We start from the raw sequence: 72,089 nt of genomic DNA on the forward strand, positions 1-72,089 counted from the left end.
GACGCCCCCCTTTTAAGTGACATGTCACTTTTGGCATGTGGTCTTATGATTCCAGTTTTTTAGTGATAATGCAACTTTTGGTAGTTTCTGTTAGAATAGGATGGAAAGTCTGGATAGTTGCAGGCTGTTTATGATATATATACGTGGACGCAAAGTGAACGAGGCGCAAAGGAAAATCGCGTGTTTTGTGTCATCTCTTTCTTTGTGCCTCGTCAGTTTGCACTTGCGTATTTACATCATGAGTTTCTGCTACATCTGTTGTTGAAGGATAACATGGCTTTTTATGGCGCTCCTATTAAAATCCCATCACATTTGACGAGTTGTTTTTGAAGCCACTTTTTTAATGACAACGCCTCTTATTGTTGGTGGTTTTAAGACGCCACATTTTCCTCCCTCCCAGTAAGGCTGCTAATGCTCTCGCTTTGATTTGGTTGATTGTGGTAGATAGCCGTCGACAGGTCGCTTCATTACTATTTACTCGAATTTAAGCCGACACCCGAAAGTTGAAAGCTCCCTGCCCTCCCCCTATCCACCCTTAAAAAAAAAAAAGTTTCTTTGGAAGATTCGGCCAAAATAAAAATTTGAGAACAAAAGCAAGGATAGAACTCAAGCGACATTTCTATTCGCGAATTTGCTCTCACTCACTCGTCGTCTTGATCGCTGGTCTTCATCTCACTGTCCTCATCGCTCACTGCGCAATCTTATGTGTCATCAAATACATTGTAGAGGCTACAGTTTCGGAAAGAGCGCAAAACCAAGCCTTTTGGGATGTCCTCACAGGTTGCAGCGATCCAGTTAGCTACATCTCCTAACGACGCTCGCTTGATGCGGTCTATTGATGTTATTTCGCGCGTTTCACTCAACCAGTCAACGTAGAACTTGTGCAGCTGCTGATCCTTAGAAGCCTTCTTTGGGCAAATGTCTAGTTATTTAGCTTGTGTTCATGCCACTGGGTATTACCGCGGTGTCGGTACCTGCTCTGGCGGGCGCAGCTTTTACTGCGTCGGCCAGGTGCCCACGGTTAGAACCCAGAAAGGCATGACAGAGGCCTTGCAAGCAGCTCAGTTGCCCTGTTTTATGATTCCACGAAATCCTAGAATATAAGCCGACCTAAGATTTGCTTGTAAAGTGTTCAAAAAAAATTAACTATCGGCCTAAAATCAGTATTTTTCCAGGATTCTAGTTCTGGAACAAGACCATTATTCCCTCCCTTTTAATCCTTTCGCATTGGTTCAGGTGATTGCGGTAGGAAGTTGTCAGCAGAGGACTTTCAGAATGTGCTGTTGTTGGTTGACATTACTCTTTATAATGATGCCACTTTTCGAGAGACGGTGCATTTTCCTGCTAAATATTCCTGCTGATGCTTTCGCACATGAAAAGATCGCTTATAAATAGTGCGCAATAAGATTGTTGTTCTTCAACTTTCTTTCATACTTACCTTCTAACGGATCCAAGCCTAACATGCCAATTTTCATCTCGTCACATTTTTTTTTTTGTGGTTGTTGTGGTTGTTGTTGTCTCTGGATGTACATTACCGCTTATATAGTTGCGCAGAGGTCATATTGGAACGCTGTTTTTGCAGATGATCAAAGCAAAGTGAAGTACAAAACAATTTTAGTAACTTAAAATTTCAGTTCTGCAGGTACCCCCGAAGTGGACTGGTTGTTTGAGCGTACTAGCTGCTTGCTTCTGCATTCGCGCGCGTTATATGCCTATAGATGTCGGTTCCAGAATACTCGAACTGAATTTTGATCAAAGGACGAGGAAGCTAACAGTCCTCGCGCCTGTCCGCTCCGCCGTAACCCCAGGGAAATAGCAGCGCAGTATTATGTCTGTTTATCAATTATCATTGTAAGTGTCTGACATGCATGCTCAGCTGCAGACGTGTTTATAAGATGGCAGCATCTCGTATCGGCACGAGCGACAAGGCAGTAAGAAGTATTGTCTGAACTGCTATCTACTGTGTTACTGAACTGAAAGGACAAAGGAAATAAATTTTACATACATCCTCCTTTTAAGTGCATTTATACTGCAAGTAAGCACCCCAGAAGAGCCGAGCATCAGGCCGGGGGTAAGCTTGTACCCATTGATAACCGGTGGGTACCCGGCGGTACCAGGGATCGAACCCAGTACCTCCCGAATGCGAGGAGGATGCTCTACCACAAGGCCACCGCATCGGTAAGTGAGGTAAGGAGGCCGAATGAGGCATATACTGTGTTGAAGGATGGGCATGTACTATGTTATAGAGGTTTACCAGAGAGGCGACAACTAGGAGTAGGTTGTATATAGCGGGTAATATAGATGAATTCTATAGTATTAATCAGAGGATGGCAGGCATCTTAATTAGGCTTAATAAGCGGTATAAACTGAAGGTTGTACAGGCCTATGCACCTACATGTAGTTATGATGACCAGGCAGCTGAAAGCGTCTACGAAGATGTAGAATCGGCAATGCGAAAAGTAAAGATGCAGTATATATACTGTACTAATGGACGACTTCAATGCCAATGTAGGCAAAAAGCAGGCAGGAGACCAGGCAGTAGGTGACTATGGCATTGGTTCTAGGAATAGCAGGGGGGAGTTACTAGCTGAGTTTGCAGAGCGCAATAACTTAAGAATCATGAATCATGAACGGAAGAACCGGAAATGGACATGGAAAAGTCCTAACGGCCAGACTAAAAATGAAATTGACTTCACAATGTGTTCAACCCCCGTCATTATGCAAGAGGTAGTAATCGGGAAAGTGCGATGCAGTGACCACAGGATGGTGAGGTCCCGAATTAGCCTGAATCTGAAGAAGGAACGCAACAGATTAGTAAGAAAGAAACCCATCAACGAATTAGCGGTGAGGGGGAGGGCAGAAGAGTCCAGTATCTCGCTACAGAACAGATATTCAGCTCTAACCGAGGATGGCGACATTCCTAGAAGAAATGAACAATAATTTCAGATATATCATTACTGAGTGCACGGTAGAAGTATACGCGGTAGGATAGTTAGAGAGGATAACTCTAAGCTGTCTAAGGAGACGAAAGATTTGGTTAAGAAACGCCAGAGTATGAAAGCTTCCAATCCAACAGACCAGATCAAATTGGCTGAGATATCAAAGCTAATAAATAAGCGCAAGGTGGCCGATATAAGGAAGTATAACATGGAGAGAATTGAGGATGCTGTGAAGAACGAGTTGGTGACGATGCCGAAACCAGCAAACGAAGAAACTGGCGTTGGACTGAATGAGCTGTTTATTTGCGCTGAGTTCTGTCCTGCGCGTCCGCAAAAAAAAAAACTAAGCGAATCGGCGGCGGCGATAGCAGTGAGCATGCTCGTCGGTCATCGATTTACGAATGCCTGTAGCTTGCGTCAACGCTCAATTTAAAGGCGGCGAGGAAACATCTAGATAAAGCTGCAAACGATGACTAGCGTAACACGGAACATTCTAGAAACAGACGCCAGTGGCTGGAGTCTTCGAGATACATCTGGACGCATCTTGCGCGACAAAGAAAATGATAAAGCGTCGTCTCGTGACAAAGAGCAAGAACAAACAAATACTGCAGAATTAATCCGCGCGCTAAACTCACAGTGATAAGGCAACATGCCTGCGGCTGCTGAATATACAAGTAGAGCTTTGAACGGCTCGCGACAGTATGCTTAACTGGATGCTTGTTTGTAATCTACTGTGCCTTTGAGAATTTTTCTAACTTCATTACAAATACAAAAACTGCATGAGTTCCGGATTATGTGAAGAACCGACCGCAGCGCTTTTTGCGCCGAATTCTTCCTGCGGTAATAGAGGCTAGAGGGATTGATTGTTCATTTTGCGTTAACTATAGGTGCCCCACGGGCTGCGTGTACCGCCTTGACTTGCGAGAATCCGAATTCTGAGGTTATCCGCTTGTCAATTAGCTGTTCATCACTCGTACCCACTTCATTTAGAACGAGTAATAAAGATGAGTGTGTTCACAACGAAGCTTATAATGGAGCACATGTGCATTTCATTAAACTCAATCGTTTAACTACATTGGCCGTCACCGATACACCTGTCTGTAAAGAGATCGAGCAAACAGAAACAGACCAAGAAAAGTATGTTGTTTCTTATTCGTGCTGTTTATTAGTGTATAATAATCATGCGATCATGTGGATAGTTAATTACCAACTCAGAGAAAAAAACACAGGCCACCGGTGGTAACGACCCCCAATTTCGCCTCCGGTGGTCTTACCGACAGAATTATGGCAAAAGCTTCTCAGCTGTCTACTTTCGCAGGTATTAATACACGTCGCGAGTAACTTATCCTTGACAGTCCTCAGTAATGCCACTCCCGTGCATGGCGGCGGACGTAGATCAATCGGTATTACCACGAGTGGCAGGAGGAACATTATCTCTAACGGGTACGGTGTGAGCTGTGCGATAAAACCTTTTAAGCTGCCTATTACATCAAAACTGCCATACCTGCAGCTAGCTTATTAGGTATGCCTTATTTAAACTTCCTGGCTTGATGGCCGGCTCTACCAGACACAGGACAAATAATTTTACAAAGCCTTTATTTGACTCGATTTAACCAATGCATCTCACATTCACAAGAACAATAAGAAGAAACGCTATATAAGTTCTGTTTCATACATGAAGGCGTTTTTGAAGAGAAAGCCATGTGATGTAGTGAACGGCAGTTGAATTTTTTTTTTACCTGTTGTTTATTTCATAAGTACTTTGATTTAAAATGGCTGATGATTTTGGCATTTCATATACTTCACTTCCATATGAATTAAAAGTTTAAAAGTGAAAAACCTCACAATTTTTCCTGCCTGCGATTAACCCAACTTCTAACATACGGCTATAGTATTTCATTTGCTTTTAGTATCCAGCTGATTCCTGAGAAAATATCCCAGCAGCGCAGGCGTCGTACTGCCAAGCGCGCGGAGTTATCTGCACTACGAAGATCCTCAAAACAAATGTTTTCAGAGGATAATCTGCCTAGTTTACGTATAAAGTACGCTTTAATTCCGGTACCAGCATCTATGAGAAGTCACACAGGTGCATCAGATAGGAGCTTGCAGAAAGACGTACTCGCTGTAAGTGAGATATCAGTAAAAATATCAAACTGGTAGCGGGCCTATGTCGATGATATAAAAAAAAAAAAAGCTCGAGATTGCGGACACATTGGTATATCATATCGAATCGGTAAATTTGGAATGCGAACAGAGTTGAGAGTCGATGCATTGCCACACTAGGTGTAAATACAAATATATTTTTTTGGAATGCAAATCTGGATAAAGCATTAATGCCATTCTTTACGCTGTATACAATATGTGGCGTTAGCATTTTGTTTTGTACAATAGCGAATGACCTGAAAACTATTTATGAACGCATTTCTGTATTAGAGCGCATGGCATCTGCATGTTTTCTCAAACATCTTCAGCATGATGTACTATGATATGCCATACTATTTTAACTGCGATGAAAGCGTAGTGAATATCTCAATGAAAAAAAAAAAGAAACAACACACATATAAAACGAACACATGATAAGGAAAACTCAACCATCAGAATAAAGAAAATAAATTTCAGGTGAGCCCATGCAGCATAAGTTTGAAATAAGAGCTCGCAATGATTGCAGGTAAGTGTAGAACACCCAACCTAGCTACAACAACAAACTTATACATGAACCGTTCCTGGAATGTACAGAAGTCAATGACCTATTTTTACTACATGTTTTGAACATTCATTTGATTTAACCTCCATGTTCACAAACTTTTGATGGAGAATTACTCGAACCATCTGCAGTAATGTCTACTCGATATATTTTGCAAAACCAACTCAACGGATCAAAAATGTGATGCGGAGCATCTTTTGTTGCTCTGCGAGAGCGACGGTGTAGTGTTCCAATGGGCGACTTTGGACTCAGATTAAGCGTTCTCAGTGAACCGCGACGGATATCTTGCTTCCCTGTGAATTCGACAGCTGCGCTGGATCGCCAATTAAAACACGCCGTAAGTATTCTTTCTTCGAAGGTTCACAGCATTCATGCGCCCCAATAAACATGTCCTTGTAATGGTCACCAGATGTTACAATATTACATACATTTACGTTGGCACGGGTGAAATGACTAGTACTATTGCATCAGTGTCTCACAATTACATAGAATAAGCGTTAGATTATGTTTAAAGTAGAAACAACCTAGTTGCATAGATCGCTTAATTAAGGAGCTCAGGCTCTCAAACACAAAGTTTAAGTTTTGAATAGATAGAGTGCTACAGTCCAAGTCGATCATCCGATACCTTCCGCTAATTTCACAATTAAGTAGGGCATAGAATTGGCACGATAACACTTCCTCGAAAACTGAAACATAAGGTCGTAAAATATACTATCTCACTCAGTGTAATATCTACTCTATGAACTAATTTAACGCTATCTTAAACAAACCATACTTTGGATATGGTTTATGAATGATATAGGGCTCGAATTCATGGGTCGAGCGGAAGGTCTAGAGGACGCGGCATGTTTGCCGTTGCTATCATCGCATCTTTGTCATGGTTAAGCGGTTACTAATGTAACAGGCCGCGTTTCGATATAAAGGTTGAACTATTAACAGTTTGCTCTTTCTATACAAAACTTCAACTTGGGTGCGAAAATGAGCATAATAAGTAAAACTGTACTCGGTGGAAAACACCTCAGTGCCACCAATCTTGCGGATTGCAGCAACACCAGTTTCCGTGGGTACTGCCGCAGCCGCAGGTCCGGACATGCACTTTCCAGTGCATCATAATGACCCGTACAACCGGCAGAGCAAGACGACGATAACTGAAGCCAGGACTGTGCTTGCTGAGAGATCAACCTTGTTGGCGAATGAAGGCGAGCCCAAATAGTCTTGAACTGCGGTGCAGGAGAAAAAAAGCAATAAATTTTAGATTTATTTCTACGAATACTTAAAAACAAATAATGCAACACTTCCTCTAATGACCTCCTGTGTTTCAGAACATCTCAAGTGAACGAAAGGTACGTGTAGCGACTATACATTTTGGATGCGGTAATCCATGACATAGAAACAGATGAAAGCATCGCACGTGTGTATAGTCAACCTCTTTGATAAGTTATGGGAGTTAGATATTTTTAACGAACGCATTTTCCTTTTCACATATTGCAATATTGCACCACCACAATCAGCATCCTTCTCAGATCCTCCTTCGGCAGGTTTGCAGTTCTCTGTTATCTTTATTTTTTCTCTAAAATGCACCCCTTTGGCTTTCTATTGCGGTTTTAACTACCCTATGCGAGCGCAGGAAAAAAAATAAAAGCAACAGTTCTTTATACATTCAAAGATGAAGTTTTTGCCTCAATGAGTTCACAACAGTATTTTGCGTTATTCTATCGTTACCACACAATTATTGTTAAAAACGAACCTCATTAGTTTCTTATGTCCGCCCGTGGATATTTTCCCACGTAGCCAAACTTCAACGGACACTCTCTTCCCAGCCTTGGTCACTATATTGGAAGTATCACCATGACGCCTGCCAGCGTCGCCACTCTGTCTCGTTGACCTCACCTCGAGTGGTACAAGGTCGGCGAGGACGCGTTCCTCCTCTTCGCAAACTTATTTCACGGAGATAAAGTACACGTAAAATTTTAACTCCGCTTTGAATGGTATGGTGCGATCATGTTACAGGCTGCCTGTAGCAAATTTCCTTCATAATTTGCATTCATGTACATGCATTTGCTGTTCTCATAAACATTACTCCCTTAATATGTGTCTATTATCCCACACACACTAATCTCACACATCCCCTGAAACGTACACGTCATACAGTCATAAGCTACCACATTATGCCAGAGATCATCTGACATAGATGTAAGAAGACCCCGCTTCAACAAAACCGCTGCAACGTACCCGCGTTATCTATGCGCTGAATGCATCACTATGGATTCAACGGTGCCGAGTTCGATTCTCATCTCCACTCCTCTATTGTCAGCTGCCAACTTGGGTAGCAAATATAATTCCTCCTTACCTGTAATCGATGTGACCTACCAACTTGTATACATGTCAGAAGAATTGAGCTTATCTTTTTTTTTTTTTTTTTTGCTCTCAACGCCCCCCGTCACCACTATAACCCGCCCCATTGTATTTTACCCTTACACCCTTACGCTTCCACCTTCCGTCTTCCGCCGATGGCCTCCTCGCTCTCCAGCCGCATCCCTCCTCCGCCTTTCATTCTCACCCTTCTGTGGGGTGCATTCCTGAGCTCTCGCCACAACCTTCTGCTTTCACGGTAGTCGCCATTTGGGCTTCTCGTAAATTCACCCTCAGGATCCGCGTTATTCGGCGCACGTCATAGCCTTCTCTTTTTATGGTAGCTACCCCCGCGTTCTTCACGAGTGGCGGCCACCTTACGGGTTGCAAATATCTTCGCCCTCGTCACACACCTCAAGCTACTAAGCTACCCGTTGTCTCTCTCTCTCTCTCTCTCTCTCTCTCTCTCTCTCTCTCTCTCTCTCTCTCTCTCTCTCTCTCTCTCTCTCTCTCTCTCTCTCTCTCTCTTTCTCTCTCCCCTCTGCTACTACTAGTTGCCATGATTGGCAGATGGCGTGTTACACCGAAGAAAACGTCGACTACGTCAACGACTACCCTAACTACTGCGGCGCGCAATGCAGGAATGGGCGGCTGAGAGCTGCAAAAATAGCGCCGTGCTGTTTCTCACCCTTGGCATTGTCCCACCCAATCTTCTCTTCCTTGATCTGCTCGTCCAGCCACTTCTCGAGCGGCTCGAAGTACTTCTTCAGGGACGACGCCGACATGTGTCTCGTACCGGCCATGATCTCCAGGACGTCGGGCCATGGCTTGGAGCGACCCAACGACAACCCATTTCTGAAAACAGCCATCATTATCAAACATTCAGAGTAGTGAATAAGCGTTGTACACTTATCGAACCTCCTCCTTATAGACTTTACTGAATCTTTGTTTTCCACCGCTCTGAAAGGCATGTTCTTTCCGACAAGAAACGCATTGAGCAATAGTTGAAGCAAATAATGATACCGAAAGGGAACTAGAATAAAGTTACTGCATTAACTTTGTCCAGATATACAATATTACTTGTAAGGTTGAAAGTCGGGCGAGTTGAATCTGGTTCATTTTGAAGCTAGCGCGAAAAACGAGGACCAAGAGTAGAAGGACACGACACGAGAGCTTTGGGCACGCCGTCTTATCTTAATTAGTAAGCACCCCCACCAGCTGTATCATGCCCTACACTTTTCCTGTACTTGATGCTATCACGTTTGTTTTCTTGTGTTTTAGTTTCGTGAGTTGGTACTTATTCCGTGTTATTCCGTGTTTTTCAATAAAAAGTTTAGTTGTGAAAAAGCGCTCGTGTTGTGTCCTTCTACTCTTGGTCCTCGTTTTTCGCGCTACCTTCAAACTGATGCAATATTACGCCGGCATCTTTTAGAGTGATTGAAGGAATATGTAGCAAAGGTGCTCTCATTTACTGCCTCTCGCACATATCTATAGTATTGCTGCAGTTGAAAAATCTGAGCACTGAGCGCGCATTAACAACTCAAGTAAAGCTATAAGGTTAAGAATTTGAGTGCTTTTCGGCAGCACCAGAGCCGTCCCTTCAGGCATTCTTTGTGGCTGGCACGCCGTCCAGTCCTCCCTACACCGTGGTTTCAGGCACATCCTGCGTTTTGTAACCGGTCTTGGCCCTCCCTATGCAATTATAGCAGCGGTTACACTTCGGCGCGCTAGTCAGTCGTTTTGAACCGTTTTTATTTGAAGCGATGCGCACGCAAGTAGTAACGCAGATGTAGAAATGTTTCGTACCTAAGAATGTCACCAGCGGGCTTCTCTCCGTAAATGTCGCATTCATGGAAGGGACGGGTGTCCAGTTTTTTTGTGGCTGTGCAGAGGTGCTCATGAAACTGGAACTGCAGAATGTAGGACACGAAGTACCTGTTGGAAGAACAAGGAGAATTACACAGGGATATATTATATACACACGTGTCTCACATGACTTGCACAAGACAGTCTTCAGCTCAACACTAAACAGTGCCACTTTGCAAGCTAAACCATCAAAGTCCTTGGCCATGTTAGCTAGGCGAGCATCCAACCCTATCCCGACAAAATTGCAGCTGTAAATAAATCTCCTCTGCCCGAACACCAGAAAGAACTCTGCAGCTTTCTTGGGTTGGCGTTGTGCTTTCGTCGTTTTATTCGAAACTTTGCTTCTATTGTGGCCCCTTTGCACGCCCTCCTGAAGTCTGAAGCGCTCTTCTTTATGGTCCATCAAATGTGAACATGCCTTCCAATTACTCAAGAAAGCTCTCACTTCAAATCCCGGGATTCGATATTTTGGCGAGACAGCGCCCACCATTCTTCACACTAACGCCGATGGGCAAGGTATCGATGCGGTTCTTTTACAATGCAACCCTTCGTCTGAAGAGCAGGTTCATGCTAGCCTTTCTCTCATAGCTGCTGAGCGCAACTACATTACGGAGCAAGAATGTCTTGCCATTGTTCTGCCTGTCCAAACATTCCCAGGTGATTTGTATGGCCGCCACTTCACCATCGTCCACGACCATCATGCGCTCCGCTGGCTTTCGTAATTAAAAAGCTTATCAGTTAGACTCTGCTGCTGAGTCGCGGTCAATCATCGTAGCCGCGGTCAATCATCGGCCCCCAACAGTCACTTTCGTCGTCAGTGCAGCCTTTTCTGGTTTCAACTCCGTACGCTCTATCGCTCTGTTTACCACCCGACCGACTTATTCGGCCACCTACCTCTCACGCCCGCTGGTCACCGTTGGGCTGTAATCGCCGTTGCCCTTCTCAAGCGGTACGCCGAAACAGCCACTTTTCGCTCCGATGCCGCTTTTGAAGATGCCGAGTTTTTCCTGCGGGCTGTCATCTTATGCCTGGTGCTACCCGTATCCTGATTAGCGACTATAAAAGACATTTCTTTTCCAAGTCCTTGCGGAAATACTCCGCGCCGCTAACACCGTTCACAAGACATCCTTCAGCTTTCATCCTCAGACCAATGGTCTCAACGAGCGCTTTCGCCGCACCTTGTCCGACATGATTTAAATGTACGTCACTCCTGACCATAAGAATTGGGACACCATTTTGCCTTTCGCTATATATGCCTATAGCGGTGGCCTTGTGGTAGAGCATCCGCCTCGCATTCGGGAGGCACCGGGTTCGATCCCTGGTGCCGCCGGTTACCCACCGGTTTTTGAATGGCTACAAGCTTTCCCCCGGCCTGGTGCTCGGCTCTTCTGGGGTGAAATGCCTGGGAAAAGGGGTCACGGCCCAAATAGTTGCGCCGATGTGGCAGTGATTCGTTCCGCCATCGGACAACAATAAGTCCGCCTTGCGCGGCAACAGCCCATTATGTGGCCCTTTTTTTTTTTTCGTTTTGTTTTTTTAGGACTGCTGCAGCTGAGGCTCTAAGGGAGCACTTCAGGTGAGGGTCAAAGGAAGTACCTTTGCAAGACAAACAGAACCACCTTTGCAGGCTGCGAGGTTCGAAACTGGGTTTGGGCCCACTGCGGAGGAGGGGCGCGCAGCGGGGTTTACGGAGCTTCTCCCAAACGCACACCCCTGTAAAAGCAGAGCACCAGGCCGGGGGACGCTTGTACCCATTTTTACCGGTGGGTGTCCGGCGGTGGGTTTCGAACTGACCACCTCCCGCAGCCGAGACGGGCGCTCTAACCACTGATTGGTTTCCGATTGAGAAAGGGGTGAGGCAAGGCTGCATACTGTCGCCCTGCCTATTTAACCTATATGCAGAGTGCATCATGAGGAAGGCCGGTCTGGACGAGTCTTCAGCTGGAGTGAAGATTGCTGGAAAACGTATCAACAACCTTAGATATGCGGATGATACCACTTTAATGGCAGAAAGTGAAGTGGAACTCAAGAGACTTCTGATGCGCGTACAAGAAGAGAGTGAGAAGTTTGGGCTTAAACTGAACATTAAAAAGACGAAGATCATGGCGTCTTGCCCTATCAAGTCCTGGAGCATCAATGGACAAGAAGTGGAAGCTGTGACAGATTTTCTGTTCTTGGGCGCCAAGATTACCTCGGAAGGAGACTGCAGCCATGAAATTAGGAGACGCCTGCTTCTGGGAAAGAGAGCAATGGTTAGCCTTGACCGCCTAGTAAAGAGCAGAGACATTAGTCTGCCAACCAAGATCCGTATAACCCGTGCTATAGTCTTTCCAGTTGTGATGTATGGATGCGAGAGTTGGACTGTGAAAAAGGCTGACCGCCGAAGAATTGACGCGTTTGAATTGTGGTGCTGGCGAAGACTCTTGAGAGTTCCTTGGACTGCCAGAAGATCAAATCAGTCGATATTGTCGACCATAAACCCTGACTGCTCATTGGAGGGTCAAATTCTAAAGTTAAAGCTCAGCTACTTTGGTCATCTGATGAGAAGAGAGGAGTCGCTGGAGAAAGATTTGATGTTGGGAAAGGTTGAGGGTCGCCGGAGAAGGGGTAGGCAGCGAACGCGATGGTTAGATGGCATTCTCGAGGCATTGCAGATGAAGCTATGTGATGTTAAGAAGATAGTGAGAGACCGGAAAGCGTGGCGTGACATGGTCCATAGGGTCACGAAGAGTCGGACACGACTGAACGCCTGAACTGAACTGATATATGCCTATAATTCCGCAGTTCAATGCACCACTGGCTACATAATTTTCTTCGCAGTTTATGGCCGTCCACCCACAATACTATCCTACACCACCTTCTTCTCTGCTCCTTCCTCTCCATCTGCATTGTTGGTAAAGCGGATAATTGGGCTAGTTGGTATGCCATTGATTATGAGGCAGCGAAGTCCCCGCATTAGCAATAGCTAATGCGGGGATTTCATGCGTCAGCACACCATCTATTCTGCTATCTAAAAAAGAGTTGCATTTCCTTGATGCGTGAAGGTAAAGCTTGGTTAAGGATGCCGGGGGGTCCGCATCTTATCCGACCCTGTTGTGTTTTTTTTGTTGGAGTTTAGTATTTATTGTGACGCGCTCCTGAACAAAATTTAGCCCTAAGTTCAGCGCTTGTCCCCCTTCCTGTCTATTGTTTCCTGGTGCGCTGCCTCATAATCAACTGCATCGTTGGGTGATCCATTAATGTGCTACACGTATGGCCAATTGTTGACAAATTTCTCGCTGCAACGCGGAAGTCGCCCTGCAAAAACGGAACCATCGCCATGACCAGCACTACCACACTGTCTCCTTTTCATTCGGTCAAGTTTTCCTCTGGACGCCTGTCCACACTCTTGGGTTGTGAGAAAAGTTTCTCCACCGCTACATCGGTCCTTACACCGAGCTCAACCAAACATCGCCCATGAAGCACCGCGTTGTCCCCTCGCATACCGTCGCCAATCGGCGTCGTCATTCAAAAGAGGTTCACGTTTCGCGCATAAAGCCGTTCGCTAGCCGACCCGCTTCCATCTAAACGGAGACCAGGGTGGCCGCTTCCTTGCCGCGGGGATTTGTGTGAGCGCTGTACACGAACTATCACCTCTTCCACCATACCTATCATCATCATTCACCGGTGTTCCGAAGATCGGCATAAAGATGTTTGTTCGAACGGTGGCTCCCGATATATATGTATACGAGTATGTACTTGACAAACGATGAGCTTTAACGCAAAACCTAATCATGAACATATTGTTATTTTCTTTTAATTCCTTAACTTCTTATTTGTTACAATGTACAGAAGGTAGTGTCCATATTTACACTATACACCAAGCATATAGAGCCTCCTTGGATAAATTGATCCGTTGACGACTCCAAAGCAGCTCGGGTAGTCGAACACAGCTTAAGAGAAAATTCATTATGAGCCTGGGAGGAGCTTTTTGGCCGCTCAAGTATTGTGTGTTTGGCCTGATGCACCAAGCTTTTTTAAACATTTATTCGCAGAAAGATAATCTACAAAGGAGGAAGGGAAAGTATTTATTAGCTGACTTGCCTTTAAAAGGTCTGAAAAATGCTTTCGATGCGTGCTGCTTCGTACTAAACATTTAAAATGACCTCAGGAATTTTGAATGTTGGTACAGTGTGCTGACTTTCTGCTACTATCATTACTGAAAAAGCTGAGCGCAGGGACTATTTTAGAAGTTACACATTGCAGCGGCGAGGGCCAGTGGGGATTTCCAGAAGAACTGAGCTTGAGGGCGGAGGCGGTGCGATTCCCTTGGATGCGTACAATATGATCATTTCGAGCCCACAAAAATTCAAGATTACTGGTTTTAGACCTATCTCCTATGGCTGGTTATAGTATCCAGAACTTCGCAGTACTTACCTGAGGTAGGGAACGTGAAGGGCTACGTGGTACTTGGCCCCGCCGTCGAAGAAGGACTCGTTTCGTTTAACAGGAGGGGAAACGCCTTGGTATTTTATCCTGCAAGAAAAGCGCCCAGGTAGCAAGTATATGGCTGTTGCCATGTCGAGCACTGTGTATCACATGCAAAATTTTTCTAAATAGTGGGGGATAAACTTGAACATTCATCACGTGTAAATTCATTGATTTTATGTGACTGCGAATCTTCGGTGCAAATTTTCTGCTTTGTCATTTAAACCTTGCGATGGAATAAATTCCTTCGAGTTATTCCTTATAAACGTCGACAGAAAAGGTTCGAAATACTTCGCTGCATACCTACTCGAAGAAAGGAATTTGATAAAAAAAAGAGGAAGAGGAACAAGTAGACAAATAACTAAAATGCTTCAATGTGCGGCTGCCTGCCACCCAGCGTTGCCATAAATCTTAGTCGAAATTTTACAAACAAAAGCAAACACATCTCACATTTCTCCTGCTATGTTTATGTGATGAATCTTATAGGTACAACTCTTAAGTGTGTTAAGGATGTTGCCTTAGATGACTTCGCTGCTTTAGAAGCCATACAATCTACTAACGCTTAACAGTACACAGCTGCGGACGCCACAGTGGACCTAAATTCGGCATGCAATTTCCAGCCTGTCAAACAAATGCGACAGCTGGTCCGCGGATACGCGAGTATTTTACGAGACGGCTCTGCTCGGAACTGGAGCGGTAGTATAGTGGCAGGTGTTCCCACTCGTAGTACCTGTTTGGAGAGTACGCGCCGATTTGCAAAAGATACACCACTACAGTGTAAAGATACAGTGCATCACTTGCCTGTACTCCCAAAATTTCTCATTCATTTTATCAAAAGGCGTCTCCCCGGTGAATATGGTCCACCTCCACTTGTCCAGAATGTACCCGAAAGGCAAGAAGGCAATCTTGGTGAGCGCCGACATCAGCAGGATGTCAGTGGGATCTGCAGTAAAGGAAACGAAAAAGAAAGAGAGATTCGAACGATATTTCACGCTGAGCGGGCAATTTATCCGTGGCTGCAAGATTATCCAAGCAGCGGAAGCTACGCAGGCAAGAAAGGAATAGACTCTATGAAGCTTTCTCCCCCCCCCCCCCCCCCCTTTTTTTTTTTTTTTGGAAAAAGACCGCTTTTACGATGCATGCAGATCCAAAGATGTCTAGTGGGTTAACGTAGTGATTTAACAGAAATCAGCAATTTTAAGGAGAAAGGTGCTGCTGATGGTAAGTACTCACTGTAGTGGTCCGTAGGCTTCATCAATCCAAGCTTTTCATAATGGGTTTTAGTTGCAACTGAGAGCCCTATGAGGTCTCCAACAGCTTCGTGAAACCCTGTGTGGTGGTAAGGCAATGTTAAATGCATAAACGATGCACTGAGAAATACTTTTATAAAACTTTTAACACATTTATCTTCAAGAACATGCCTGCAATGCGGATTCTATTCCTTACATGACAATATTAATTGGAGACATCTTTTGACGGGACACAGGTTTCTTTACTCTATTCTTCTCCATAATAAAACTATGGCCTTTCGAGTGATCACCCTGATGATAATGCCGACTGATAGTTTGAAACATTTATTAGTTTTAAAACTGCAATATTTTAACTTTGTTTTTTATCTCGCTGGCATGCCTACTTTTGCATGGAGTACGCGAAGTCCTAACGCGTGCTTTTCGTTCCCTAAGGTTCACTCAATGTAGATTGCTTCCGATTGCTTTTATGTTATTGCTTTCTCATCGTCTTGTTCGTTTATGGATGCTCGTTATTTTTAAAATTTTGTTTATTCCGGATTGCGCAGAATATCCAATGAAGGCACCGAGCAATATAGGAGGATTCCGAGGGATCCTTCTATTTAGAGCATGTAAATACCGTGAATGCATTGAGCACGATAGACTATTTCAGCCAAGCACAGCATGTGCATTAAATGTGTTTTTGACTGAGAAGAAAATAACAGAAAAAAAAAATGACACGAAACACGGCTCTGGTCCAATGCGTAGTCCCGTTTAAGCTCTGGTCAAGGCTGCCTTTATTGTGGTCTATAGCGAGTAAGCATAAGCCCTTTCCGGGTAAAAAGCAAACGTTTCGGTAGTAGTAGCGTAACAGTGATGCGCCGAGGCGCAGAAAGTGGCAGATTGCAACAGAGCGAGTAATACAACCTTCATTGGCCCCTTCGCGGTTGAGGACGTGTTGGTTTTTGTACATCATGTAGTACTCCACGTGTCCCATCTCATGATGCACCGTGCGCAAATCTTCCATACTGGGGTCGGTGCACATCTTAATCCTGGAATCATAAAATTAAGGAGGGCATTAAGGGCATCATAAAAGCTTCACTGCAGACCGTCTCGCTTCGTTGGCTGTACCGCATAACGCATGTGCACTCGCAACTGCTTCCATCTGGTTTGCATGACGCGGAAAGGCGTTTATTTTAGCTCAGAACTCGCAGAGAAATACCATGTCATACTTGGACCGGCCAGATGTCAAGACCCGGTTGCAAATGTTATTCATTTCCCATTTATTGCCGCATTAATAAAAAACGAGCACAGTGAAACTTAGTGGGAATATATATCTCGTTTTACCGCACTACTCGTTTTACCCATCAAGAGTTTATTCCGGAGCCTTTTACAGAGACGACCTGCCTTCCACTTTTTTAACTGGACCTCTTTAAACTGTAGTCAGAATGAACTTCTGGCCCGTTACCCGGGAAATTCTAACTGTCATTCAACACCACCGACAGGTGACAGCACATTTACTTCCTGTCTTCGTTTATTCCCGAACCTCAAGTAGGAGCGCACAGATCGTTCATCGCGCTTACCTGAAGTCGTTGCCATCTTGCATGTCCCAAGCAGATGCATGACATTGCATATCTCTGTCATCGGGTTTTGTTATGATAGACCGTTCCCAGAACTCTGGCGTCATTTTATCTAGTCCTATACTTGCAAAGAAGTCCTCGGCGGCGTGGAACATCTTTGAGGCATTCCATTTCTGCAGCGGAGGTGAAGCAAGCCGAGTGAATCACGCTGAATCAATTTTTGTGTTCACGCGAAAGGAATCAATTGCTCCTAGAGAACGCACCTGCTCTTGGATAGTCTTTGTGATGTCAAGGGGTTGTTTCTCCTCTGAGAGCCTAGTGTAAAGAGCGCTCCAGTCTTGCGCCCACATGTTTCCTGCGGTGAAAGTGGTAGACCACGATAAATAACGGCGGCAACAAATATTTAGCATTGTGCATTGACAAAACTTGCATCACTCTGTGATTCCTCGAGAAAGCCCCATCATGCTAAATTATATACTTCATGCTGATGGAAGAGATATATGCCGGCTCATTTCCAGTGTACATTTTGGAAAAAGGCAGCGATATGAAATGAATGCAACACTGTAGGCTTTTCCCACTAGCAGTGTGCGTTGAAGGTAATGCATTAGTCGTACGATCGTCATGGGGCGCTGTTCTTGTGGTCTGAGGTGTCTCACACTAAAACCACTTAACGTAGACTTTTTCTTTTCTACTCACTCTTTCCATTTCTTTTTTTGTCACTTCTTCCTTTCCCCGCGATTGCTGTATATATAAGAACACATAATTCTGCATGTATAGCGGAGCGACAGCGGAGGGCGTCAGTGAAACGAAAAAAAGACATACAAAATAAAGGTGAAATGAAATTATAAATAAAGATACGATATGAAAAAGTAAACATAAAATCAAATGGCGACGCGTCTAGTGTGGCATAACAAAATTAAAGCGACGCTTAAGCATACCGTCTCGTGGCGGCCTCGATTCGGCGTCGCGAGCCGCTTTCGCAGTTTTAAGGCAATAGCCTTCTTGGCTCATGAGTGCCGTGTGCAGTACCTGTCACTAATAGCTGTGTACAGAACGTGTCACCACAGCGTGTTCTCATAGTCATAGACTCATTAAAAAGAAAAAATTATGTCCATGCCGGGACTCCAACCCCCATCCTGTAATGTCCCCAGCAAGCCAACTACTACTCATGTCGACCTCCGGCGAACTTACCTTAATTCTGCTTTTATGGCGTAACGACACAGGAGGGCGCTCAGAGAAATGAAAGAGAAACGTATAAAAACTAAAGCGAAATGAAATTAATATATAAAAGTATGATATGCAAGAATGAACATAAAACCAAAATGGCGACCCTTCAGGCTTTCGTATTACTCCATTCCAGTTTCTGCTGTAGACTTTTTTTTTTTTTTTTACGTAGACGATAATATATACTCTCGTAGCGTTCACCACAAAACAAACGCTAACGCCCATATGCCATATTAATCTCGTTGTTTTTCTGTGAATTTTTTTTTTTTAGAAAAAAGTATTTTACCTAATGAACTTCATCCCTCGCTCACTCCTTTTATGTGCCTTTCTGAGCTAATCTCAGCCCTATGAAGCAGACATGATTGTGAAACATTTCCAAGTACACTTGTAGCACGCATGCGCTGTATGAGAGGTAAAAACGGTAATGACATGACCGCACGCACCTAAGATATGGGCTGGTATGGTGCCATCTTCGGGCAGGCGTCCTGGATATATCTCTTTCAGCTTCTTCCGGACGAAAGCGTGCAGTTTCTTGTACAGAGGGGACAGCTCCTCCCACAGCTTATCCACGATTTCTGTCATGTTGTCAGTTTCGTAGTCACTGAGCCAGGCATCCTTGAGGTTGTCGTAACCTGCAGTTCAAGTGCAGAGAAAAAAGAAATGAATGAACACAGAGCAGCCAATGCCAGTTTGTGTGCAGTAAGTTGAAAAAAAGAAATTGTCCTCGCCTATCGCATATACGAATGCATGACTCACATAATCGCGTTTAAGAACTTTTCTTGCACCACATTGATAAACCTACAGTTCCTATCGCCTCAAAATTTCTTAAAATTGGTATCATATAGCTTAATAGGTCAATTACTTAGGGATTATTCCGCAGCTTTCTGGAATTAAACCTTAATACCCCTTGTGTCCATGTATCATGGGGGAGTCAAAGGGATGTGACAAAACTAGTCCGTATTTGGATCTGGCCTATACCCTTTGTTTCCGGGAACTAAGTGTTAGAGCAGTGGGCAGTCACAATCTAACAAGGAAAACCGTTCATGAGCGTGATCTCGAGACGAAGCTGGAGATGACTTGCGAGGCAAACGTTTGGAAGTGATAGTTAAAGCCAGAATTGAGTAGCATAGAAAAACCGCCAGTAAATAACGCAGGCGGATCGAAGTGTGCTTCATTTTTGGTAATGAAGCAATTCTACTCTTCCAACGTATAATTAATTTTATGTGAAGTGTCTGCCTTAGAATGTGGACAAGTGACAGTTCGTATTTTAACTTACAGTTACAGTTACACTGCTAGAAAATTTCGCTGGGTATGAATTCAGTGGCTGTTCTTTCCGATAAACAGTTATTAATTCTTGTAATTGCGCTGATAATACTATCTAAAATGGCAATCCCCTTATAAGTATCTGTAAACGCTATCTAGAAGCGCCGGAAAATACTTTTATACAAACCATCAAGTGAGGCTGCTTCATTGGATAGCGTCACGTAGGGGATGAAGTACTCCTTGACAGCAGGACCGACGGCATTGTGCCACGCCAGCCAAACTTCCCGCAGTTTGTCGTAGTCGCCAACTTCTTTCATCATGCGAACGAGGTCTATGCGAAAAGAATGGTGCGAACATCAGGTAAAGGTTTTAATGTCTTATCTATAAGTATCGCACAATGAAGCTTTATTCTTACACTTGGGAGATACGTGGAAGATTTTAAGGCGAATATTTAGTTCAGCACTGGTAGCAGTGCCAAATACAGAAGAAATACACCGTGATAGAAGCGCACTGAAAAGATAAAACGTCAGCATTTCTAAAAGAAGACGTGCCACTATATTTAAACGCAAAATGCACGCGCGCGCGCGCGCGCGCACACACACACACACACACACACACACACACACACACACACACACACACACACACACACACACACACACACACACACACACACACACACACACACACACACACACACACACACACACACACACACACACACACACACACACACACACACACACACACACACACACACACACACACACACACACACACACACACACACACACACACACACACACACACACACACACACACACACACACACACACACACACACACACACACACACACACACACACACACACACACACACACACACACACACACACACACACACACACACACACACACACACACACACACACACACACACACACACACACACACACACACACACACACACACACACACACACACACACACACACACACACACACACACACACACACACACACACACACACACACACACACACACACACACACACACACACACACACACACACACACACACACACACACACACACACACACACACACACACACACACACACACACACACACACACACACACACACACACACACACACACACACACACACACACACACACACACACACACACACACACACACACACACACACACACGCATGCACGCATGCACGCACGCACGCACGCACACACACACACACACACACCAAAAGAACGTGAAAATGTTTCTTAATAACAAAAGTTCATTGCTTCATTGCTGGAACAGCTGTCGTTCCCACCGAAAGGTGACGGTTTACCCTTGCAGTACACAATACCAAATTTCAAATTGCGATTGCGCCAAGGTGAAGAGAATTTACTTTCCTTCTGGAATATATATTTTCTAGTTATTGCTCTTGTGTTGGTCGATTTGGTTAGAATAACATGAAGTATGAAACGGGCATGGGGGCACTTGCCCCTACCCTTCGTTTCATAGGTTACGTTTCTACAATCACATTGTTTCGTTCAAGTGCCAGCAGTTTACATAGCGATGCTAAAGCTCCACCTTTATTTACAAACTTGGCAATAATTTTTAATAAGCAGAACCTCATGTCTTCCTGTGCCTTTTAGCGAAAACTGCATCGTGCTACGCTCTCCGCTGCTCCTATTAAACAATTTTCAGTTTTCTGTGACCTTTGGATCAGCCTGTATTTAGTGCAACGCTACAGGGAGCTGATATCGCTTGGGAGGTAAACAGTCCAAACGGCTTCCTATTTTGCTTTTCTCTGGTACGCTCAACTGCGAGGCCGGTATCTCCTCTAGAAGGGAAACAGCAGCTTACTGTCACTTTCAATAGATATATTATCGTACACAAGCTATTTCCCGAGACACTTATCAGCTGGAATCCTGGGCAGACAATCAGTTTTTTTCGAAAGCCACCTGGAGCACCTCTAGAGGCTCAGTTTGAGGGAAGACGCACAACATACAATGAATTTCTTTGTCAAATTATACGCTGCAAATTCTTCCGTACACGCTGGAGAGCGTACGTTAACGTAATTACAAAAAGCCGCACATGTATTGCACAAAACATGCAGTATTTGTTGATTTTTTAGTTTATTGCACATCGAAGTAAACACTGTGCAATGGCGAATTCCAAAACGGTCGATTCGGAGCCCTCTTATTACTCAGGACGGGGCAAGATATCTCGAAAATCTGGGCAGTGTGCCGTCTCGATCTAATCACTATTCAATATTTTACAGTACACTATATATTGAGCAAGTTGCAAGCAGCTCATATTGTGGACTAGCGCAAAAAAGACAAAGGATCACGTCATCTCTTTCATCTATCCTTTGTCTCTTTTGCGCTAGTCCACAATATTTCAAAATCTTAATTCAAATCGCCCATTGAAATAGCTATCTAGTTACGTGGATCAATGAAACTTGCTCTAGATCGCCGGCTGCGATTCACCGTAAGTATTTCGACGATTTCCTTACCGGGCTCCAGGCTAAGATCCTTTTCTTTTCCGACAGTCACTTTCGTCGACCCGTATATAGCAGCCATCTTGGAGCTTAGACTGGTCGCCTGGATACAGCCGATGGATAAAAGGAGTTAACGCACAGCTAAAATTCATAGATTTCACTTCCACTGCAATTAAGCCACGCGCAATCAACGAAGAGTGCCGAAGGTAGAAAGAGATACTAACGTTCTCCAATTTGTCGTCTGGAAGCGCAGCCAGGCCGATTGTAGCGACGTGCCTGAACAATCGAGTCAGAGATGCGTTCTTGAAATTCTTCCAGTCGAAGCGTTTTGCTGTCAAACCGAACTCGCGCTCAAGCTTGGCTTTCTCGTTGGTTACTTTATTCTGAAAAAAAAAAAAAAAAAGTACAAGATAGCAAAGAAAGAGGTGCATTGAGTACGCTTGATAGACAGCATCATGTGAATGGCAGTGATGCTTTGTTGTCTCGCACTGCATAAGTGACAGTGATTGGACAATAGAAAAAGAGCGCACTCAGAAGATGATGGATTAAAAAAAATAGGAGCATTACAGGCAAACTGGTTCTTCAGAATTTAACAAAGAAGTAGCTTTAGTGGGGCAACAATGCCTTTATGTACTTCACTGGGCAAAATATGAACGGTAAAAAATAGGCCGAACCTGATTTTTTTTTTTCTCAAATGTTAGGAAATCATTTCCTCTGCTCTTTAGCCGCCCTACATCAGTGACGCAAGACAACGGCTTACGTTTTGAGAAAAGGGCGCATTGCTCCTTGAAACACGCCTCCTTCTCAAGCATCCCACTCTCCCTGATTCAACATAGTTCGGGCCCCAACACGACGTGCCTAAAGTGTTAGTGAAGTGAACTGAATTTTTTAAGTGTGTTATGCCTCTCCGTTGCTCGGTGATTGTTATCGTCGTAGGCTCCCACTGCGCAGGTTCTCAGATTGCTTTTGCACAAAAATGCCAGCTTCAAACTTTGGGGCGCGACGCGCAGAAAAAAAAAAAAAAATCATATTTGGTCAAAGCTTACCGTGTTGTTTTCGTTGTACTCTGTGATGTTAGTGGCGTAGTCCCATTGCGCTGAGGACGATATGTGCTCCATCGTAGTGTACGGCACGTTCAGGTCTTCGATGAAGGAAACACCCAAGGCTTCGTTCGTGATCAAAGCTGACACATTCTTTAGCGTGGCCAGGTAGGTGTCCTTTTGAAGTAATACAAAACAAACAAGAGAAAACATTCACTGTAGCCGCTGCTTAATCAGGTCAGACTGCCCGATCTTCACAACTGCCGCAAAGAAACTAAATGATAATGTTGCAGCGATTCTCCTGAAAGACATTCTCGAGAGACGATAAATATGGATGATACCTTTCGCGAGTGCTTGGGGACCGAGATCCACTGACACTGGCAACCAGTGACTATATAGCGTACAGAGTAGCGGCGTAAACAAAAGCAAATTTTGCGGATTTGCACGTATACCTCGTTTGTGGCATCCATATTGAATATTTGCTCTATATTAGTTTTTTTTTTTTTCAATAAATAATGCGCGATAAAAATAGAGTTAACGGTGTTGACCGAATTCAATGCTTTTAATACGCTTCCTTTCATATGTGATGATGCAACAGTTTTCCTTTATGCGGGACACTTTAAAAAGAGTAGAATATTGGACTCACAGAGTTGTCATCGTCAACTTTATTACAGCCTAAAATGTAGGTTGCGAACATGCCAGTCATTCGAAGAAGTAAAAAAAATATATATATCAATAATGTATCAAACAAAAACTGCTTTGTTAGCTTAATATCTCGTTTAAATAAGAAGCGCTGGGAATAACAGCAAACCAATAGGAATTCACGATGTCAAGCAGACGATGCATAAGGCCTTGCATTACTTCTGCATAATTTATAACTTCTCACGCGGGTCCCGAAAACCAAATATGGCTGTGGCCACTGAAAACTTTTTTCATCAGTTCATTCAAGTTGACATCTATAACACCTTGATGGACATGTGCTATAGTCCTACTGCTCAAGAGTTACTCTGTCATCCTACTCCGAGTCTCTTCAGCATTCTCAGTTCACTGAAGCGAGGAAATCAGCATCACCAGTATAATCATAGCGATGGCCTCTACTTCCTTTAAATGCTGACGGGTTGATTAGTATATATTTAAGAGTATTTCCGCTGCGTCCTCCACATACTGCAGACCGAGTTCGTTGCGTAGATAAGCGTGCCCGAGACTTTAATTCCCTTCAGATGCGGATCACATCTATATATGTCAGCTTCCGATGGCTCCATCATCAAAGCATGTTTTTCAGTGTTTGGTATGTCACAAAGTCCTTCTAGGCGGAGTCAAATCATATCTTGATGCCCGGAAAGGCTGATATAACAATAATAATAAAAAAAAAAAAAACAGGCAAGATTGTTCTTTAGTTTGAGTGCCCCTATTTGGCTCTGAATAGAGTTTGGACTTTATAAAGCTACCAGCCGTACTCAAAGGCGAGCTCTATCCTTATTTAAAAATATGTGATTTGACATTTCTCACCGCTGTTCCAACTCTCATCGCCAAATAAGTAAATACTCGAAACACCTATGCGTCTTTTCCGGCTGCTCCTCTTACCGGCTAGTTGAATCAAACTCTTAATCCGCAATAATGCGTTCATAGCGTGCTTAAGGCGACTACGTTACGCTTGAAATAAATCCGCTGTATTTTTTAGAAATTTCTCTCCCATGGCGTTGCCTCACGAGCCATTGGAAACGATTGAATGTAGTGCTGCTTTTAAATCCCGGTGTTTTTCGGTCGTGCTTAGCTGGAGTGGACATTCGTCGGTGGTACAAACCCACGGTTGCACATTTTGCTTCGTGCATATTCTTCAGCTGCTCTGCAAGCGTTGGGTTTCTGCTCGTTGTTTTCCTCTTTTGTTTTTCTAGAGCGAAATTTTGTGTGAAAGTTATCATGCCTGCACGGGGCAGGCGGAATGAGCACCGAGTATGACCGGTCATTCGAAATTGATAATGGGCCGCGGTCGGATCCGGACAAAAATGGTGACAAGTAGGACCGGGTCCAGCTTATTGATACCGGGCCGTGCGTATACCTTTAGCACCAAGTACAAATTTATGTTTCTTAGCTTTCCTCGAACCTGAAGCCTGCGTTCAGCGGTTGTGCTATCACTGCTGTTTTTACCCAGCATCCCGTTCTCACTTTACATTGAGAGTTTGGGCTCATAGGAAGAGTGAGGCCGAGATGGTTGAAGGGTCGCTCAGAATTTTTCTATTGGAACGGCAGTTTTAAGAACCTGAACCTGAAGGCTACGAACATTATTCGATGCCGATCAGTCCGAAAGCGGTAAGCATGCGAGCGAAACGGTGTCCGCCAGCTTCGTGAGAACATCGTGCCTGAATGTTATTATGGGCGCAAACTTAATTCATATCCTCGAAGAAAAAAATATTTGTGTTAAGCGAAACTGTTACGTTGGCATTAGGTCCCGCGGATTCAAGCGCTTCCTTAGCGTCGTCTTTTTTTTTTTTTTTGTATTATTCTGAGATGCTGCTGCTGTCATTTTTCAGGTTTACCTGAAATCTCCTACCGAATGTGGTCTAGTAACGGAGTTGCGCATTAAAGGAATATTTCCGGTTTATTTTTCCTCTGCAGCGCAGCCGTCATAGCACTGCTCTCCTGTTTCAGACAGCGAGAAATCGCGTATTATTCTTCGCTGGTACAAAACCTTCTGAGAGAAGGTTACCTATCGCATGTGAAGATGTCCAACGCCTACTTATACTTTACATACAGTATACAATTCCACCTAAAATTGTGTAACACATTCATAGAAAGTGTTATACAATTTCACGGTTTTTAGTCAAAACTCTTTTCCACTTCGCAGTGAAGCTTGGCAGATGGTCTTGATTACGGCAGTTATTTCCGCATCATTTAGTGCGATGTCACTCATTTTTCTTAAATTACTTTATGGGCAGTGAATTAAGCATGTCACACATCAGATATTCCCTTACAAAAATGCATGTAGGGTTTCTATAGAAATTCGAAAGCGTTGTGTCAATACACGCTGTTGAAAGTCTGTCGATAATCGGCAACATCTTGGATGATGCAGTGTTGACCTCTTGTTGAGCGCTTATGAAATAGTGGCCCATGTGTTTCTTAAGAGCGCTTTTGGAATTCGCGCAACTGAAATTCTGTTGATTTCAGGCTCAAATGATTCAGAAACTCTGCAAGTGACGCTTTTTGATTTTCTGCTACCTTTCCACTCCTGAACAACAGAAAATAGTACACGACCATCGGTTTGCCAGGAGCAGACACGAGGTGATTTTCATTAATGCAAAAGTAGTACAGTACATCTCCTAGCTGCGATAAGTCACCACATTCTATGTTCTGCCCGACCAATCAACAATCCTGTCTGATCAGTGCTGGTTAATGATAAGCATAGTGAGGCATAAAAGAACAAAACAGATCTTGATCTTTTAAGCCCATTATACTTACTCACTCATTAACCTACACTAAACTGACTAAATTGTTGATTGGTCGAGCAGAACATAGAATGTGTTGACTGACCGCAGCAAGGATATGTGCTGTGCTACTTTTGCATTAATGTAAACCACCTCGTGCCTGCTCCTGGCTAACCGTTGATCACGCAGCATTTTCTGTTAATCCGCAGCGGAAAGGGAACACAAAATAAAAAATGCGCGTTAATGAGAAAGAAAAAATATGCATCTTTGGTGAACCCATAACATGAGCTGGGTTGTTTATTTGCTTTATTTCAATTCATGTGCAAGGTATGACGCCAGGCTGTTCTTTGCGTAAAACGCTGATACGTCCGGGAACTCCTCGCATGTGATGCTGAAATAAACAATATAAATCATAATTAAGGTGCGGTATATACTAACCTAAAAATAGAGCAAAGGCATTTGTGCGCTGCTCCACGTCATAGCTCAAGAAATTTCTTGTCTAAAATGAGTTGTCACTGTCTTTCACTGCTTAGACGGCATCGACCGCCGCCTCCACAGCTCGGCAGCACTACCACATCGTTCATTTCTCCCTGATAAACAATATATGCTGCCGTCAAAGATCCCATTGTGAATATAAATAGCAAAGCGCGGGTCACAAGCATTACTACCCAGAAAACTTGAAGCAAAATTACCAACTATAGGCACTAAAATGAGTGGAAACAAAAACAAACACTGCAAAAATGGCGGAGCTGCACAGATTCAATAATCCACAATGTGTGACAGAGGCATATTATGATCTCGATAATGTGTCCGTCTCAGCGCGAGTAGCGTATCGAAAGAGTACAGCACTGTGCCGAACAATCCGTCAAAAACGGTCACCGGTTAAAAAAAAGAAAGAAAATGTCGCCATTCCAGCTGGCGTTCCATCGGCCCCAGCGTCCGCGTAGAGACAAGCCTCGTTCTCTCTCTTTCCACCTCCTTTTTTTTCCGACGAGGCTGGTTTGTCTGCTAGAAATATTTACATGCGGGCTTCACCTTGTAACACACACTGTACAAGACTGGCACAAACACGAACAGGAAAAAGTAAAACACTCACCAAAGTGCAGACGCTCCCTCCGCCCGCGCCGGCTTTTCGCTTAGAATCCGAAATGGCTGCGACTGTTGAACTTCTTAAACACGTCCTCCTTGCGCAGAAGCTGCCGCCCAAGAGCGGAGTCCTCCGAAGACTTAAATTCGTACGTTCGCGCTCCAATTTGAACAAAACGATCTTCGTGATAATCACCAGCGAAAAACCTACATACGGTGCTTCGTTCACAGTGCAAGATGCGACCACGGTGGCGGGAAAACGCCAGCTGAACTGGCACATCGCCGCACTCAGCGTACCCGCGTCTGCGTGCAAAGAAAACGGGGCGCAGAAGAACAGCTTCGGTGAAAAGCCGCCACCCCCACTGCGCGACTGCTGAAGCCAAGGTCATCTCCGTGAAAACAAACCACGGAGAAGGCACAGAGCGGAGACCAAGCGGGAGCAACCCCTCCTCCCTCCCCCCTTTTTCCCCCCAGCCGACAGGAAGCGACCCTCGACCTCTCCGGACATGCTGGCGCCGTTTGCGGGGCACGGGTGAAGTGGGATGCGGACAGAAGCAAGGCGGCGGCCGAATGCGTCCTTGAAAAGAAGAGTCGCCGTTAGAAGACGCATGCAATCTTGTTTTTTTCTTCTTTTTTTTTTCATACGCGAATGTTTTTGCTATGCGTGTTAACTCTATAGTATCCGTGGGATCAATCGGTGATTATTAGAACCCCTCAATGTTTAAAGTGACTTCATTTTAGCATGGTGTCCACTTTAAGAAAGGAAAGAAAAGAAAAAAATACAGTAAAACTCTCCAAAGACATAGAGCGGTGGAGGATTCCAATACAGACTGCACCTCATTTTGCGGCAATAAGCTACGGGCGAAAATACCTATGCTTGGGCAGAATGTCAGACCCTGAAGCATATATATAGTGAACTTTGGAACTGGTTTAAAAAAGCTCTGTCCTGCCCTACATGGTAGGTTCAATCTAGGATCCTGTTTGTTAGTATGATGACTCACTGAACTTGTTTTATGATAAATATAAAATATGTCCTACCACTAAAGTTACCTTCTGCGACATACAGAAGCTGATCCATTACGGATTCTGATTGACATTCAACGATGTATTTGCATTATTAGTGGAGGCTTTGCCATCATGAAGTTTTTAGGGCATATTTTCACTGTGTTGCGAAGCTTGAGCTAAGTGTGCACCGTTAATATGTACTTTTATATAACATGAACGAGCACGCAACTGCATGCTGCTCTTATATTTCCCTTTGCAGAATGTGGCCAATAGTTGATTACAAGTGAGTCCAAAAATTCATAACGAAATTGTCACATCATGCTCTAATCATTTGTGCCTAAAACTACTTAAAAACATGGGTCAGCATGAACAGTACACGCTAATTGTTCGTGAACGTTGAAAACTGACAAAAAGCACATAGAAAAAATTGCACAAAAAGTCTATTGGGTAGAACACAATGAAAATTCTGTTGGCCCTGTAAAGATTGCATTCAGCTGGGGTTGAATGTCTATCGAAATTCAATAAATTCAAAAGGCGGTCAATAGTCCAACAATAGAGTTTCAAAACTCATTTTTGTAAGGGTTAAGAAGGCAAGCAAGGTGATGTATGTACGCATATTTTGACGCATTTTTTGGCGAAGCTCTTTCTTCATTTATGTGTCAGTTCAAGCGGATTTTGTCGAAGAACAGAGGAAGCATGCCTCTTGCCGAGTCAAAATTTTACCTTCGATGTATGTTTTACATGGCTGAATTTGAATTTTTGTCATATAGCATTACAAAATAGATACGTAACCTTTGCTGGCCACAAATGTTTTTTTCCCTCACCACAATTGCTGCATGAGGTGCCTGTGAGCAGTCTGCGGGACTGCGTGACTCATTGATTAATGCACACTCGTGACTTTTCTTTTCATGTACTTGAATTTTCTATTAATCATGATGTGATCAGGTTCCCTCTTGGGTGCTAATTTTTCGCCTCAGAATCTGTTCTCATACAAATTATTTGTGGTTTAACTCTGATTAACCCTAGTTGAATTTCAGCGGCGGAAGCTTCTTTTGCCTGTTCCATTATTCCCCTATCACGCCCTATCAGTGTAAGGTGCTACATTATTGCGGACGCTTAAGCTCATCCTTTAAGAGTATGAAGCGAGAGCGTAACCTACCAGCCCACATATTAATGAGAAGGGTTCAACGCTGCTGAACCGAATGTGGAGCGAAAGCATTAGCTGCCGGTGACCGAGCATTCTTCTTCTTCAACTTCTTCATCTTCATACCTTCTTCTTCTTCTGCTCCTTCTTTTCCTTCTTTTTTTTTTCTTCTTCTTCTTCAAACTTGGCCTCCGCCGGGACTACGTGATGACTCGAAACCTGGCGCAGTATTACTATCGCAATAATATCAAAATACGAAAAACATGATGGGTGTCACTGAGTGCAAGATGTTTAAGCCAGTTTCAAGCAGCTCTTCGAAACATTTATTACTATTTTTTCGCGGAAGATGGATGTTACCTGGGCACAGTTAGCGATTAATAAACTCTCGCTATTACAGCACGCAAACCTGATATGTTATCACTAACGGTCAGCACTGTGGCTAAGGCTAACGTAGACATTGCATACATACAATCAAGTGCAACCTCATTTTTCAGCTAGGCTACTGCATCCTGCAGTTTCCCATGCTTGCAGATTCTTCTAAACACGTGAGGCTAATGTGACGGTGTCGTGCTTGCCTTGTACGGATAATGATTTGTAATGCGCCATGAATGATCCTGCTTACTGACACAGGCGGGTTTTTATGAAATACGTTGGACCTGTCAGTAAGAGAACGTTGACAAAATATAAAACGTTCCACTCGATTGATGAGTGAAACTGCCGATGAAAACAGTGGCTTTGTTCGGGGGAAAAACTAAGGCGTGGATCACAATAGAGCATGTAGTTGAAGCCTGCATCAAGGCTACCTTGCACAAATGCAGATGTGCTCACCACAAACGGGCCAAAATGAGGTAATGCAGAGTAGGGCGAACGCTGGGCCAGCGTCACGACGCATTAAACCGTCGTTTGCCGGCATCTCAATAAAGCTCTACCGTACCGTACCATATCTAGACCAAGGAATGAAATGTATGGATATAGCACTTGGCGCACATGAAATGCCTCGTGAAGGTGCAGTATTCCTCACGGCAAAAGCCGAGAATAGGGAGCACCTAGCAGGTCTTACTAGCATTTTTCTTCGCCGGCTGGCAGACTTATTTCCTTTGTTCGCGAAACAAAATGTATTGTCGCACACATTTCCACTTTTTCATTGGTGTACTGCACTCGGCAGATGGCTCTAATAGCTTAGGGTAAAATGTGTTCATGCTGTCAGTCGCGCTGAGGTTTAATACTCCTCCAATTCACCTTCAATTTCCTAGAGCAAACAAATTTGGTCCAGTACCGCTGGCTGCTTTCGAAATGAAAACCTGAGCTGGGTGGTATTGACGCGTAACTACTCAGCCGTTTGCCCATAGATGGCTGTCATCAACGCCTATGCTCCTGAATCCCAAGTCATAAATCAGATTAAAAGGAAAGGGGAATAAAACAAAATAGAAGGTGGTTGAGACGTTCGTGAACGCAGCTGTTGCGCACGTTTCGCTTGCAGCGCACAAGCCCGAAACAGCTTTGAAATGTAGACGGAAATATCCGGTTTGTTGGCGACATCACAAACGCCAATGTGGCGCCTTCGTGTGAGCAGCGCTTGATTTATTTGGTGATTGCTGGTTTAACATCCGCCTAGCTCTCCTAGTGAACATTAGTTGAGGCCGAACTGGAAGCACTGCTGCACTTTAGTTTATGGTGTATTTTTGAACACGGCTTGCGTCTTTCTGTCTGCCAATCCAAGAGTATGCCAGATTCGTATAGCGGTTTACCAACGTACCTTATATATATATATATGGTTGGTTTGTGGGGTTTAACGTCCCAAAGCAACTCGGGCTATGAGAGACGCCGTAGTGGAGCACTCCGGAAATTTCGACCACCTGGGGTTCTTTAACGTGCACTGACATCGCACAGCACACGGGCGCCTTGCTTTTCGCCTCCATCGAAAAGCTGCCGCCGAGGCCGGGATTCGATCCCGCGTCCTTGGGAACAGTAGTCGAGCGCCGTAACCACTGCGCCACCCCGGCGGGATATATATATATATATATATATATATATATATATATATATATATATATATATATATATATAGCTCAAGTGGACCGGAATGGGAGAATTTAACTCCGGCGACCATTATGTCTTTTATTGTGGGCACGAATCCAAGAGAAGGAATGGGGTCGCTCTCATAGTAAACAGAAGAATGGGCAAAGCAGTGCTAGGGTACAACCCCAAAAACGACCGAATGATTTCACTTCGGATCCAAGGTCACCCTTTCAACATAACAGTTATCCAAGTCTATGCACCGACCACTGCTGCTGAAGAAGCTGACGTTGAGAGATTTTATGCGGACCTACAATGCCCTTTAGACCGCACCCCATCATCAGACGTCGTTTTTCTCATAGGAGACTGGAATGCTAAGGTCGGGAGTGAAGAAATATCCGGAATTACAGGCAAGTTCGGTCTTGGTGAGCCAAATGAAGCTGGGCAGAGGCTAGTAGAGTTCTGTCAACAAAACAACCTGACCATAGCGAATACTCATTTTCAACAGCACAAGAGGCGCCTGTACACATGGATTTCACCGGACGGTCTGTACAGGGATCAGATCGATTATATTATTTGCCGGCAGAGATGGAGAAGCGCTATACAAGCAGTAAAAACAAGGCCTGGGGCCGATTGTGGCACCGATCATCAGCTTCTTGTTGCCAAAATTAAGCTTCGATTGAGAAAAACGCAGAAAACTAGAAGGCCTTTCAGGTATGATCTGGATCAGATTCCATTAGAATATGCTGTGGAAGTGAGGAATCGATTTCAAGAATTAGATCTAGAAGACAAAGAGCCCGAAGAGATGTGGACTGATGTTCGTGATATAATACAAGAAGTTGCTACTAAGGTAGTTCCAAAGCAAAAGAAATGCAAAAAAGCAAATTGGTTATCTGAAGAGGCTTTGCAAATAGCTGAGGAAAGGAGGATGGCAAAAGGTATGGGGGAAAGAGAAAGATACAAGGTTCTCAATGCGGATTTTCAGAAAATAGCAAGGAGAGATAAGAATGCCTTCCTGAACATACAGTGTCAAGCAGTTGAGGACAACAGCCAATTAAGAAACACAAGAGCTCTGTATAAGACAATCAAAGATATCAAAGGAAGCTTCTGTGCTAAGCTGGGCGTGATAAAGGACAAACGAGGCAAGGACCTCACTGAAGCCTCAGAGATAAAGAAGAGGTGGCAGGAATACACAGAAGAACTGTACAAGAAGGACCCGGATGTGCAATCCCATCATAGGACGGTTGTGATTACTGATCTCGAGCCGGGCATCCTGAAGAGTGAAGTTGAATGGGCCTTAGCCAGCCTTGCTAAGAACAAAGCAAGCGGAATTGATGGTATTCCAGCTGAGTTGCTTCAAAACCTCAACCACGACGCTGTTAACACACTGCATACATTATGTCAAAAGATTTGGACAACCCTGCAGTGGCCACAGGATTGGAGGAGGTCAGTTTACATCCCCATTCCAAAGAAAGGCAGTGCCAAAGATTGTTCCAACTACCGCACTATCGCGCTTATTTCGCATGCTAGCAAGGTGATGTTAAAAATCCTGCAAGGTAGGCTGCAGCAGTATGTGGATCGCAAGGGCAGAGGAACTAGAGACCAAATTGCCAACCTTCGCTGGATCATGGAAAAAGCAAGAGAGTTCCAGAAACCCATTTACTTCTGCTTTATTGATTATGCGAAAGCGTTTGACTGCGTAGATCACAGCAGATTGTGGCAAGCTCTCCGAGAGATGGGAGTTCCAATTCACCTCATCTGTCTCCTCAGGAACCTTTATGAAGGGCAAGAGGCCACAGTCAGAACTGGGCATGGTCTTACTGATTGGTTTCCGATTGAGAAAGGGGTGAGGCAAGGCTGCATACTGTCGCCCTGCCTATTTAACCTATATGCAGAGTGCATCATGAGGAAGGCCGGTCTGGACGAGTCTTCAGCTGGAGTGAAGATTGCTGGAAAACGTATCAACAACCTTAGATATGCGGATGATACCACTTTAATGGCAGAAAGTGAAGTGGAACTCAAGAGACTTCTGATGCGCGTACAAAAAGAGAGTGAGAAGTTTGGGCTTAAACTGAACATTAAAAAGACGAAGATCATGGCGTCTTGCCCTATCAAGTCCTGGAGCATCAATGGACAAGAAGTGGAAGCTGTGACAGATTTTCTGTTCTTGGGCGCCAAGATTACCTCGGAAGGAGACTGCAGCCATGAAATTAGGAGACGCCTGCTTCTGGGAAAGAGAGCAATGGTTAGCCTTGACCGCCTAGTAAAGAGCAGAGACATTAGTCTGCCAACCAAGATCCGTATAACCCGTGCTATGGTCTTTCCAGTTGTGATGTATGGATGCGAGAGTTGGACTGTGAAAAAGGCTGACCGCCGAAGAATTGACGCGTTTGAATTGTGGTGCTGGCGAAGACTCTTAAGAGTTCCTTGGACTGCCAGAAGATCAAATCAGTCGATATTGTCGACCATAAACCCTGACTGCTCATTGGAGGGTCAAATTCTAAAGTTAAAGCTCAGCTACTTTGGTCATCTGATGAGAAGAGAGGAGTCGCTGGAGAAAGATTTGATGTTGGGAAAGGTTGAGGGTCGCCGGAGAAGGGGTAGGCAGCGAACGCGATGGTTAGATGGCATTCTCGAGGCATTGCAGATGAAGCTATGTGATGTTAAGAAGATAGTGAGAGACCGGAAAGCGTGGCGTGACATGGTCCATAGGGTCACGAAGAGTCGGACACGACTGAACGCCTGAACTGAACTGATATATATATATATATATATATATATATATATATATATATATATATATATATATATATATATATATATATATATATATATATATATATATATATATATATATATATATATATACCCTAGTGAGCCATATCCCAGTCAAGTCACTTTAAAGCTGTTCAGAGTCACATATGTTAATCTGCAGTATTATTTTCGTATGGTGAAGTTAATTATTGAGTAAATGCTAATTAGCTACTTTTATTAATGGCTTGAAAGAAAACGTGTCAATACAAAAGCTGTAGATCTCAAAAAATGACTAGCTATGTTGTTTTCATCAAACTAGCGTTTACGTATAGTTGTTTTTTTTTTCTTTTTACCAGCCAAAAACGATGCCTGGCACAATAAAAATAAAAAAAAAAAAACTTCCTCGTAACTTCGCCGTCACTTTAAAGTCTCGAGACGCGTCCGAGATAACAAAATCCGCTTTTCTAGGCCGTGCTCTCTACGACGAAGCTCGTTGTATGCACTTTGCAGAATGATTTAAATTAAGAGCTGGTCGCATGGCAGCATTTTTTTGAAGGCCCAATCAATAGGGCGGCGTACGTCGTAGAGTGATGGAAACTACAGAGCTAGCCATTTTTCGAGATCTACAACTTTTGTATTGACGCCTTTTCTGTCAAAGCGATAATCAACAAATTAGCTATTTAGTCTTTACTAATTAATTAACTTTAGTGAATGAAAAACAAATACTGCAGATTAGCATAAGTGACTCTGAACAGCTCTGAACAATGGGCTGGGGCCCACCGCATTTTTTAAAACCTTGGTTACATCTAGCTCGGACACCCCGTATTCATAGATGTCTTATGGTGCATTTACATGAATAAGAAAAGCTCACCTATGGTCATGAGTACAAAACATGTAATGCGTTACTGGAAATATGTTTGTTTGTTTTATCGGGTTTGCGTTTCAAAGCCACTTAGGCTATGAGAGACGCCGTAGTGAAGGGCTCCGAAAATTTCGACCACGTGGGGTGCACTGACAACGCACAGCACACGGGCGTCTCGACCTTCGTCTCCATCGAAAAGCGGCCGCCGCGGCCGGGATTTGATCCCGCATCGTTGAGCACAGTAGTCGAGTTCCATAACCACTCTACTAATAGTTTCGTAATGAAAACAGATATGACTTGCATCTATATTCCCGCATGGGAAACATCGTTCAGTGCGTTTATGTTTTGTTTCGCATAATTTGCGTTATTAGTGACCTCCACATTTCTACTTTCTGAGGTAACAGTTGAAACCTAGAAGTACCCGCGCATATGACAGTGTTTAATCCATGGCAGTTGTCATGCAGGTGGGCTGGAGGCCTCTTCTGGAAAATACTTTGAAGGAGGCAAGTGAAATAATAAAGAATGCTGCATACCCAGGCCGCACATACAAAAAAAAACTTAAAGAAAAAAAAAACTCCACAGAGGCGAGGAAGTCACTTTCGCGTTGTTCTCTGTGCCCTGTGCGGACATTGTGGACCCTTAGTATGCGCCTAAATAAAGCACCTCGCCAGCGAATCATCAGGTTTCGCCACATACGCTGGCAAACAGCCCGCAGGTACATATACCTATCTTTCTGGCTATATTTATGATGTCCTTGATGTCCACACATTTTATATCCATTGCTGTTTATCATTGCAAAAATTTAACGCCACGTTGCTCTAGAGTTGTTTCCCTGCGATCATTACCTCACAGCGACGCAGGTATTCTGCAAACAAATAAACAAGAGCACCCTCCTCAGTGTGTGTGTGTGTGTGTGTGTGTGTGTGTGTGTGTGTGTGTGTGTGTGTGTGTGTGTGTGTGTGTGTGTGTGTGTGTGTGTGTGTGTGTGTGTGTGTGTGTGTGTGTGTGTGTGTGTGTGTGTGTGTGTGTGTGTGTGTGTGTGTGTGTGTGTGTGTGTGTGTGTGTGTGTGTGTGTGTGTGTGTGTGTGTGTGTGTGTGTGTGTGTGTGTGTGTGTGTGTGTGTGTGTGTGTGTGTGTGTGTGTGTGTGTGTGTGTGTGTGTGTGTGTGTGTGTGTGTGTGTGTGTGTGTGTGTGTGTGTGTGTGTGTGTGTGTGTGTGTGTGTGTGTGTGTTGCGCAAGGAACATTATCCCTTCAATAAAACATGGTGCTGGACTATATGGTGATTCATACTTAGAACAAAGACAGTGCAAATAAGGACAACCACAGGACATGCACACAAAGCGCTCTTAGTATCGTGTCCTCTTTTGTGGTTCTCCTATTTTGCGTTGTCTTCGTTTCAAGTATGAAACTATCCTTTTTCTAGCAAGTTTAGCTGCTGCTGGAGCATGCTTCGATGCCGGCGCTGTATACCGTACAATGAGTTGGCGGTGAAATTGTTTAACAATTTGGTTAGTTAAGTTAAATTAAGTTAAATTGGTTCACAGGAAGGGAAAGGCGCAGTAACTGTCACACTTGCTCTGTGGACACCCGAACCGCGCCGTAAGGGAAGGGAGGAGGGTGGGAATGAAAGTGGAAAGAGAGAAAGAGGAGCCGTAGTGGAGGGCTACGGAGTAATTTCGACCACCTGTGGATCTTTAACGTGCGCTGACATCGCACAGCACACGACGCCTCTTCGTTTCGCCTCCATCGAAACGCAGCCGCCGCGGTCGGGGCTGCGTTTCGATGGAGGCGAAACGAAGAGGCGTCGTGTGCTGTGCGATGTCAGCGCACGTTAAAGATCCCCAGGTGGTCGAAATTACTCCGTAGCCCTCCACTACGGCTCCTCTTTCTCTCTTTCCACTTTCATTCCCACCCTCCTCCCTTCCCTTACGGCGCGGTTCGGGTGTCCACAGAGCAAGTGTGACAGTTACTGCGCCTTTCCCTTCCTGTGAACCAATTTAACTTAATTTAACTTAACTTACCAAATTGTTAAACAATTTCACCGCCAACTCATTGTACGGTATACAGCGCCGGCATCGAAGCATGCTCCAGCAGCAGCTAAACTTGCTAGAAAAAGGATAGTTTCATACTTGAAACGAAGACAACGCAAATTTGGTAGAGGGATGATGTCGGTTGTGTCTCTTGTCCAGGATTCTATTGGCTGTCGCTGCTGCCCGTACTTTCTCAACAAGTTGTTCCTGATCCCCGAGGTATACGCGGCAGTGAGCCGCCTCTCACATCTCACTCGTTGTCTGAGATGTTCCTCTAACTTATGGACTTTCTTGGCAGACCCCAAGGCCATTAAATAATTCTTAAGTTTTCCGAGAAAGAAGCTGAGGCTGCTTAGAAGCGCACGCGCACAACTCTGAGCTACGTTTGTTTGGCTGCTCATTTCTTTCTTTCTTTAGAAAAGGGATGGCATGAGAGAAAGGTCACCTCAACCTTTCTTTGAGCTTCAAGGGCACTAGAAGCATGACCGTGCCGTTGACTGCAATGGACATATGATGCAATCCTACAGTTTACCCGACTTCATTCTAATGCTATGGCTAGACGGGAGAGTTGGCGACGCATTCGCGGGGAAACAGTGTGACAGACATGGACGAACGAAGGAAACACGGGACGTGCACTGACCCAAGAATCGGTCATGCTTACAGTGAATAAACTTCAGCGGCGAGTCAGAGCTATTGTGTTCTGTTTCCTTCTTTCATCCGCACCTGTCGCAATGCTGGCCTATAAGAAATATTTCAAGTTTATGTCTTCTTCCGCACAAGCTTACACAGACTTCCTTAATCTTATCCAAACTTTCATGCAGAAAAATCGTGAATACTTGTTCTTCGCATGACATATCCACCGCATTGCTCAAAAGCCGACCGAGAGGGGTGGATATTTATGACAAAGCATATATGTGAGCTCCTGCGGCAGGGATATCAGCAGATTGTGTTGTGATACATGCGCGGTCTATACTTCCCAGTGAATGTGCACACAGTGGCAAGTGTTTCCTGGGAAAATGCAGCTCCCACTCATACGCAGATGTCCTGCCCTCTCTGCAAGCATTTTTTCTTTCGCTCAGCGATGGAGAGATTGAGGTGTTTACCTATTTGAAGAGAGTGCGCTTTCACGCTTCTCATTGTCGGCAAACGGTTACCGTTACTCAGAACTTTCCGCATGTATCTCTACGCTTTCCAGTCTGTAGAGAAAAAGAACACAGCTGCTGAGGGGTGGTTATCTGTCCGATGCCGCTATCAGGGGTACTGAAACAGGACTGATAAGTCTCGACACTTGAGCGATGATAACTGTGTGCTGAATCGATTGTCCTGAGTGAAGAACAAATGTACTTGCCGGATGGTATAGCGCTACGTTTAGCAGTCCGAAAACATATTTCTCCGTCCAGTGTTTACTCTCCATTCTATCATGCCAAAATACAAACACAAATACCCACTAAAACCACTGCTCCGCTATGGTTTTCAGTGCGCAGCTCGCAAGCTTTCTCGTGTTCGTCGGTCGTTATAGACGCGCGTTCAAATAACCAAAATATGTGAGCTCTGCGTGCGACATTCGAAGTTTTTAAATTCTTGTATTTAGTCGTTCGCCGCCAGGCTAGCATTTGCGTGTGCGTGCAGATAATGGAGCGATACTTTTGCAGTAACATGTGCTGTTGGTATATTTCTCCCGCGTCCGTGGTTTCGATAAACCAAATCGATGTGCAAAACCAATAAACGTAATTTTAGCCACTGAGGAAACGGTCACCTTCTTAATTGAACTACGATATGCTGAACAAATGCAGGGAGATCATAAAGCACAGACACCTCTAAAAAAAGTTGCATAATTTGAAAATCAATCTTCTGCTGTTTTCATAGACATCACGACTAAACACCTTCGTCTTTCTTTTCTTTTTTTTTTTTTTTTGCCTTTCAAAAAGTTCTAGGACACCTGAATAGTAATATAAAACGTACAGAGTGAGTTCGTTTGGAAACCAGTTGGTTTCAACGCGCGCATGAATTGTGAAAAGGCACTTCACATCCCTGTCAAACATCAATACATGACCGAAAGGCATTGGTGCCTTTCGGAAGCACTGAAATACACGATAGTGTTAGTTATGGTACGCAATCACTAGCGGTTCGCTCTCGGAGCTAATGGGTACTAGTGTTTCGACACAGCATAAATGGCATACACAGCGTAATTTTAATCTTTGGGAGATGAACCTGTAGAAATTTCGGATTCACTGCACTCCAAGACGAAAGACTTAACTCTCGCGACCCGCACTACCACCATAAAAATTAATTCGAGCAGCGCGACGCCTAGCTCCGCTCCAATTTTTTGCCGTCGTACCAATTGTTACTGTAACTCAGGTCAAGCACGACTGCCAAAACTTCGAACAGTGCCACTCTAACGTGCCGCTTTATGCACTCGCAGTTATTTTTCTCACATCAGTACGTTAAGTGCATATGTAGTCTTTAATGCACAGAGTAACAAAAGCAATGTGATTGAATGAAAATTCAAATCGCACTATTGCTGTTTCCAACCGCACCACTGCGACACTCGCAACTGCAGCAGGACTGATTCATCGGCCATCATTTAACTAAAACGGCGATAACTTGATAAGAAATATTATCGGCATATCGAAAAGCGATCTAATTAAAAAAAAAGAGCACTCTCTTAAGCAGTAATGTTGCACAAACGCAACTAGTTTTGACCCGCGTTGCCGGCAGTTTCATTTTGTTTTTCTATATAATGCATTTTCCGGAGATAACCCGCTTCAAGTGGTAGCTGCCACATTTTCGTGTTTACAATATGACAAACAAAAGAAAAACACCAACGCTTTGCAGCTCCATGAAACCACCCTAAACTGCAGAGGGCCTGCTGATTATCAGTCTGCTACACAGCCCCTTATGAACGCAGTAGTTGGGGTACGTGGTGGCGCTTCACGACAACCTAAGCCGTATAGCAGAAAGATGACGTAAGGTTAGAAGGCTAGAAATAAAATTTAAAAATCAGTAACTAATATAACGAAGTAGTTGAGCAATTATTAATAACAACCAATATAGAAGAGACAAAAAAGAGAGAAGAAAAACAAAATATTCAGCATAGTTGAAACTGCCACCACTTCGTTACAAAGGGGACGCTCTTATATTCCATCCACCCATCCATGCTGATGGCGCCTGGCGGATGTGAGGTGGTTTATATAGGCGCAGCTTCGATACGCAAATCCAGAGAAACCATATAATGCAGCCAGCAGGGAGCAAGAGAGAGAGAGAGAGAGAACCCAGTAGTAGTTCGTAGTGGCATGTGCAAGGGCGCACGGGAAATCGTATTTTTCTTGCTGTCTTCTCATTCACAAGCAATTAATATACTGAAGGCTTTGAGGCGCTCAATGGCAATAATATTGTTACAAAGATGAATTGAAGAATGTGCGGGTTCGTGCTCTTTTTCTTTTTTTGGAAATGAATAAATTCCATTGGCATTGCTTGTTGTAAATAACACGACGCAAGTAATCATGCTACTCAACCATGTGCGGGTACAGTGATGAAGGGCAACGTTGCTCTGACTCACTGATATTTAGTCATCGTCAGATGCATTTAGGAATCACATCATCGAGTGTCTTTACGCTCTAAGCCGAATGCCCCAGTTCACACCATTGATGGTGTTCGTAATCAACATCATCACCATCGGCCTAATTCGTGTTGTTTCCGCTATGGTACGGTCTAGGTGAGCTGTAAATCACGTGGCGTTTTGGTGTCAGGAATCTTGCAGACTTCGGGGAAGAGAGGACAACTTTTAAGGTGCTTGTCACGTGTGGTTCGCAAAATTTATTTCTTGCTATATATTATTGTGCTTATTCTTCAGTCGGATTGGAGAAATACTGAGCTCGAAAAGCCTATGTCGTTTAGAGCATATAATCAGTTACCTTTTACGCGCTAAAGCTGACAGTATTTTCTGCGATTGTATTTTTCCATTAGGAACAGCGTAGCGTAAGTCTTGATGTACCTTCCGTCACGTGGGGCTCTTGACGTGTAGAGAACTCCAAGCATTCAAGGTTTTTGCCTTTCATTTCCATTGGAATGCGACCTGGCGCGACCGGGATTGAGCCGGCGACGCCGCACAACAGCCCCCATGCGACCGTGCTGGATGCATAGCTGAATCAAACTGAAAAGTCTCAGGTGTTCTATAAAAAAACAGGCAACAAATTCTGAGATTCTTCTTCATTCTTATTCTCCTGCGGTGCTTGGAAAAAAACGTTCAGGTTCCTCCTTTTGTTTGCGAAAGTAACTGAACCACGCAGGAAGTTCAGTGACATATACTACCCTCAGCTATATAACGGATGAAATTGTTCTCGTGCAGCTGCTCGCTATCATGTACGTACGCGGCTTCGTTAAAGTCAATGGACAGTTGGCTTAACTGTCTGCGCGCTTGAAATGCAGCGCACTGGATTTGGAATATGTACAAATACTTTTCTTTTCTTTTCTTCTTCGGTCGGTAAAGGCCTTGTAACAAAAAAAAAAAAACAGCTTTTCGGTCCTCAGTGCAGGAACCCAGCGCTTCGCCTTGTCTGTAGATTTTCGAACTCAAGAAGGATAGCATGGAGAAGCTAGCTGGTCTTCGCCGTCTTTGTGTATCACCGCTTCTCTTATAGCTTCAGGCGCGTTGTCTCGGGCAGTTTTTTGTTTCTTCCTTTATGTCTTTACGCCAGCGTTATTACATTGCCAGACGGCACACACATAGCGCCCTAAAGGTGTCCGATGCGTTGCGGGCCATCTTATACGATAAAAACAAAACGCCACAAAATCCTCCAGGGTAAGCCCAAAGCACACCATAAACGCTCCTCCCCACACAACGACTTCGGACACCGCCACCCTCAAGATATGAAACAAGCAACGAAGGACAGAGGTTGACACCGTAGTCGCTCTACTACCGTCATAAAATCTGTTTCCCGCGCGAAGAGTGCGCGCGTAGGTGAAATTTCTCTGTTTTCAACGTGCGACAAAAGGTCGCACGCCTCTCTCGAGGGCATGCGACAGCTGGATTTGCGCTTTCGGCGCGCTATATGCTTCAAAGCTCGCCATGTTTTTCATTAAGCGCCAGAAACGGAGTATTGACACGCGAATGTTTTCTCATCGGGCATTGCTGACAAACTTATTGCACAGAATTCGCCACGTACTCAATAAACGAATAATGCGTCCACAAATCCCAGCAGAGCGCTGACCTGATGGACATTAAAGACGGCAATAGACAAGAAGGAAGAACTGCATGCAGAGAAGCGGATAAAATCACAGGAAACGAAATTAGCTCCCATATCTCAGCACACATACAGCAGGAGAGAGAGAGAGGAAAAAAAGGACAAAACGCCTAAATGAGTGGTTAACGCACCGGTAACAGGAAATATTCGACAGTACGTCTTTTTTGGCAGCTCACATGCACTATGTAAGCTTATGTAACAAATGCACATTCATATATAGGGCCGCTCCCCCAAGCTTGGCACTTGAAATGACCGAAGTGATAAGGTTGCCTAAAATAAATGCATTGCACTTGCGTAGGATCTTTCGCAGAAGTGCCGATAACCCGATAAAATAGGTTAACACAACTTTTATATCCACTCACCCCCTTCCCCCAGTGCAGGGTAGCAAACCGGTTACTGTTACGGGTTAACCTCCCTGCCTTTCCTCCTCATCTTCCTCCTCCTTGCAGAAATGAAGGCATGATTGATTTAAATGGCGTTTCCGACTGATAGGGGACAGGCATGTGGATAGAGGAGAGGCGCATCGCACCAATGGTCCCGGATTTCGCATGGGAAGCGTCTTTCAGAAAATCAGCCAAACTGTCATTACGGTTCAGCTTAGATATAAGCATAATCAACAGCCTTATTTTTTATTGATATGGTATGATGACGGTCGATGAAGTGATCTGGCAGCTTATTTTGTTCTGGAACGTTCATATTGCAGCTCTGTGTATCTCCCTCACAGCGCGTTATTTATATGCAGAGTGGACCACGTCGTCTTAAAATACGGGTAGCCACACATCACGGCTTTTTTTTTTTTCTAAAGTGTCCGGCAAAATAAAGTGAGAAGTTGCGGTTCACTTGGATGAGCTGTACCCCGCAAACACTAAAAATAAATAAATAAATAAAAAATAAAAGCAGAGTTTGACGTAACTTTACCTATACTATATAATGTGCGACGGCACTTATTTAGAGTTAATTATCATGATATGTGGTATATATAGATGACGTTATCGCTGTCATCTCGCGGACTTCATGAAGTTCGCTCCGCTCGGCTCTGCGTGTCTCCGACCACTGTCGCGACAATTCATAGCTCGCTCTACCAACCAATACACAATGGCTCATCACGCGAGTTATACCGCTAAAACACGTAACACATACGTCACTGCTAACTTCACACACAAGATCAATGTAAGAAAGCATAAAAGCAAGTAACTTTAAGAGAGGTGACGTTACAGAAACTGCCGACAGATCAGCGCCCGGTCATGTCACCTTTATATTGCCACTTTTCATATATATGTCCTCAAATGTCAAAGGTCGAGGTTTCAGACATACCACCTGTTTCCGTCGTTCGATGAAATAGTGTTTTCGCAATAAAAAAAAAAATAGAACAAATATAGCATCGTATTGAGATATGTGGCGCAACAAACACAAACACAAGAGAAGATACACAACACACGCGCACACTACCAACTGTAATAAGAATTTGAAAACACTTCCTCTTCACCACTCCTTCTCTTCTACACTCAGGCACATCTCATCTTCCTCCTCTTCTCATCTTCCTCTTCTTTGCCAAGGAGATAATGGCACTCTCTTCCTCACAGACCATAACATCGTCCAAACATGAGGAAGATGAGAAGAGGAGGAAGATGAGATGTGCCTGAGTGTAGAAGAGAAGGAGTGGTGAAGAGGAAGTGTTTTCAAATTCTTATTACAGTTGGTAGTGTGCGCGTGTGTTGTGTATCTTCTTTTGTGTTTGTGTTTGTTGCGCCACATATCTCAATACGATGCAGCACCAACTAGCCCCTCAAGCCGTTATTTTGAGAACAAATATAGCAACGCTACCAAATATAGTGGATCTGCTAAAGCTAAAACGTGAGCCATCGTCCAGGCATACGGATAATGCTTTTTTTTTCTTCTGTTTTTCGGATTTGTCTCTGGGAGTATTTCCATCGTATTGAAAGGTATTGCCCTTGCATTAGTGACTTACGCATACCACGAAGTACGTGTAGAGAATATGCTGAGAACTCTCTTTCTACAGCCGTAGTACGAGACTTTCCTCGGAACTAACGACGGCATATGTCATATTTGCAACCAAAAGCTCCGTTTAGACGCGCTGTTCAATAATAATATAATATATAAACAAGAGTATATATAGGCCGCATTGGCACCGAAATGAAAGCACAGACAATCCTTCCTTGATCTTGTCAGTTTCTTTTTGTCTGGCATCCCACACCGCACCTTCATCCCATTCACTCTCGCATTTTTTTTTTTTTTCCTGTTCGGACCGTCTTTTCACCTGCCCTTTTTGTCCCTTCTGTATTTAAAATTTCTTAAACAGGCCTTTTCTGGATGCTAGAATAAACTTCGGGATGGGGATGACACAACAGGAATCATACCAACTAGCCCAATGCTTTTTTGCTTAAACGGGCAATAAGAAGTGATATAACCGCAGTCTTGACAACGTCTGTAGCTATACCGGTCCAAACGTTGCAATTAAATATGCCTCCCGCTGAGATGTTAGGAGGCAGGTTTGATCCCAGGCACGAGCCGCACGACGGCCTTGTACTGTGCGATGTCAGTGCATGTTGAAGAATCCTATATAGTCGAAATTGTTGTGGTTCCATCCGATACGACGTCCTTCATAGAAAGCTGGCTATTCATAGCTATAACTGGCGTTTACGTCGACAGGACGTTTCATTCAGCTGACACACATACTCATCTGCAGTATTAAATTTATGTTTTGGTAAACGTGCACGTCATTGCGAGGACACTAAGTTGCAAAAAATAAGAGTACCAGCATTTACACCTCCATAGAATAAAAAAGAAACGGTCTTCTCCATGCATTTACGTGCACAGCTGTGCCTGTCAGAGTGCACATCTTCCTGCATAGACGAGCCAGAAAGCCCTGAATTTCTCAACCGTTGTACGTGGCCAGTCGGTTAGCCAATCGCCAGCACTCTGGCTTAATTGAGGCGCCTGGCATTTTTTTCTCACGAATGCAAAATACCTCCCGACAGAGTTGTTTGAAGATGACTCTTATGCTGGAATGCCGCCAGCGTGGCCTGGAAAGACGCTGTGCTGCCGTGCAAGGAACTGGCGACAGCTCCCTGCCAGAAAACTACCCGCATACGCCGTAGATACTTCTTATTAAATTCGAAATCTTGATCTGGCATCAGACGCAAAAGACACGCATGATATGGCGCGTTGTCCTGCAAGCTTTGTGGTATGCATGCAGACGAGGTAGTACATACAGGAAATATAGAAGTGTAATAAAAAAAAAAACGGCGCGACAAACTATGCCAGTTTTCATATATCCTCTTCATTCCTGAGCGTGATATTTATTAAAATTACACAAAGCGTTGTCGGGATACACGAGAAACCTTGGAATTACTTTGGAGCCCACTGGGAGGCAGGGAATTGATTTAGTCACGACAGTTACCTATCTGAAAGGCTGCCAGGAGTGTCCCTAGTGCGACACTGGGAGCACACTGAGTACCTAATGAGTTCCGGTTGCTCTTAGCTACAGAGCTGGGAGTTTTTTGGCATAAATGCCATAAAAGAGAGGTGCGCCTTCACACCGGTTATGACGACGAGTGAGGTAAGTCACGCGTGTTTTCTAGCTTATATCGTCTGAAAATTCTTTCAGCCTTATTACGACCTTCCGTTCAGCACGGGTAGTAGTCACCCGGCGACATGACAAAAATGCAGACAAGGCAGGAAATAACGATATGGAGGAGTGAGGTCTGAATAACTGCAGCAGAAAGCATTAATTAACCCTCTTTGCGCAAGTCAAGCATTTCTTCGCTCCGTTCTTTGAACAGCAATAAATTGATGAGAATGCACTGCTTCGCTGCAGTCTTGCCTCAAGAGGACTAAAACAGCATGCGCATCGCTTTTCCAACACCCTTATGGGTACTGGGCGAAACAATTGTATATTGCACAACATTTTTGCGTGTCTTTGACATTTTGTGTTTTCGGGAACTGTGATATAAAACGTCCGAAAAAAATAGGATTAAATTATCTATAAATAAATAAGTATACATAGCAGGGTGAGGCTGCCAAAAAGAAAGAAATATAAAAGGTATCTGTATAAATAATTACACTGAAATAAATTGGAGTCCACAGACGGGCTCCAAAAATATTAGGTATAGCGATGCGCTGATCCTTAAGTTACTGCGACTTAACATTTGTTTCAGGTGGTCTTGTTGGCGACTCGCGTTGCACCCTTCCCTTCCGTCACTATAAGCCCCCTCTCACCGGCCTCATGTACCACCGCAAACATGTATTTTTGCTTGTTTTCAATAAACTGTGTGTGCGACGTCAGCAGTGCAATCCTACAATCTCGCGTGATGAGGCGGGTGAATTCAGTCTGCTTTGAAATGGATAGCGAGCCTTGTCCTTTGCAGCAGCTGCCAGAGGCTGAGATAGGCGGCGCCAAGTAGCGGGAAGAGCGGGTCAGAACACAAAGACGATATAATCTGCATCTGCCGTCTATCAAGATAAACTACGTCAAACAAGTGCATTACGTTAGACTATGTTAAACATCTTCGATATGTTCAGTAGCAGGAATTCTCTTACAAGCTTTGCGAGGAAGAAACACTGTGTAGGAAAGTCTACTCAATCAACTGTTTTGAATGTATGTTTCTACATTTAGACCCAAAACATATTTGATATAAGGATGACGTTCGGAGTAAAATTTAGGACGGGATATCGTTGATGTGCTACTAGTTGCAAGCCAGTCTTTATGGGCGGAAGTCATGAGACGAGTGCAGAAAGAAACAAACATCTTCTGCATGGACGACTTGTTGCGAGTGTCTGGCAGAAGCGCCGACACCTTTCAAGCACAGAGTCAGCTAGGCTGGCACACGTAGCATGCTGCGCAGCCGCAGCACTTGTGACATCCGTTGCCAGTTCATCAACGCTGAGCGCAGCAGGTGCCGCGCCCGTCACACACTGATGCATACGACTCCCCATCTCCCGGACACTGCAGCGTGCCCACTAGCACACAGCTTGTGGTGCTAGAACTGAAAACAAGGGGGCACGATAGATTGAAACCAATCGTTATTTGCGATTTAATTGTTGGCTGGATGAATTTCAGCGTTGGAGCGTGGTTACAAAAGGAGTTCGGGTTAGAAAGAGCACTGGCTTTGTATTGCTTCCGCCATACTTCCACGTTAACGAGGGTAATTTAAGCATGTTTTTCGCTTGTAATAGGTTCACCAGCGTATCGTATCAACAGTCCAGCCTGCTTCTCGATTAGTCATTATCTGTTTCATTTCACAAAACATTGCAACAACAAAAAGAACAAGTGAACAAAAAAAAAAGGAAGTAATCATCCACATACGTAGTTGTCGGCCACTGCAGCTTGCAATAGCGTTGACAAAACCACTGCGGTCACAAGACGCGCCGTCGCCGGTGAGCTCGGGAGAGCATCCATGACGCGGGCTCCGATGTGGCGTCCGCTTCAATCTCCGCAGCTGCTCTGGCTGAGGAAGCGCGCGCTATCCGAGAGCGGCGTCGGCGGCCTCGGCGGCAGCGCTTGTGCCGATCCAGCGGAACGCAAAACAGCGGCGCTTGTCGGCGTCTCCGTGTGAAGGTACGGGTACGCGGATTGGGAGGACTGTGAAGGCTGTGCGCGCGCGGCACGGCCTACTACCGGTGCCGTGTGCCCGGCGTTGAGGCCGCAGCGGCAGCAACGCACAGCTGTGCGCCAATGGGTGGGAGTGGGTGGGGGAGGGCTTTTGGTGAACGACCTTCAGGAGACGCTGCGGCGACTCGGGACGCGGCGACGACGACGCGCGCGGTTATTTGCAGTTATTTTATTTTCTCTCCGTCCTCATTACTTATACTTTCTCGCAAGGTTGCCCTTTCGATGAGAAAACAAAGGCGCGACATGTGCGATCGCTGTTGTTCGTCAACGGCAGAAGCTTTGCTGAACAAGACCCGAAGCACGTCTGTTTCCGCGCACGATGTTTTTCTTTCTTTTTTTTTTTTCTCGTCGCATCGCCGAGCAATTCACGTCGTCACCTTCGATCGTCGCGGTAGCGGCTATTTTCTTGTTCGTGCCGATTTCCTGCAGCACGCGAGCTGTCGGTTCAGGCATTTCTCTCTAAGTCGAGACGGAGCAGCATATGCCCTTCTTTCACCGAGCTCGGAATAAATCAAGAAATACAAAGAATCACTGAACGTAAAGTCTCGCTCCGACGTTCGTGCATTCGCACATATGGCTTCAGCAGGGGAGTTCGTTCGAAAGATGCTGCCGTTAGCGAGATTTATCATATAGCGTATATCCATCTATACCGAACGGCAGGCGATGCGCGGACGGGATGGCGCTGTCCCTGGTACTGCGCATGCGCTGCCGGAGACCTGTACTATGGTATTATGGTATACATCTTACGTCACCACTACGCCAAATGCTTCAGCGTCAGCAGCAATTAAAATCTTTCTTCCCCTGCACGTAGCATGGCACATTACTCTGAGGAGGAATGTTTACGATGCACGCGTGGTCAGCGGCATGCATGGCCCCTAAACACCTCATCCCACCTATTTTCCGCTTCCTGGAGCCCCGTCTTATCGGTCGAACGTTATCAGCGTGGAGTGTTCCGCAGCCACTCGGAGTCAAGTGCTACACGCGAGGTCACGCAGCAGCTCTCGGTATGCACCGGAGCATACGCTACTTACGCAACCTGTACCGCGTTTTTAGGACACAGTGGGCGACTTTCCGCATTGAAGAAAAATAACGAACTCTTACGAAGGGAAGGCTATTGAGAACTGGAATGAGTGAGAAAGGTATACCTTAAATAGATCACTGATTTGCGTCGACTAAGAATAAAATTGACGGACACTTAAGCTCCGCCTTTGAGGGTATGATACGACAGCGTTGAATAGCTCACACAATTTCATTAGCATACATCCAGGGCTACTAAATTATGTAAAGATGATCTGACATGCATACAAAGAAACGCTTTCACTGAAGCGCGCGAGCGTGCCCGTGTGATCCAGGAGTAGAGGTCCAAGGCCACGGAGGATTGAATTCCCATCTCCCTCACCCCCTTTCTGATCGCGCACACTCAGCCATGACGTGCGCTCTCGTGACGTCACAGAAACCTCCGACTAATGAATGCCCAACCATGCCATCTGTCAACGGCCATCTACTTGCCAGAGGGATCGACGCCCGTGATTTTTTGCCCAACAACGCCAACACCGACAACGCCAACTTCGACGCAGGATTTCGCCGGGGGTTCAAACCCGCGACCCCAATTACTCTTCGTTAATTTTTTCCAAAACGGTAGATTTCCATGCGGTCAATGTGCGGGCTTATTAGGGTCCCTTCACGGCAGCTTCGGAAAACGGAAATCTGCTCGGGATGATAATATATTTGAACAAGTTGCGGAAGCCGCACTATACTGCTTATACGTGCACCAGTTAAAGGGGTCAGTGATTATGCGAGTAGCAAAAATGTGCCTACATCAAAGCTATCTCGTTGCACGAATATTCAAAAATCTCGAATAACGAATCGAATACCCTCCTATTCGATGTTTCAATCAACGAATCAAATAGTGCAGTTTCAAAATTATCCGAAACGAATCGAATATGTTTTCAGCTTTTTTAATACATCTCGGATAATAGGCACGAGGTTAGTGTAAAGTCTGCCTTGGCGACTTTATTCGACAGTCTTTAAAAGCACAGTGCCCACAACGATGTTGCATTCCATCCTGCTGAAATCTGCACGCGCGACATGCTCGGTTCAGTGCTGCCGCTTCGCGACCCATTTCTGTGGTGGCGTTCATAATCCTCACGCATGGCAACGCATGGCTGAACAGCGTGTCAGGCATAAGGCTCCACAAGCGGGCACTGCCTCAGATGCCCGTCTCGGAGGGCATGGATAAAAAAATTCGTTGGAGGCACCAATCAACCTGTTTTGAATTTTTCGTTGGTGCCTCACACGAATTTTTAAAACATTCTTTGGTAGCACTCCGATCTATCTTAAGTGCGGTAAGGCGAAAGCCTTTCCTGAGACACTTTGCACTCATTTGCTTCTTTTTTCTTTGTTTTTTTTTTCTCTATTTACCTCTTTTCCGATGCTCTTTATCTTTTTTTGCTTTTACTCTTTCAACTGTTTTTCTCTCGTTTTTTTCTTTACTGATTTCTTTTTCAACTTTTTCCTCTCTTACTCTTCACTGACTTTGCCCCGCCGGAATGGCGCAGTGGATACGGCGCTTGACTACCGCGCCCAAGGATGCGGGATCGAATCCCAGCCTCGGCAGCCGCTTTTCCATGGAGGTGAAAAGCAAGGCACCCGTGTGCTGTGCGATGCCACGTTAAAGAACCCGTGGTGGTCTAAATTTTCGGAGCCCTCCACTACGGGGCATCTCTCATAGCCTGAGTCGTTTTTGGACGTTAAACACCACAAACCAAACCAAACTCTTGACTCTTGATGTTGTAACAGAATGAAGAGGTCTGACATTGAAGCTTAGCGACGTTCTTGTAGATTTCCTGCACGATTTCGACGTCCGTGGCTATTTAGACTTCTGCACAGTATATCTTGGTACTTGGCTATTTTCACGTCAAGTTCATTTTTTGCTCTAATTAATCAATTGCTCCCCAGCAACGACATTTTGCCAAAAATACACATTTGTCTACCCTCTAACTCGCACAACCATTCTTTTGCTCATCAATCAATTCGATTTTCGAGAATGACAGTGTGACACCCTCGGCGCCCGCACAAATCCTGTCCACATTTATGAGCCTATAATGGCGTCCGCGCATTTCAGTAATTCTTTTCCTCCACCTCCTATTCATTAAGTACATCCGACGTCAAATGTTGGGGACCGAAAGGTTCGCTTCTGAGTCCTGCAGCCCATCTCATTTTGCGTACTCAGCGACTATAATCCTTCGAAAGCGAAAAGGCCTCGTGTCCTCTATTCTACTATGTACTCATAGGCAGCGATACTAAAGACCGTGGCCATGCGACATGCGGCATAGATTGAAAGTTGCCTTTGTAATTCCGCAATATTCAGCTTTGCTTCATTTTATTATTTTGCATATCGCTTCCGATAGCACTGCAGCTTCCTGGGAGCGTTTTATAATAAGTTTTTTTTTTTTTTTTTGAAGATAATGTGTGCACTTTTGTCGCACGTATGTTTTGAACATGAGGTGCATATGTTTGACATTTACGGCAGCACTGAAAGCAATTTATTACAAACGTCCCACTCTCAGAGCCGGAATGCAACAGAACATCTGACTGAACAACCGAGACATGAGTCTAATGGCAGATTTTGTAAATAGGCAAGTTTTAAACGTAGCGTTATTCTCGCTGTTTATTGGAAACAATAAAAGCGACATTGACTTTAGCAAAAAGGCAGTTTATACTAATAAAACACGAATAACGCGAATAGACGGCGTCGCTTACGCCGCTCAGCTGATCCATTGGTTTTCATTGTCGCACTCGGTTTAGACAGCTTTTCCGGCTCGATGACTGCGCTAGTTGCTACACACGTGTGGCTCCTGCTCTGAATAGTCTTCCCGGCATGCGGAAACGAGATTACCGAGAGTCTGGTAAATCTGTTTTTATGCATAGATGCATGCCGATTTGCCAAGCCTTACAATCAGGATAATGGCATTCCTATCCCAGCAATACCTATGCAAATTTGCACCAAACAACAACGCTTTCCTGCGATATTGCGGTATAGCTTGTATCATGCATAACGTCACGCAGTAGACTTTAGGTTTGTTGATTTCTTCTTTTTTTTTTTTTTTTTTTTGCGTAGACTTCTTCGAACACGTTTCATTTCAAAGAATTTCAGTAGACAGCATAACGTCATTGCTATCACGAGGTTAAGGCAAAAATGATATATGCCTTCCTGTCGGCTTATATATATGAGGAAAGCCAGCATTCACTGAAACTAAGGAAAGTGTATAGAGGGCCGTTTTCAGTGCTTCATTTCTGCTTATTTTGTCCCTCAGTTTTGAGCCGTCCCCATTTTCGGCCGTCCGCAGCGCAATTCAACGTGTCAGCGGCGCTTCGTAGCCATCGCTGATCATCATCCGCACTCTAGTCTACAGCTCGAGCTGCCTGCCAGCGATTTCCCTACACAAACCAATAAGAAGGGTGTGCACACTCCCCTTATTTTCCTAACAGCACCTCCTTATTTCGGGAGGATCTTTTTTTTTATTTTTATCAGACTGATGACTACTAAATGTAGCGCTAATGAATATGACATCCGCAGCTTTATTGCGGACTCCCAATCGCATAATTGCACTTTGCTACCTAAACACTAATCCTTTAATTTATACCTCTATATTTATGCCACACATATTCAGTAGCATATAATCTTATGCTGTTAATTATGTACAAGACCATGCTATACACACCGTAAAATACCGAGCATCCGCCCATGCTCGGACAAGCGCCCACCTCCTTTTTTCTCGAGGTTTCGAACATTCCTAAGACAACGAGCTATCGCCCATAATATCATGTCCCATGTCCAAAGCGTAGACATGAGAATTCGTGTGGGTTCAAAGCGTAGGCGGCAGGTGTTATAGTGGAATCCTTCAAGCACTCACCACTTTCCTGGATGGCTACGAAGATGGAGCGCTCGATCAACGCTTAGCGGTAGTGGTGCCACCATCGGTGCCAGGAGATCGCAGCCGACGAGTGCGTAGACCTCATGTTTTGCCCCCACTTGGAAGAGTGGCCCGATGGATTCAGCGACAAGGATTAGCGCCGCTTTTATCTCATGGTTTTGCATATCTTCTAACTCATCATAATCAGCCGCGGACTATATATACTCATCTTAGGGTGGAGGCCTCTTCCATACCCCTCCAATTAACCTGATTATCTGCTAGCTGCATACACCTGACACCTGAAAGCCACTAAGCCTCATCCGCCCACCTAATTTACTGCCGCCTCCTGCTACGTTTGCCTTTCCCATTGGAATCATCATCATCATCATCATCATCATCATCATCAGCCTGATTATACCCACTGCAGGGCGAAGGCCTCTCCCATATTTCTCCACTTAACCCGGTTCTGAGCTAGCTGCATCCACTTGACCCCTGCGAACTTCTTAATCTCATCCGTCCACCTAACTTTCTGCCGCCCCCTGCTACGATTTCCTTCCCTTGGAATCCAGTTTGTTACCCTCAGCGACCATCGGTTATCCTCTCTTCGCGCTACATGTCCTGCCCATGTCCATTTCTTCTTCTTAATTTCCACTAGAATGTCGGTAACTTGAGTTATTTCTCTGACCCACTCTGCACGCTTTCTATCTCTTAATGTTACCCCTACCATTTTTCGTTCCATAGCCCTCTGGGTTGTCCTCAACTTAAGTAGAACTCTCTTGGTCAGCCTCCACGTTTCAGCCCCATAGGTGAGTACAGGCAAGATGCAACTGTTGTATACTTTCCTCTTGAGCGATACCGGTAAGCTGCTAGTCATAATCTGCGAGTGCTTGCCAAATGCGCTCCATCCCAATCTTATTCTTCTTGTTATTTCCTTTTCATGGTCCGGATCAGCGGTTACCACCTGTCCTAAGTAGACATACTCGCCTACTACTTCCAGTATTTCGCTACCTAATGTAAACTGCTGTTCCTTCCCGAGGCTGTTGAACATTACCTTAGTCTTCTGCATATTGATTTTCAAGCCCACCTTTCTACTTTTTCTGTCTAGGTCATCAATCATCATTTGCAGTTCATCCCCCGAGTTACTTAGCAAGGCAATGTCATCAGCAAATCGCAGATTACTGAGGTATTCTCCATCTACCCTTATCCCTAACTGCTCCCATTCCAAATCTCTAAATACTTCCTCTAGACAAGCTGTGAATAGTACTGGGGAGATTGTGTCTCCTTGCCTAACACCTTTCTTTATGGGAATTTTGTTACTTTCTTTATGCAGAACTATGGTTGCTGTGCTGCCACTATATATATCTTCCAGCACTTTCACGTACGGCTCGTCTACCCCCTGATTTCGCAATGCCTGCATCACCGCCGAGGTTTCAACTGAGTCAAATGATTTTTCGTAATCAATGAATGCTATGTATAAGGGCTGGTTATATTCCGAGCATTTTTCTATCACCTGATTGATGGTATGGATATGATCGATAGTAGAGTACCGTTTCCGAAACCCTGCTTGATCCTTTGCTTGATTGCAGTCTAAGGTTGTCCTGATTCTATTAGCGATTACCTTAGTAAATACCTTATACGTAACAGACAGTAAGCTGATTGGTCTGTAATTTTTAAGGTCCTTAGTGTCCCCTTTCTTGTGAATGAGGATAATGTTTGCATTCTTCCATGGTTCCGGTACCGTCGATGACACCAGGCACTGCGTATACAGGGTGGCCAGTTTTTCTAGCACGATATCCCCCCCGTCCTTCAGCAAATCTGTAGTTATCTGATCCTCTCCAGCTGACTTCCCCCTTTTCATAGTTTCTAGTGCTTTCTTGACCTCGTCCTTCGTCACTGATGGAACGTCTGACTTTTTTCCTACCGCCAATCTCATTACGGTCCTGACTACTTTGGCTACTGTAGAGATCTGTATAGAACTCTTCGGCTACTTTAATTCCAATGGGATAATAAATTGTATCCCATTGAAATACAATTTATTATCCTGAGCGAACATCAGTTGTCCTTTTTTCGCAGTATATGTCCTGTTCATGGCCATTTCTTCTTCTTGATTTTCATTAGAATGTTCTTAATTCGGTTTTCTTCGCTGACTTAATCTGCACGCTTCCTATCTCTTAACTTACGCCGACTATTTTCTTTACTTACCTGCTATTTGTTCAATGGTTCCCTGCCTTGTACTCAACTTTACAACGCTTTTTCTTCTTGTAAACTGATTGCAATTTTCTGTGTATACGCCGAAACAAGTCCCCTCCCCGACGGCAGCCATCTTGTATTGAATGATCAGTCGTCGAACTAAGTAAGGGCCCAATCTGGACTGTGCCCATTCGGTGGTGGGTGGGTTCATTATGCGAGTGGGTTCGTTATTGGAGTAAATACCGTAGATTTACCGCAATGCAAATTGTTCTTGTTAGTATTTTATAGGCCATTTGATAGTTCGAACATCGGACAATTCTCGGTCCCGTGAAGTTCGAATTAACGAGTTTTACTGTACTTACTCTAAGCAAGCTGTGAATAGTACTGCGGAGATTGTTTATGCTTGCCTAAGACCTCTCTTTACAGGAATTTCGACATTTTCTTTATGCAGAACTATGGTTGCTGTGCAGCCACTATGGATACCTTCCAGCACTTTCACATATGGCTCACCTATACCCTGATTTCGCAATGCCTACATGACTACCGAAGTTTCGACTGAGTAAAATGCTTTCTCGCAATCAATGACTATGTATAAGGGTTTGTTATATTCCGAGAATTTTTTCTATTTTCTAGTTGGTAGTATGAATATGATCGATAGTAGAATAAGTACCCTTTCCTAAAATCTGCTTGATGCTTTGGTTGATTGAATTCTAAAGTTGCCCCGATTCTACTAGCGATTTGCAGCTAACGGATAGTAAACTTATTGGTCTGTAATTTTTGAAATCCTTGTCGTTCCCTTTCTCGTGAATTAAGATAATGTTAGCGTTCTTCTATGATTCCGGTACCGTCAATGGCGCCAGGCATTGCGTTATACAGAGTGGCCACATTTTCTAGCACGGCAATAAACCTCAGCCCTCCCATCCCTCCCCACCAATCCCTCCACAAATCTGTATTTCTTAATCTCGTCCTTCGTCACTGGCGCAACGTCTGACTGTTCTTCACTACTGCCAATCTCATTACCGCCATGACTACTTAGGCTTTTGTATCGATTACTATAGAAGCCCTCGACTGCTTTGCATGGCTATCTCGTCCATATCAATGATGACATTGCCCACCTCTGCCTTAGCGCATGCATCTGATATTTACCTATGCACTCTACGAACTCAACTACTAACTCCCCAGTGATATTCCTAGAACCAATGCCGTAGTCACCCACTGCCTGGTCTCCAGCCTCCTTTTTGCCTACCTTAGCATTGAAGTCGCCCATCAGTACAGCACAGTACGTACTGCGATTTACTTCCCCAAATGCCGATTCGCATCTTCGTAGAAGCTTTCGACTTCGAAATATATATCTGAGTATTTATTTTTATCGTGAGGTTACAAAATATGCAGTGAAATCAGGTTCATAAAATATTTCATGAAAAATGCCCAAGATATCTGGGTATGGCTCGAAAGTGTCCGGTCGCGTGACCTGTAGAAAGTAATGTGCGTGATTTCAACGATCCACGGGCTCAGATGAGTTCGATTCAAATCTCACAGGGGCGCCTGAGCGGGCTCAGTGGTCTCATAATGCCATGCAACTCGCTAATCAATCCGCAACCTGCTACTGGACAATTATCGCCTGCCAGAGGCTAGCCGGTGATTTTTAGGCCACAACGCCCACACCCGATTTTCTGGACAATGAGGCTATAATAATAATAATAATAATAATAATAATAATAATAATAATAATAATAATAATAATAATAATAATAATAATAATAATAATAATAATAATAATAATAATAATAATAATAATAATAATAATAATAATAATAATAATAATAATAATAATGTTTATTTACATCCAATGTGTACAGTCGTTAGCAAAAGTGGTATACAACACTCAGCCGGTGACGGAGGTCGGGAAAACGACATAAAAAGGCGATATAGTCGTAGCGACAGGGACAGCGACCGTGATATCCGCATGTGGATAAAATGGGGCACTGTCACTATTGTCTCGATCCCAGATAGCTGTTGTTAGATGAAGCCGCAATGCAGTTTTCTCGAGCCTCGCCACCGGCTGAGGGTTGTATACCAAGTTTGCTCAAGACTGTACATAGGATGAGGGAGCAAAGCAGAAAAAGTTGTCATAATGACAACTTGACAAAGCCGCAGGCCTCCAAAGCAATAACAATGGCACCCTATTAAATTACCAACCGTTTCTCAACTACCCTCAACACCCTCCCCACCCCCCCTTCCCCGCTCCTCTCCCCTTTGATTAACTTTATGCGCTCCATTATTTAAATTATTGAGGAAACCTCTTGTATTCACACGATGGTGATTCCTGTCCGATCTACCTAGTTGCTCCGTTAGCTTGCGGCCACTGCACCATCACTAAACCGCCTCTTGAAATTCAGTACTTTATTCGGTGCAATTCGCTGTCAGATAGTGTCTCATTTCAAGCGCCATCGACATCCACCGCATTCCCAGCGCAGACTTTTGGTATCAGGCCAATATGATGCGCACCACTGACTGCTTCCTAATGTTAAGGACGCTACTGCAGTCGGCTGCGACATGGAGTGCCCGATAAGCCGGCGAGACTGCAGCAAAACCACAGTGTACAAGGTGATTCTGGTTGCAGTACCTGTGCTCTAACATCTGTAAGGAGCCAGCAATACTGTACACCAGATTGGGATAAAAATTATTTTCTGTCGCACCGCAGGTGACGCTAAAACGTTCATGTTACACGCATCGACCTTATTGCTGCGAGTTTTCTTTTCTTTCTGGCGTTGATCGGAAGGAAATTAGTAGCGTTTAATGTTTGGTCCAGAAGGTAAACAAGTAGCAAGTAAAACGAAACATACACCACAAACCTCAAGTGGAATCCGAGCCTGCAACCTCCACATGTCGCATACGTTGCAAGGCCGCTGGATTTCTTCATATGCACGTTGTAACGAGCCCGTCATTTCTTGAAAAGTACCGTGGAACTTGCTGTATTACAGAGCGTTGCAAGTCCGGAACTAAAGTAGAATATGCGAAGGTGAACATTGTCTGTTACAGGCTACACGCGACATCAATGCTCTCAAAAGTTGACACCGGAGAGCCCGTCACCGTTCAGTCAGCAGAGACCCGTATGCGGTATGCGAAGGTAATGGTTTCGGAGCCCAACTATATCATGTATAGCGTGTCTTTTATACTGATTTCTAGCTAATTATCTGACCCGGCAGCGGCAACTGCTTTTCGATGGAGGCGAAAAGCTAGATGCCGGTGTGTCGTGCGATGTCAGTGCAAGTTAAATAACCCCAGGTGTAGTCGAAATTCCCGCAGCCCTCCACTGCGGTGTTTCTCATAACCTGAGTCGCTCTGGGACGTTATGCCCCATAAACCAAACCAATTACCTTTCACGTAAAAAATGAATAAACAACCTATTCTCAACTGATCTGCGTCACAAAATATACACGAATATATAATCAGTACCCTTTGCTTTCCTCAGCGTCACTGACTGTTGACTTACTTCACATGTACGTCGTAAGGAGCCCCTTCTCGGTCAATATTTTTGTCTGCTCAGTCCCGTCGGTCTACGAGGCAAACAAGGTAGATTTGCTAGGGGTCAGCGCCAATGGGATGGACATACGTACTAAGTGGAATTTCGTGAACCTCGGGAATTGTATTGTTGAACGCCAGAGCCAGTCAATGTCATGAGCTCGTTTAAAGCACTTTCAACCCCCCCCCCCCCCCCCCCCACCCCCACTCCCTCCTTGTTCCTCTCAGCGAACGTTTGTACGGTACAAACGCGACGAATGTGGCTAAAAATGGCGCTGAAGCGACGAGTGTGAGGCCAGGATTCGTGACCACGAAGGATCAAAGTGTAAACAGCCGAGCCGCGGGTCCCTTTATTCTCCTCTGCTTACGGTTACGTCGGCGTCATGCCATACACGTTCTTTGCCCGAACTAGAAGATTCCAAGCGGCGGCGCTCAGACGATTTTTTTTTTTTTTTGAGCGTATGCTTCTCTTTCGCTTCGGCTATACTGTGCCAAAGCATAGTCTAGCGCGATTTCAAGGCTTTTGCGTTCTTTTCGGCCAGAGGACAATAAATGCTTCCTGGCTTCAAGTACATCCGCTTAGTTTGCAATAAAAAGGACGGTTCAGGATGGAGTAACCCTTCGGCTACCTATAGTTCACGTATAGCTATCATTATTCTTGCGAAAATGAATCGCGTTAGTTGTTCAGCCCTTGAACCGCCACGTTATTGCCGGTAAAAATGTAAAAAAGAATAAAGATTAATTTTTTTTTATTACAAGAAGCGCTCAGGAGGTTCCACTTAGACCTTGCTCCTCATTACCGTATTCATAGTTTAACCATGCTGCTTTGAAATGTCTGAAGTTTTCCTTTGTTCGACGGCAGTCGTAGTCAACCTTCGTGCAATGGCCAGCTAGGAACCCAGGCCCAAACACAACGCAACATCCTTACCTCCCTACGCAGCGCCAGAGAGGGAGGAAAAAAATCCTTAACTGACAGCTGGTGGACGCTTTACTGACTATCAAAAATATAATTATTTTATGAAATTTGATAGAGAAACCTGACAGTACTAGTACTGGAAAGAAACAAACATATTTCTCTAACAAGTAGCTGTCCTAAGCGCGTTTTCAACTTCGTGGTCATTTAGTTCATTAAGAAGGATCATGATGCAGCTGCCCACATTAACCAGATACGTAGTAGGCCGACCAACAGTAGAAGTTTTTCTTCGACAGCCAGATACGTAAACATATTTCAATCCAGATAGTTTATTTCAATGCAAATGTGTTCTGTCCTTGGTTCCAGCGAAAGACAATCCCACGCGATACGTGTTTTGGAAACACTTCGCCAACGCGCAAGAAAACGCGACTCTCTCGATGTCTGGAGGTTAAACCGGGGACCTTGTATGCGACTGATGGTCGGCAGCATCATATTCATAGCGTCACGAGCGCACCACGGAAGCTAGTCGCAGAGCTTGAATTGCAGACTTCTAGGAGACGAGTAATTGCTTCCCGCCAGCCAAAAATGTAAACTTAATGAACTAAATGAAAGATGTACCGATTGAGTAAAAAAAGCATATGCTTGCTTTGCCTGTACGTGCAGGAGGCCTTATCACTGTGGGAAAGCTTTCTGTGAGTCACTGTGAGAGGCACGTTCGCCTCCATGGTTAGTTACATGTTTGAACGGAAGTAATTAGGTAACTATAGGAAGGTAAGAAATTAGGTAAGTAATTAGGTATTGCGAATTCCTTCGCTAGCAATCCGACCAGCCGCAGCATGGGGCAGGGAAGAGGCGATGGAGGCTTATATAAAAATAATTAATTCTGCAAATTTACGTGAGTATATCAATGAATTCCCCGCCCCATAAAATACATGATTCCCAACCGTGTTCATCATTTTTTTTTTAATAGTTTAAAGTTAAAAAAAAATGACAAGTTTTGTTACGGTGGCACTATAATACACGAGTCTCTGATATCAAATTGTCTTCCTTTAGATATGTCAGGTAAAACAGGGAACGTCTCTCCCCAAAATAAGCAACCGATAAAAAATGCAGGAAAATGGAGACTCGAATAAACAGGTGAATCACGTCTCGAAGAATTAATTTTTTTTTTTTCATAAATCGGGCAAAAAAGGCAGAAATTATTTTATAGCGTGAAAAAATGCCAAGGGGTCCCAGAATCAACAGAGGAAATATGATACAGAGAAGACTGGAAGATGAAAAGTGAAAATACATAAATTTCACCAGCAATTAGGTTAAGCACCGTGAATTGTACAGCCACCCAGAGCCGACAGAAAGTCATGATTAAAATTGCTGTTGGCGCGGGAATAGGAGCTAGGATCGCGAAGATGAATCAGGAACGGATTCATTGCTTGAAGTGATGAGCGTGACCGTTGCGGTTCGTAAAGGAATAACTGGTTTGAAAAAAGACGCTGGATATAGCTTTTGTGTCAAAAGCTTTAGATCCTGGTAGAAGAATGCCACGTCAATAAATCGCTCAATGACGTCTAAGAAAATGGGGGAACAAGTTCATAAACTCAGTGGAAACGTTTCCCCCTTTACAATTCCCGTTGTCACAGCCTCTGGTGTTCAGACTAGCATAGAAGAACAGGCCAATATACTAGACGAACATTCCAGACACGTTTTAAGTTCGTCACACTGTACAGAAACATTCTTGAAATACAAAAACATAGCTCAGAGACAAAGACTCCCAACAAGTGGTGGCAGAAATGTATCGTATAATAGTTTTATTGCACTCCAAGAAGTAAAGAATGTCCTAGCTACTGGAAAACAGACTGCGCCTGGCCCTGACGAAATTCATTACGAAATGCTAGCTCATTTATCCGAATCCTCTGTAGAGTCACTTGTGATTTAACAAAATTTAGACTCTGGGAAAACTCCCATAGGCTTGGAAACAAGCTGCTATTGTTCCGTTTCTAAAACCTGGAAAGCCGCCGACCTCAGCTGGCAGTTACAGGTCCATAGCTCTGACTAGCTGTTTAGCAAAATGTTTTGAAAGTGTTTTAAACATATGACTAACCTTCATTTTAGAATCTCATAAACTTCTTAATATTCATCAATGTGGTTTTAAGGAATGATGCGCAACGACCGACCACTTAGTGCGTCTTGAAAATACTGTCCTTGTCTGTGTATACAAACAAAACTGCCTGGCCGTTTTCTTTGACATGGAAAAGGCATACGACACGACTTGGAGGTTCGGAATCCTACGCGATATAGCAGATTTAGGCATCCGGGGCCGGATGCTCAATGTTCTGGAGGACTTTCTATCAGGTCGTTCATTGCAAGTACGTCTCGGTACTATCTTGTCAAGGAACTTTATTCAAAAGAATGCGGTACGACTCGGGGGTGCATTTTAAGCACAACACTGTTTATTGTAAAAATGAATTCTATTATCAAGGTAATTCCAAAATTCATTATGTTCTTGCTGTATGTCGACGACCTTCAAATAGCCTGCACATCATCAAACATATTGTTACGAAGCGGCAAGCCGATGAAAACAGGATAACAGAGGACAGAGAGAATATGCTCGATGGTCGTGAGATGACGTTTGATGAATATGTGAGTGGGCCTAGCGCGCGCGCTCCTGCCCGTGCCACTGCCTTCTTCTTCCTCCTTCGTCCGTAACTTGACCCGAGGCCACCGAGCGATCGTCCCGATCGTAGACGAGGAAGTTTACCGATGATGATTCCATGGCATGATGATGGGCGTGTCTGGATGCTTGAAGAAGAGGAAGAAGTAAGAATAGAACGGCTTGCCAGCACGATGTCTGATGCGTAGGTGATCCGCCTCTCCTGGAGCTGTCAATCATCCGTCACCAGAGTCCATGGGACCGATGGCTCGAAGCCACGTCGGGCGGCTTGGGCGGGGGTTGCGTGTTCGTGTCCATCGGTTCCTTCGGGTCATTCGGGTCTTTCGGGTTCTTCGTCTCTGTTCTGGTTGGTGTGTCTGTTCTCCTTGTCTTCATGTCCGGGCTGGGGGCTGGGCGGTCAGGTCTGGGCTTGAAGGGCTGGGGCGAAGCTGCTCGGCGATGTCCCTGGGCCATCGGTCGATGGTCCCGGCTTACAGATGGCGTCGATGCTCCAAGGCTAGGATGGGGATGACATACGCCGCACCTCCAACCAAATGTTACGTGGCGGCAAGCGATGACAACAGGAGGACAGAGAGAAGATGCTCGATGGTCGTGAGATGACGTTTAATGAATCTGTGAGTGGGCCTAGCGCACGGGCAGGACTGCCCTCTTCTTCCTCCTTCATCCGTAACAATATCAATTTGTGAAAGACAAACACAATTAACACTGTGTAAACTAGCCACATGGGCTAATAAAAAATAGGTTCAAATTTTCCCCACAGAAGACATATATTATGTTGAGGCATGAAAAGGAAAGAAAAATACAGTGGCAGTAATGTTCTCGCTGAAACTAGGTATACAGATCGATCCCAAGCTGTACACCTAAATGGGATTGAGTTGCCAGTAAAGAAGCAACATAAATTTTTGGGTGCTACGTTCGACAGAAAACTAACATTTCTGCCTCACATAAACATTCTAAAAAGGGAAGCCATGAAATCTCTAAAAATACTGAAGGTTCTCTCTCGGAAACTCTGGTAGTCTGATAGGGCGTGTCTTCTATATATATATATATATATATATATATATATATATATATATATATATATATATATATATATATATATATATATATATATATATATATATATATATCGATCTGTTGTGCTGTCCAGCTTGGACTATGGGTTCATATACGGGTCAGCTAGACCATCATATCTAAAGAAATCGGACCCGGTACATAACTTAGGCTTGCGCCTTGTGGAGCTTACAGAACATCTCCTGTTGGTAGTCTGTATGTGGAGACAAATGAGCCTCCGCTGAAAGATAGAAGGGCTTCACCCACATGTGCTTATCTCCTTAGAATAAGGTCACAGAAAAAAACACCTCTGCTATCCAATAGTGTCAACATGCCACTCACGAGTAATTTTCGCAAATGAACCACAAGCAACAAGGCCACTGATAATGCGTTTCGAAGACATTTGCAGTGAGCTAGAAATTATGGACACCTTGCACGATACTGCACCAAAACACAGCCCCCTGCCCCCATGGTACAAACTTCCAAGAGTCTGTGATCTCACTCTAACACACTTCAACAAAAACCAAACTCCTAAAGAGCATATAATACAAGAATATCGCACAATGAAAGAAAAGTACAGTAATTATACAGTTTTATACAGATGGATCAAAAACTTCTACTTATGTTGGCTGTACCGTAGTGTAAGAGAGCTGGGAATAAATAATTAGGCTTCCTCAGTGTGCATCAATCTTTACAGCTGAACCCTACGCTATCCTGACAGCTGCAGAAAAAATAGTGAATGAAGGCATTGGGAACAGTGTCATCTACATGGACTCGTTGAGTGTACTGTTGGCTTTAAATCACAGAAATGCTTCCATGCCTCTACTTGGTGACATAATACATAATGTAAAAATGATCGCGACACAAGGACATAATATAGTGTTCTGTTTGGTCCCAAGTCACGTAGGCATAGACAGCAATGAAAGAGCCGACAAATGGGCTGCACTTGCCCACAACAAATCGATGCACATAGAGATTGCATGAAATTAATAAAACTTGAACAGAAGCATAAATGGCAGTCTATATGGAACAACCAAGAAAATAAGTTGCGCCTCATAAAGCCCATACTAGGAGATTGGACACGCATCAACAACGTTTTATTGAAGTGATAGTATGCCGTCTTCGTATTGGACATATACGCATTTTGCACATAACTTTCTACTGATGAAACATAACAAACCGACCTGTGAAGAATGCGGCGAGATACTCACTGTAAACCACATTCTAAATACATCCTCAAAACTTGAGGCACTACAGAGAAAACCTTTTATTATATTTTACAATCATACCATCCCATTTAACAACACCTCACTTTTAGGAGAAAGAGCACTTGTAGACGTAGCATCTGTTTTTTGTTTCCTACAAGAAGGAAACTTTTTAAACAAACTACAGATATTTAACATATCCATTTCCTCTTTTGCAACCAAAACAAATATAAACCTTGCTCTTGGCGCATGATAGCCTTAGCTGCTTATGCGCCATAAAAATCAACACAACAACAAAAGCTTTAGAGCCCAAGAGGTGTGCGTCTACACTTAACCGCTTGGAGTGTACATCGATACCCAGCGTTACAAATATCGAAGATAAGACGATATTTGGCCCTCCCCTCTCTGAAGGGTACAATTTCCACGAATGTTATAGAAACTTCATTATGCGGGTTAGAGTGAAACCCCTTGCTCTCTAAACTTTTGAGAAAGGCTGTATTGTGCTTGCCATGACTACAATCTTGAACGCTCCTCTAGTTATGCCAAAGACATAGGCAATTGTGACGCTGTCTTATTCACGTGCGGGACATACCTTGCGAACACAAAAATATGGGAAACTCAATTACGCTAATGCAGTAAACACAGTTGAAACAGGGCGCAGAACAAAATAGTGACGGACGTGATTGGAGATCTCAAGGGAGGGCCTTTGTTCTATAACACTCCAATATTGACTTATAATAATGACGACGATCATTAACGGCAGTTTTGGTAGCAATTGAGACACCAGTAAAGACAGGAATCACGTGTTCAGCCTCAGCCAGCAATTTGTTCGCTTTTCCTTTACTTCCATAAATTCATTGTGCACACATGCTCTAAATAGAGAAGAGGTTCGACGAAGCATTTAATCCAGCCCCATCTGACCCATCCAAGAGTGACCTAAAAATCAGCCTTCATTGTAAGAGAACTGGGACAGTCATGAGCCGCTGCGGCTTTCCCCGACAGCGTGCTCAAGACAAGACCGAAAAATATTGAGCCATATTCAATTGTATATAGGCGACTTTCAATACCACTAGACACGTAGCTGGGTGTGGCCCAACCAACCATGTGCACATACAATACTGCACGCCAACTTCGTCTCGCACGCTTTGAGACCCAACGTAACCTGCTGACAACTCGTGCACTTGTTGAAACGCCGAGCGAAAACACCTATCAGTGTCCCCGCTACCAACTTGGCGACCGACATAAAAGCTGTAAAATAAATTGTATTCTCTGAGCCAAGCGACCTCGCTCTTGCCCGACGCTCTATTTGCTTAATCCGACTGGCCACAGAGCTCCTGCCACGCCTTCCATAGTTCTTGCCGTGTCGTTAGCGGTTGGGACCCAGTCACGTGGTGTCCACAGCATCATTCTGGAGTACACTTCCGAAATTGAACGTTATACGTCGGCGGCATACAAAATCATGCGTAACTCTTGCACACTGCCCAGAAAGGACATTTTATTCACACGCAGCACAAAATAACAGACAAGCAAGACCATCTGATAGGTTGTGAAATAACAGTGCTCGTAAGAATTGCATAAGTTTGTAGCGACCTTGCACATTGGACACGCGAAATTGACGTATACAATACCTTAGGCCACTAATGTGGTGCTACATTGCTCACTGCCCTTTGTGCATAGACTTTCTTAACCATCGCCACCACAAGAAACTTCAAATTCGATCTTTAACAAAGTCCACGAAGTGGCAATTTTCGGTGAGTTATAGTTAGTTCATTGTTAGGAATTTGAAATGGCCATGCAAACGAGGCCTGGGTGAATTGTGCAGAAGTGCTTTTTGTCTTGCCCGTATATGCCTATCCACGTATACCACCCATCCTCCTATTGTCATAACCCAGTCATATTTGTTTACACTTTTTGTTTTTCAGGGATCTATTTTTCCCATTGAACTCGGTTAACCTGCCCTGTGCCAGTCGTGGTCACTCCATCCTGGAAAGCTTCTTGAGCACGCATAACACTACCCAAGCCTTTGCTTGTGTACAAGGCCCCGACAGCTGCACCAAAATAGAGCAGCAACTCAGGAGCAACCTTGAGTTAGAACGGAACAACCAGCGACGATAGCAGTGCACTTCTATACGTCAGCACAAAAAAGAGGCCATATATATACGCGTCCGCATCGTCGGATGTATTCGTTGGGTATGCTGTGTACGCGGTGCGCAAAAGTAGAGCAATGCCTTTCGCTGAGAGTATCGCACGAGATAAGGCTGCGTACGATGCAGAAGGGGGGGTGAGGTGCTTCGGTAGGCGATCATTTGACTGAGGCGGACGAATGAGACATCTACACCTTTTCGACTCCAGTGATGAGGTGAACATTAAAAGCTTTCGTTAGATACGAGCATCTTGTTATATCCACCTTATTATATCTGATTATTTCGCTATACCCGAACTCCACTTTCCGTCCCTCTTACTTCTTCTCTACAAAAGGAAAATAGAGATTTTCTCTTTCTCCATATTACCGTCTGTCAACCGTTACACGTGGCTCCTCCGTGTACCCAACGGGGCTCGTGGCCAGAGGCTTCAGACACACTGCAGACATTTCTGGCCTTCATGGCACCTTTATCACTTTCGCATTAATAGTAGTCCGCGTTAGTGTTGTACAAAAAGGTGATAAAAGGAAATGCGAACAAAATGGCGCTTACGCGCTGCGCTGTTCCAATTTATTGCCGTCGTGTTCCGCGTAGTTACAAAAAAATGCGCTACAGTCGTCCATGACTGTATCACGGACGACTGTAGCGTGTTTTTGTACCACCCGGGTGCAAACGGAATGACAATAAAATTGAGTGGTGGAGCGCATAGGCTCCACGCTTTCCATTTTTTTTTTTTATCGTGATAGTAAGTTCCTGCATCTTTTCTTGTTTTCTTCTGCGCTTCTTGAGCATGAATTATTTCCAATTCGTCCAGTTTTCCGTTCTCCTTAAATAATCTGAATCTACGATTCTAATCGACAGATCCCACTGGTGGCATGTGGTTGTTTTTTCTTCTGCTTTCTAATCAATTATCCTGATTATTTCATTATTACTGACAAATAATGCATAAGCCCGATTTGCCATTTCTGTTAAATTAAAGTCGAATAAAGCTTCCTAGAAGACATGCGCAACACCGCAACTTCCGGCTAGCCATCTAGCGACAAAAGGAGGCATTCCATGAGAACGGACATCATGATTTTCTTTGACATCAACACTTTGTTTCGGGTTTGGTAATTAAGAAACATTTAGCTGAAGGCTTAGCTTGGTTAAGCCTGGTGATTGCGAAAGCAATACCGTAGCTACGTTAGTTCAGCTGGTAGTGTTGCTGGTGGTGGTGCTTGTGTTGTCGCCGAGCTTACTCAAGCGAGTGCTTACTCAAGCATGAGATGCTAGCGTCTAAAAAGATCGAAATTATCCAGACATAAGGCTAAATTTTTCCCTATAAGAATGTAAGTCCGTGAAGGGAAAAAAACAAGTGTATGTATAAAAACATTCTTTTGTTGCTTTATATCAAACGCAATAAACGAATGGTCTTTAGAAGAGGCCTTTTTGTTAGCTACACAAGCCTAGGCGTTCTGGTCTCCAAGCAATGCCATGCGCAGTAGGGAGGATGACGAGGCCTAGGAACGCTGGATGAACTCGGAGGGTGAATGACGCATTCCGCAGGCGCCGTGGTTTTCGTATGTAATCTCCCACTAGAAAACAGGAAAAGAAAGGAAATGACGCCAATGAAACGCTGCAAAAATAAAATTTCCAAGTACCAGATGGACATGCACACAACATTTGATAGCATGCACACGGCTACTGGGTCGCGAGTAAGCGGTGGAAAAGAATTGATAATTTATTTTGGGGACTTGTCGGTTCATGATTAAAGGCAGATTAGTTCACAGCACACCACACAGCGCCCAGCTATATGCTGAGATATGAAGTAATCGGTTTGAAGGAAATTTGTTCCCGAGAACAGTTTCCTTCAGTGCACGTGAGAAAGAACCCTTAGCCCACAACCCTTAGGTTATGTTAAAGAAAGAGAGGAAAGCTGAACAGACTTTCTGCAGCACTAATAAGAAGCAAAATAGACTCTCTGGTATAAACCTTCGCCCTCAAGTGTGTGATTATATATGGAGAATGGTTAAAATATTTACAGATCTTTGTTTTAAAAACTGTGAGGTATAGGTCCGTGCATGGGCTCTGCAAGTGGTCTGTACAGTATGGTGGGCATTTCGTGCCATAAACTGCTCAATACTTAGCCGTACAATTACCTAGTCAATTTTTATTTTTCACTTTGAAGACAAATACTGCTTGGCGAAAAAGAAAGCTACCAAGATTGAAGCTAAGCGTTATTTTCATATTTTCTTAATTGACAATGTGATTCGAGATATTGAAAGTCAAAAACACCCACTTAATGTCACTGGGTTGACTTTTTAACTAAAATTTGTGAAACGGTGTCGCTGGGCGTAATATCGTTGCCCACATAGCGTCATCTGCTTCTACGTCAGAAAAAAACAGAAAAGGCATCAGTATTTGCGACACTATATATGATATCGAGGGAAGGCAACTCAGCGCGTTTTCAGATGCGTATCATTTTCCGTTCGATATTTCGGACCCATTTCTATCTAGAAAAATGGGAAATCTGGACATGCTTCTTGTTAACGGCCTTCCCTTTCGCGATATGGTCTAAAACAGCCCGATAATATCAATAATAAAGGAAATGATTGATTAAATTTATTCATAATATCCGTCGAAGTATTGAGCTATATATGAAGTACATAAAGACCGCCATCTGAAATCACAACGGCATATCTCCTAAACTTTTTGATGTTAATATCTTCAAACGATAAAAAAAAACATCACGTGGTATATCTAATGAAGGGGTGCTAGAGTTGATGTACGGTGAATTAGTTTCATAATTTGCTTAAGGATGTTAAAAACATACAACGGAAAATGTTTTCATACCATTGGGCTCAAGACACCACTATTCAAAACACGAGATGAACGGTTAATCAAACAACCCTCAAGGCCAGTGAACAAATAACAGGCGCACAGATATCTGGCTGAATGTGTTTAATGTGAATGCATTGCATGTCGTACGACGAGGAAAGCTGTGCTCGGGCCCGAAAGAGACCCTAAATATCTCAGCGATGGCAATAAGAATAGTGTGGCGTCATCAAACGGCCATGTGACGCACACATAAAGTCGAGCATTCACCTTCAATGCATCAACGGGTGCATCCAGACCCATCTGCGACCGAGTCCACCGCAACTACAGAGGGTCCTATACATGTCGCTCATACTTGATACTGGCCTACTTCCGTGTGGCGCTAGTTTTCCTTACATTCGCATGAAATTGTGGCGAAACCATTGCCAAGGGATAGCATACATGTGACAGTTAAGGTGGAGGCTATAACTTGCCACAAGAATTCGAACCAACCACAAAATCCTGCCTACGTGGAAAAAAATTCTGAATGAAAATAAAATTAAAAAAAAATAATACCAAATTGCGACTATCTTCTTGTCCTATTGTCGAAACGAAGCAGTAGCAATTCCTTCCTGCTGAGCGCCACAGACGGAGCACTCACGCATTCCCCTTCTTGATACGAAATCATTTTAAGTGCTTTAATAATATCTCTTTTAAAGCGTCTTTTGCCCGGGCCAGCACCTTGGTTTCCGTGAACCTAGCTACGCAATGTTTACTCCTTTTGTCCTGTTGAGTGCCATCATTTCCACAATGAGAGCAATGGGTCGCCAGGTCTCCTCGCGCCGACAATGCCGCACACGCATTTCTGTGCTCCCTTAACCTCTCATTGATTCATTGATTGATTGTCTTTAGGCTCATTTAACCAACTAGCCCGCACGCTACCACTACTGCCTATGTGGCTTTAGTGCGCAATAACTATATGCTACATATCAACCCCCCTCCCCCTCTTCTTTTCTTGTGCATTGTCATTCTTTCCCTTCCTATGCCCCGCCGGGGTGGTGCAGTGGTAAGACGCCCGACTACTGTGCCGGAGTACCCGGGTTCGAACCCGACCTCGGCGGCTGCGTTTCGATGGAGGCGAAACGAAGAGGCGTCGTGTGCTGTGCGATGTCAGCGCACGTTAAAGATCCCCAGGTGGTCGAAATTACTCCGTAGCCCTCCACTACGGCTCCTCTTTCTCTCTTTCCACTTTCACTCCCATCTTCCTCCCTTCCCTTACGGCGCGGTTGCGGTGTCCACAGAAATCAAGTGAGACAGTTACCGCGCCTTTCCCTTCCTATAAATAAATCAGTTTTTTTTTTTTCCCTTCCTATAAATAAATCAGTTTTGTGGAAATAGTGCTGTGCGATGTCAGCGCACGTTAAAGATCCCCAGGTGGCCGAATACCCCGTAGCCCTCCACTACGGCTCCTCCTTCTCTCTTTCCACTTTCACTCCCACCTTCCTTCCTTCCCTTACGGCGCGGTTGAAGTGTCCACGGGAAACAAGTGAGACAGTTACCGTGCCTTTCCCTTCCTATAAATTAATCAGTTAACCTTGTGGAAATATAGGTGAACATAGCATGAACTATAATTGGTGATTACCGAATGCCTTGTCCCAGCCGATTACTTCGCCCTTTATGCGCTCGTCGAGCCATCTCTCGAGTGGCTCGAAGTACTTTTTCAGGGACGAGGCCGACATGTGCCTTGTTCCGGTCATGGCCTCCAGAACATCTGGCCACCCCGCCGGGGTGGCGCAGTGGTTACGACGCTCGACTACTGTTCCCAAGGACGCGGGATCGAATCCCGGCCTCGGCGGCCGCTTTTCGGTGGAGGCGAAAAGCAAGGCGTCCGTGTGCTGTGCGATGTCAGTGCACGTTAAAGAACCCCAGGTGGTCGAAATTTCCGGAGTCCTCCACTACGGCGTCTCTCATAGCCTGAGTTGCTTTGGGACGTTAAACCCCACAAACCAACCAACCAACCAACCAGAACATCTGGCCAGGGCTTGGAACGGCCCAGTGACAGGCCTTTTCTGAAAAAAAAAAAAAAAAAATACATGTATACCTCTGCCTACAGCATAAAAGGCTGTTACAATCGTTTCGTATCTCTCAAACCCGCTTTCTGCCTGGGTGTTGGGAAGCATACCGCAGCGCCTGGCCTGGTGTGAGGAATGCCATGAAATAGAAAGTGTGTGCCTACGTTAAAAAGGAATAGTGACTGTTGCCCTCAAAGTCAGCTTCAAAGAAAGTGGAGCAGATGACTTGTTCTTTTTAGATACGA

The 72,089-nt window shown here is 44.4% G+C and overlaps 2 protein-coding genes across 2 annotated transcripts in view; both read right to left on the bottom strand.

Moving 5' to 3' along the window:
• Positions 1–5,112: 5,112 nt before the first annotated feature.
• LOC146186539 (angiotensin-converting enzyme-like) lies at positions 5,113–48,386 on the bottom strand. Its single transcript, XM_084607245.1, has 15 exons — positions 48,063–48,386; positions 23,180–23,350; positions 22,358–22,516; positions 22,149–22,236; positions 19,809–19,952; positions 18,802–18,990; positions 17,398–17,489; positions 17,138–17,307; positions 16,482–16,606; positions 15,562–15,657; positions 15,130–15,271; positions 14,278–14,376; positions 9,802–9,930; positions 8,684–8,850; positions 5,113–6,863 (listed from the first exon to the last, which is right to left on the bottom strand). The coding sequence occupies exons 1-15, from the start codon at positions 48,153–48,155 to the stop codon at positions 6,751–6,753; spliced, it is 1,977 nt and encodes a 658-aa protein (XP_084463371.1). The 5' UTR covers positions 48,156–48,386; the 3' UTR covers positions 5,113–6,750.
• Positions 48,387–71,397: 23,011 nt separating this feature from the next.
• LOC146186540 (angiotensin-converting enzyme-like) overlaps positions 71,398–72,089 on the bottom strand; it is a 50,633-nt gene continuing 49,941 nt past the window's right edge. The window contains exons 13-14 of the mRNA XM_084608061.1: positions 71,792–71,841; positions 71,398–71,543 (exon numbers count right to left, since the gene is read on the bottom strand). Coding sequence (XP_084464187.1) covers positions 71,398–71,543; positions 71,792–71,841 — 196 coding nt within the window. The remainder of the gene's footprint in view (positions 71,544–71,791; positions 71,842–72,089) is intronic.

The sequence above is a fragment of the Amblyomma maculatum genome, chromosome 6, assembly GCF_055883805.1.
Source record: "Amblyomma maculatum isolate TAMU_Amacu chromosome 6, ASM5588380v1, whole genome shotgun sequence".
NCBI classification, from domain to species: domain Eukaryota; kingdom Metazoa; phylum Arthropoda; class Arachnida; order Ixodida; family Ixodidae; genus Amblyomma; species Amblyomma maculatum.

What these genes read in the sequence shown, in the direction of transcription:
- LOC146186539 (XM_084607245.1), bottom strand. Translation starts at nt 48,155, where the DNA reads ATGGATGCTCTCCCGAGCTCACCGGCGACGGCGCGTCTTGTGACCGCA. An exon ending in AGTACAACGAAAACAACACG is followed by an intron (nt 22,517 to 23,179) that starts GTAAGCTTTGAC and finishes TTTTTTTTTCAG; the next exon opens with AATAAAGTAACCAACGAGAA. An exon ending in TGGGTGGGACAATGCCAAGG is followed by an intron (nt 6,864 to 8,683) that starts GTGAGAAACAGC and finishes CCTGCACCGCAG; the next exon opens with TTCAAGACTATTTGGGCTCG.